The following is a 70990-nucleotide window of genomic DNA, read 5'->3' as shown; positions in this document are numbered from 1 at the left end:
CCGGCTCCAGCGCGACCCGGCGTGGCCCCACGCGGGACGAGAGGGCTTCAACTGCGGGACGAGCGGGCTCTGTCTGACCGAGAGCTAGAACGCAAACGATGAAGGCAGGCGTGTGAACATTACTGGAACAGGGACATTGGTGCTGCGAGACGCATGTTATACCCAACAGTAACATCGGATGGCCTATTCAATATTCACATCAGACACCCTCAATTCACTCGGAGGAATATATGGCCAACCAGCGGAGGGTAGCGGACAGGAAACCTATTCCTACCAGCTGCAGTATTGCCCGGCTCCGGCCGACGTTACGACAAAGGACGGTCCGCAGCCGGCCAGGTGCCGGAGAAGGGCCGGCGACCGCGGCACCCACTTTTTTCTTCGCAAGGCCGTCGCTCGTTCTGGGAGCGCCGGCCCCTCGAACTTCCCTGTAACCGGCCGGCCGGCCCACGCCATTGGTCGCGGAGCTTGCATGTGCCGGCCGATACCACATTTGATTCACTGAAGGCATGAAAATATGTGACTGATCCCACTAAAAACAGACTGCGGAATGTGTCCTTGCCGATGTCCTTGTGGAACGCGACCGTGTCGGCCACGCTGTGGCCGGTCGGTCGGTGGGTTGGTCCGTAGGGGACTGTCTGCCCAGTCTGGCGGCCCAGTCTGTTGGCCTGCAAAGAGGCAGTCGCCAGCTATACCGGCGGCCAGCAGCCTCTGCTAGCCAAATGCAGGGTGTTGCAGGGCGACCACTGAACAGACCAGTGGGCACTAGACCGCTGCTGGGAACGGGTCGCCACTCGCCACCACCTGAACTATCGCCCTTCGCTTCTAACATACACCGACCCGAGCCCACGAACGGTCTCTGGGAGCCCAGCCGCCGCCGGCGACGGCTAAATCTGCGATGGGAAAAGTCAGCTGCGCTCTGACAAACTTATCGAAAGGTTACGACGGCTCTTTGACAAATTTTAGATGAGGGCAACCTATCTTGGCGGCCGGTGTAACCATGCTTCTATCGCTGTGCTCGTGGTGAGCGAGAAGTTTCCCATGTGTTTGGAGAGGCGACTGGTGACCGGGTCGTCGGCCGGTCGGGCGGGATCCGGCTGTCCGGTGGCCATCTGTGCCACTCCTCCGGGCCGACCGGGCCGCGTGTGCCGCACCCGGGCAGAGCGGCGGAGGCGCGACTCCCTCCGGTCCTCTGTCCGGGGTGGAGGCCGGCCCGAGCGCCTCCGTCGTGTAGCTGCCATGTTGCACGGCCGGCGCGCCCGCTGGCTGGCCGTGGGCGGAGCTCCGGACGGCTCCGGTCCCGGACCCGGGCTCAGACCCCCCTCCCCAGACCGTCACATGGAATGACTCCGGACCGGTGTCGGACTGACGCCCAGTCCGCTCGACCGCCTGCATATGCATACCTAGCGGTGACACGGGCGCGATTGTCACCTGACACGACGGGTTTCCGGCGGACGGCACGGACACGACGCGTCCGCCTCCGCGCGGATTAGGCCGAGTGGGGCCGCCCGGACCGTGAGGCCCGGTCACGGCACGGTCGGTCAGCCGGGCTCGAAATAGGGCCGTGTGTCGTGCGGCGCCGTGCGTGGGCCGCGGCCGCCGCTGAGAGCCGCCGGCCAGATGAGACCGCTGAATTAGTGATGCGCCCCGACGTGGCGGCCGGTTTGTTTGCGTGGCGGCCCAGACGTGGAATTTCATTAGCGGGCCGGCGCCGGGCCGGTGCCGTGCGCCGTCCGAGTTATTAATGGGCCGGCACGCGGCACCGGCCGGCCGCCGCGGCCGGAAACACAAATTGCAGCCCGGTTTGAGGCGAGATGGATGATTGGCGGCTGGCGCTCGCTGGCCAGATGTGGCCTACACCGCCTCCATGGCACGGAGCGGCCGCCCTGGCCGCCGATTGACGCGCGGTTCGTGCTCGTTTCATAGGTCAGCGTCCGGACGGCAACGCCCGCTGAACGCAGCCTTATGTGGAAAAGTCGGCGGTAGCTTGGCGACCGTTAGCGGCAACTTTTCCATTCATTCTGACATTGACGAGTTAGGCCGTAGTATCAATGTTCCCCGTGGCCGGAAACTTGACAGTTTGCAATAGATTGCAGGAGCCGAGGCGATATAGTGCAAATTCTCGCTAGCGTATCTTCTCTAATGGAACATGCCAGTGTGCCCGTGTTGCTAGCTGCGAAACCGCCTTCACCGCCCTCGTTCTATATCGATCAGCGAGTGGCATAGTCGATTAGAGATCAATAAGTTGCATTACATAAGTTCCCATCACTCTACTCATTCCGTGTAAAATTGTACTCGCATGCAATCGACATTTTCATTGAGCTGACTCGTTGTGACGTGACCGTTCGGTGTGCCCGCAGGACACGATGGACTTTGTGGCGTACGTGGCCAAGGACAGCCGGTATGGACGGGTGTGTTTTGTGCTCGAGTGTGGCGGCGTGGCCCAGAACGTCATCACCACCATCGGCCAGGCGTTTGAGCTGCGGTTCAAGGAGTACCTCAAGAGGACGCCCGCACACGCAAAAAGGTGAGATGATGTGCCGCACTGCGTGATAGGGACATGTAAAACGCCCCAAAGCCATGGAAAATTGTCAAACATTTGTGCTCCTATTATTTGTTTCCTGCGTTTTATGCAGCTGAACGTCACAGCTCCTTGCTATCGAGATGCCAGTTGCAGTGGTCCATTCTGTGCAGGGGTTGGTGATCTTGTGTTCTCGGACGGTACTAGCTAAGGCGGGGTGAGACAGAACACGTCGACAAGCCGTGCTTGCATTCTCCGAGCGGTCTGCTGCGACTGTGCACTGTGCAGCCGGCGGGGCGGGAGGGCCGCTGGTCACAGATCACGGGTGGAAGACTCCTCAGTCGGGGACGGGAGGGTGGGTGGCGCAGTACGAGCTGGAACGCCCTGCAGCGGGGTGACGTAAGAGGGAATGGGGCGCGCCCGGGGGTCGCAGAGGCTGAATGAAGTGCGAGTGGGGTGGGCGCCGGCTGACTCGAATCGTCACGGGTTGTGACTGTCGTCAGGTGCAGAATAGCCCGTTGACTGTCATATTAATCACCGGGTCCGATTCTTCGCCACTTTTCGAGCCCGTCCCCGTTTGATGAAGGTGTTTCTTGACCTAGTTCTGTTGTGGAGGGATCTTTGTGTGCTGGGACGTCACATGGGCGTCGTTTTTCTCCTCTCTCGGACCGCGGCGACCCGGAGCAGCGTCACGCGCTGACTCAGAGCCTTGGGCCGCGCTACCGTCGGCCGTAAATATCGCGGTTTCAAATTAAGATTGTCACCGTTTGTTGTCGCTGTTCGATCGTAAGTCATCGCTGCCGGATGCTGGCCTCTGCAGTGACGTTTGTGACGCTCTGGGCCTGCGCGGCGCTGTGGCCAGCTCACTCAGACCGCTGCACTTAGAACGGCCGCCGCGCTGAGGGTTTGTCGTCGGTCCCTGACCAGCGCTGACCTTACCGCACTCCGGCGGCGACTTTGCCGCTCCACTCTACCTCGCTCTGCCTCGCTCTACCTCATTTCCGGCGCGAGCTATTCTGGTCGCCGAGCGATGGGTGTCCCATGGGTCGGCCTGTCGGACGGTCCGACTGGCGGCCGACCGGCCGCGGCACGGCAGCTGCCCCCAGGGAGGTCGGCCGGGTCACCGCCAGTCGACCCCCGCCGCCCGCCGACCCGCCGGACGGGGACCGGGTTCAATACCGCGACACGGCACCGCTGCCTTCCGGTGCATGCAGAACTCAATGGAGTTGTCATTGATCCTCGAACGAACGATGAACTTGGGGTCCCGTCGGTGCCGCGCGATTTCCGCCCGGCACCTATTCGGTTATCTGGTCCCACTTCCGCCGGCTGCTATTTCGGCCGGCCGAATGCGTCGTTCCCGTCGCTCCCTATCGCTCCCCGTCGCCGCCCCGTGGCGAACCATCGCTGTCGCAGCCGACGATCAATTCCCGCACCGGAAGCCGATAGTGGGGCAGCGCCGCCGCCGCAGCCGCCTCCCATTGAGGGCGGCGGCACGGCGCGTGCGTCCGCCGTCGGCCATTGATTCAGTCGGGCCTCAATGAACGGCCGCCGCCGCCGCCGCCGCGCCGGTCAATGGACGTGTGCCGCCGCTGCGCGCGCAGACCGGGCCCGGCTCATTGAGGTGGATCGCACAACATACGGATGGGAGAGCGTGGTTATTATGACACGGGTATTTTTGAAGGATCCCTGAGAGATGTGACGTGTAGTTTCAGATAATATTGGGACGTTTTTTGTGGTGGGTGAATTCCCGTTGTTGCACGTCCGCTGGGCGGATTCTAAGTTCCGGTGACTCAATTGGGTCAGCAGCTGGCGACCGGACGGGCTTGAAGGATGTATAGTGACTCAGTTAAAACTCCCGATAACCAATGAGTCACGTGCAATATGTGGGTGCTAACCCACAGATGGCACGACATAGTTATGGGCGATGTAGTTGATTTTAGCTCTCATCAATGTTCCTTGTCGGATGTAAAAGGCATTTGTTTCCCTGCATCAACGGACAACTGTCGATGTCAAGGAACGGAAATGTACTGTTTGCTGGCTTGTTTGCGGTGAAATTTACCAGACGTAGACATCTTGCAGAAGTGCTCTTTGCTGTCTTTAGGTTATGAACGGAATATGCTAGTGAAACAGTCTACTCAGAACCCCCAATCACTTCGTCGACCGCTGTTTCGTGTCCGTCATTGCACCCCGCCGTGGTGTGACTGTTGCGTCCTGTTGAGCAGTCGGCGGATGTCACCGGACCGGACCTGCCGGTCGTCCGGTCGATATGACCCGGCCAGTGGCCTGACGGCCGGACGCTGACGCTGTTGCCCCGCTCCCCGGGTGACCTGTTGCTCGATCCGACCCGTCTCTGACCTGCCTGGCGTCCCCGTTCTGTCCCCAGCTGCATCGAGATTCCGGCGCCGGCGCCGGCGCCGCCCGCAAACGACGACCCAGAGTACTACAATGACCTGCCCGGAAAGGTGCCACCGGACGGTCCCGCAGAGCCGCCGACCGGGCCGCCGCCGGGACCGGCACCGCCCGCCCCGACCGCGGCGGGCGCGGCGCCCCGGCGACCCGGCGGCGCCGAGGGCGGTCTGCCGCCGCTGCCCAGCCTGCCGGCCGACCGAGACAGCAACCTGATTGACCTTAGCTCGCCGCCGGCTGCCAGCAAGGCCAGCCAGCACGAGTACGTCAACGGGGCCGTCATCGCGGAGACCCGGCAGGCGGCGGCAGCGGCAGCAGCGGCGGCGGCCGCCGCTGGACGGACGGCCGACCCACGAGATCCGTTCGATATGCGTAAGTGTTTCGAGATAACCTCGGCCCACATTCCGTCGTGATGATGCTGGCGTTCGCCGAGACAGGGAATGATCTGATTCGGGGAATGTTGCGGTGTTGTCCGGTTGTAGCGCCGCCTTTGCGGTGTATTATCTCTGTGTGCACCTGCGGTTGTTGGCCGTGTAAGCCGTGTGTAGGGCCCTGTGTAAGTCGCGTGTATCTCGACATAGCGGCGGCGCGCGGCGCACCCCGGACCTGTGGCCGCTCCCCCAACCGTCCAACATTTCGCCAACATGGTGGTGACTGCTGCGGTCCGCATTTCCCCTCCCCCTCCCGGTCCTGCTCAATGGGGTAGAGTGGAAGAAGTAAGAGGTAGGACTTTTGGCCACTTTGTGTTAATGCCGGCATTTCACTTGCAGCATTTGCTAGATGTTCGCGTGACAAAAGCCATAAGTTCGTGGTTTGTACCGGACATCTCCCGTTACTCATGCGGCAGTTGCCTGCTGTAGCCGGCTGGTGCCGGTATAATGACCCTGTGTCCGCTGTTTCCCCAGAGCCGTTCGGAGCCTGCCTGCCGGCCGGCGTCGGCGGCGCTGTCGGAGGAGCAGCAGCTGCGCCTCCGAGCCCCACACCGCGCTCACAGGCCGAGCACAAACGGAAACTGGCCGGAGAGATCTGGTACCACGGGCCCATTAGGTGAGCATGACCGAACAGGGCAGGGGGCACGGTATTGACGTTATGATATTACCGACATTAATATTTCATATTTGTGAGCCTTAGACTCGGTAGAGTGCATATTTATGGTTGGAATTCTGCGTGAATAAAGCAAGTTATCAAACTGATGAGTTGCTTGCAGTGGTGAATATGCTGGATTTGCTAGGTATATAGAGGAATAGGATATTTTGGCGGGAAACCCATGGATCCATGGTTTGCCAGAGGCAGAGGGTGAGTGCGCGGGGTTGGATAGAGAGCGGGGGCCGGGCGGAAGGGGGGTCTGGGCCCACAGGGGGTGGGAGGCCCCGGAGATAGAAAAGGTCGCCGGCCGGGTCGATGCCTCTCGTTATTGGGCCGTGTGTGCCGGGCCAACATTGACTGTAGGTCGCCGGCGGCCATCCCTTATCGAGTTTCCGGCCGATGCTGGGCCAGTCCGGTCAGCCGGCTGGCGGAAACGGTCAGAGGTACAGATTGCGCAGCGTGGGCCGGGCAATCAATGAGTGTTTTTGGTGAATGGTGGCCGCTGAATGGGCCGGGGACAGTCCCTCTCCCTCGCTCTCCCCCGTCTCCCGGTATCCTGTGTATACCCGTGCTGACGGTGCCTCTCCCCTCCCTCAGCCGACGGACGGCGGAGACGCTGCTGGTACGGGACGGTGACTTCCTAGTACGCGAGTCGCATGGCGCGCCGGGACAGTTTGTCCTCACCGGGCTGCAGAACGGCGTGAAAAAGCACCTGCTGCTTGTCGACCCAGAGGGCGTGGTAAGTGACGGTGTTGTTAGTGTGTGACTGTAAGGTGCTCGGCAGAACTACTGTTGGCTCGCCTTTGGGTGATACTCAACGTTCCGCGTAGAGAGCGATGCATGGGGTGGGTATTTGTGCCTAGTGTGGGGTCTTTGAGCGTCCTTACATGTTCGAAAGGCGTTTGCCACGGTGCTGCAACTGAAGGCATCCCCTCATTTGGTATTGATGCCCTGTGTTGATTTGCATGGACTCCGGAGGATCGTGTGAATTTATCAGCGTATAAAGTTGCGGGGCGTGAGGAGGTGCATACATGAATATGACGGGTCGACGGGGACAGCTGAGGCGCCACGCCGTCTCCGGGTGGGTGTGGGTGGGCGGTCCGGTGGCCGATATGCGGGACTGGGGGCCCATTGTTCTACAAATGCTGTGGGTAGGCCGTGGGTTATCATCCAGCCGCACGGTCCGGCCTCCCACGCCTATCTCCGACGTGTCCAGCTCAACTGTGGTCGTACCTCCCACGTCCGGCGCTGTGGTGTACGGACCCGTTGACCTCCCGCTGGCCGTACTCTGACCTCTGAATCTCTCTCTGTCCGGCAGGTACGGACCAAGGACCGAACGTTTGACAGTGTGGCGCACCTGATCCAGTACCACCGCGACTACCAGGTGCCCATTCTGTCGGCCGAGACGGCGCTGACGCTTCGCAACCCGGTGCCGCGCCGCTGAGCGCCGGCCGGCCGAGCGGGCCACCGCGCACCCTGCACCCCTTCCCGTGCCATCTTGCCACTAATCGCTGTTTTGTTGAGCGCCGGACGCCGCGGCCCAGCGGCCGGCCGGCCGGCCGCTCGCGTGGGGTCACAGCGCGAGAGAGCGTGAGTGAACGAGGGAGAGAACGAGAGGAGTGGGGTCACGACGAGCGTTTGTGCTGATACTGTGCGAGACTGCGAGTGGGCTGACTAGGCGCATGCTGTTGCTCAAGTAGCCTTTCATAATAGTGACGATATTAATCCTCTATTTTATTGATGCGGACCGGTTGTTGACAGTTCCTTCTGGGGTGTGTGTTCGTTGGGACGGGGGCGGCCGGTGCGGCCCGTCCCCCGTCCTCAGCAGAGCGGCACGCAGCTGTTCGGTGCACTGCGGACACGCCCGCACAGAGCCATAGTATGTGTGTGTGTGTCAGCGTGTGGGTGTGTGCAGGCTCGCTACAAATAATTGTTGATAGCTGAGAGGCGAGCGACAAAGCAGTGGCGATATCTTCCTCACGACATGCGGCGCAGTCGACTGGCGTATTTTTAGTTCAACAGATTGTCCGTTAATTTAATATTTTTATTTTCTATATTAGTGGCGTGTGTAGGTATATTGGGTGGTCGCCGGGCACGGTGCTATTGATTTACAAAGAATCAAGTTGTCGAGAGAGGTCTACGTTGACGGCGCATGGCGGCTGTCGGCTTTGTTCATTGTATGTACCATACTCCAGTGAAGTAGTTTGCGTTTCACATTGGCTTGCATCATGTACCGTGAAGGTATAGGTAACTTAACTCGTATAGATGACCTGTACATCAAAGATTTAAACCATGTATAATTTCATGAAATATACGACTTATTCTGTACGCTGGCCTTTGGTGGCGACTGTTGACCGGCCCCACTAGCTATGATGTCCAAACCACTGCGTCTTAAACTTTCAATGGGCCGCCCTGATGACAACTGTCTCGTAGTTCATCGGTTTTAATGTTTCTATTGACGTCACTCGCTAATTTAGCGTGCACGGTTCCTGCTGCTTTATACCAGCTGCGAGACCGATAACCACTGAGTCGGCACTCGGCAGTCCGGTGTGCTGGGGACGAACCGAGCCAAGGGACTGGCCAAATTCATATCCCGCGAAGGGGAGTTTGCCTCGTCATTAGTTTCCTGAATAGGTGCTGAAACTGCATACCGCATATGCCGGGGCTTGAGAGAACACGCTAGACAAATGACACAGCCAGGCTCTTCAGCTCGTGACCGAGACACGTCCCATATTGCCCCCCCCCCCCCCCCCCAGAAAAAAAAGACGCTATTAGCTAGCGGCTGGGATGGCCATGGAAGGGTGGCCGGTTCCTGACCGAGCCGGTCAGTTTATTGCAGGGAGGTGAGGGAAAGGCCAGCTCATTCCATCAGGTCTTTGGCCCTCTGGAGAATAGGTCGCGACTGGCACGACTGGCAGCTAACGGGCGTTTCTTCATTGACTTTTTTTTTTGTTAGTAGGGATCAAAACATTTTTTCGCTCTTTTTGCAAAGAAGAGGCAATTCTTATGTCTTCCCATGCCATGCTACAAACCTAATGTTGCACTGCAATAACAATACCGAAATAATTGGTTATCAGGCCTTACTAAAGGTAACGAGTCTGAAGCTTCCACAAAATTACAGTGCGAGTATAAACTATAAAGAGCACAAAGTGACACCTATGGCCTATAGTTAGTAGTTGTGAAGGATGGTTATGATCCTGATACATGATATCTAAATGATACAAAGATAAAAAGATACATGATCTGGCCCTTCAGAAGCCCTTCAGTTTATAATAAATGTCCAGGAAACTCATTACATTCACCGTAGAGCACGAGCGACTCGCTGATTATTAGGCCATTTACCGCCATTTACCGCCTCTTGACCGCCTCTATCAAATTCATTCATTCATCCATTCATTCCGTTCATTCATTTGTAACTCAAATTATTCACTTGCCCATCAGAAATGCTGTAACATGTATACAAAATGACGTCATAGATTTGGAATATCGTTGAGACAAACAGACGAATCACCTTTCAATATGTCAACAGAATGGCTGTAGACTCGGCATTCTATTGGTGAACCACCGTGACGTAGTGAGACCAAATCATAGTATCTTGATAAATTATTCGCTTATTATGGCCTAGCGGGCCTAGCCAAGTTGAATTTCGATAAAAGTCGAATGATGAGATTGTATTGTATTCACTGAACTCTATAAATTGTATTCTTATTTAGCGTTGTGACTATTTGAAGTGGACGGCTAATGACTTGATTTTTTTACTTTAATTCAGCATAGCCTCGAACATTGACTTGAACCTCACGAACCTGACGTGTTAGCCCAGATTCTGATTCGTATAGGTTTTTTAAGAGCGATTCGCTTACGAGTTAGGACGTTGTTTTAACTGTCGCGGGAAGGAAATTGAAATGAGTCGGTTCGGAATTTATTCGTTGAATGCGTTTGCATGACAGGTAAATAGCTGCTTCAAATTTCAGTTTTCCACTGGCATTTGGCTCCAGAGTCACCTGCTGACAGGTCACAGTTCGTTAGATAAATATAACAGAAGTACCACTATTCTCTGTGCTAGAAATGACAATCGCCCCCTTTCTTCCCTCAGCTCTAGAAACAGAAACATTACGGAAGCGAGCACGGTTCAGGCCCGCACCGGCGCCTGTCATTTCTCGCGCCGGATTTCACACCGGCGGGCGTTTTGAATGCCCGCGAGGCCCGAGACAGGCGGAGTTCTTCGTTCGACGTGGCGTTCGCACTGAACAGACTGAAATAGAAGAGGACGTTCAAGATTACTTGTCACGTCGCTAAGGCTCGGTAAGTACCTACCTACCTACCTACCGATATCTAATATTTCTCAGCCCGGTAGCTGCGAAATGACGTGCAAATGACGTGCCGCTTCCCAAATCAATTTCGAATTCAGTTTTACCGGGCCCGAGCCTCGATGACGGCCGCGGGTACATACCCACTGTAGGGGCGTTCCACGACAAATCGACATGAGTGCCCTGCACCCTCATATTTTATTTTTTGCTTAAAATTGGTGTAATGGGTTGTGATGGGCGGGGACAATGGTGCCTGTTCCACGTCTCTTTCTTTATTAGATCAAAATTCAAAAGGTACAGCCAAAATTATTTTGCCTTCCTTTTTGCCCCTGTGACGTCATCTTTGACCTGACCTGAAAATGATCTCAGTAAAAATTGTAGACCTTATCCGTGTGTACCCTGTAGTCTGTACCGTTTACCGCTTTTCGCTATCTTGCTTTGTTCTCGAGATCTCGCTGTCGCTCCCTCTCGTAATAAGGGACAGGTCATAAAAATGACCCGACCTGAGGTCAACGCAGGCCGATAACCACTTTTTTATTATCGCATATGAATGACAATTGATAAGGTTTTAATCGTCATCAGACAAAATTTTAACTTTTGGTGGGGGAAAATATCAAGGTCACTCTTTGACAAATAGGTCAAAAGGTCACGTGATCAAAATTTTCAAAAATTGAAAATCCGAGATGGCCATAATGTTTGTTGGTTGATTGTGAGTTGAACCATATGAAGTTTTTATCATAGAAAACCAATAGTTTTTGAGTTATATAAGCCGCCAAACATAATAAGGGTTGCAGCGTGACCTCCAGGAATTGCCCGAGGGTATATCTCGGAAACCGTTGTTCGAAGAATAAAATCCTTGCCACAGCTGGCTTCCCCGCCCATCACAACCCCTTACACCAGTTTTCAACGAAGAATAAAATATGTGGGTGCAAATTTAATTTTTTATTTGTCGATTTGTCGTGGAACGCCCCTGTAGTAGGTATGTGCAAGTGCATTTTGCGTTGTGCGGTGTACGTTGAACAGTGTGCTCCGCCCAGTGTCGTATTTCAGCAGGCGTGTTTTCCACGGTCGACCGATCGGATCTACACACTGCATAGTCCTTCGCAGTTGCAATGCCAGTTGTTCTGTCTATTCCTGATCTGCCCCTATATAGTGTGATAAGTCTACCCTGCTCCGCCGCAGTTGGAAGTGTATCCTGCCCCGCTTTGTGCCCGAAAGTCTGGCCCGTCTCGCTCTCAGGCGTTCTCAGTTGGCCCTGCCCTCCGTCCGCCGCTGGCGACAGCCCGCTGATAGCCGTCAATTAGCCCGCAACGAGCTGTATCAGCCAGCGGGAGGCACTTCCGCCGCCGGGCGCGAGGGCTCGGCCGACGCGCACATGTGTCACCGCTCGCGGAAGTGAGCCGCGAGTCACGTGCGTGGGGCGCTCGCAGAACGGCCGCCGCCAAGTCGGGGAACGACGTGACACGTGACTAGCAGCAGCACAAAGGCGGCGCCGTTTAAAAATTGGCTCGAAATGTACTTGTATTGATATCGTCCTAGCTAGTGTCAGCATATGTACAATCACATTGACTCGAGTCAGTTCTACATAAGGGAAGAATACACATGTTTCATTGTTCTGACACTCGCGCGGTACACTGGACCCATGGCCCGCACATTCGCACACACATACAGGACAGGTCTCATTCTGACTGGCACACCGAAACTCGTAAGGCGTACGAAGCGGACTGTCCCGCATCTTGGACGGATAAGAACCATCCGCGAGAGTCCCCAGTTCGACTCGACCCGAACACTCCATGACACACGCTAAGTTTGGTGGGTCTGCACTTGGCGCCAGTGCGTCCCACGCCCACTGGATCCCCTGTGAGCTTTCATAGAACCCGGACCCCTCCCTCGCGCTGGCGTTCCAGACATACAAATGAGAACGCCTCGTTCACCCCACCCCTCCCCGTCGATTTTCGTTCTCGAGCGTCCCGCCCTGGAACTGTCGACTAATCTTTCATTATGCGACTGCGATTCTCCGCACTAGTTATGCCAGTCCCTCCCTGTATGGTCAGTGCGCCCCACTCTCCCTCGGAGCCCTGTCGCGCTGGCCGGTAGTGAAGGCTCGCGTTCTGCGAAGCGGGCATCTGGTGGGTCGGACCGAAAGTCCGTCAGGAAACGCCATTCACTGAACGGCGCTGGGGCGAGTGACCCGTGCGAGCGGCGCCGGCAGACGCTCTCCGGCCGCTGCCCGCTACTGGCGCGCCGGCTCCCTCTCCCGCTCGTTCCCTTTCACTTGTATCACATGGTGTCCGCTGCCACGGCTTAGCACCACTACCGGCGCCTCCGCCGCGCCTGCTCGGCGGCCGACGCCGGCGCCTCGGCTCCGGCTGCTGGCGTCTCTGACGCCGCCGGCTCCTCTGCCGCCTGCGACTCCGGCTCGGCGGCCACCTCAGGCTCCGTCGAGACCTTATCCACAGGGGTGATTGCAGGCTCAGCCGAGACTTCAGCCTCAGGAGCGGCTTCAGGCTCTGCCGAGACCTTGACCTCAGGGACAACATCAGGCTCAGAGGCGGCCTCAGGGGCAGCCTCAGACTCAGCAACGACTTCGGGCTCAGTCGCGACCTCAGACTTATCCGTCACCTCGGGCTCGGGGGAGGTTTCAGGCTCAGTGGCCACCTCAACTTCGGGGACAGGCTTTGCCACAGGGGCGTCGGAGGACGAGTCATGCTCAGCAGAAGGCTCCGGCTCAGCAGAAGGCTCATGATCAGCAGGAGCTTCATGGTCAGCGGAAGGCTTCGGCTCGGCAGAGGGCTCATGGTCAGCAGAAGGCTCCGGCTCAGCAGAAGGCTCCGGCTCAGCAGAAGGTTCCGGCTCAGCAGAAGGCTCATGTTCGGCAGAGAGCTCAGGGTCAGCAGAAGGCTCCGGCTCAGCAGAAGGTTCATGGTCAGCAGCAGCCTCATGATCAGCAGAAGGTTCCGGCTCGACAGAAGGCTCATGTTCGGCAGAAGGCTCCGGCTCGGTAGAAGGTTCATGGTAAGCAGAAGCCTCATGATCAGCAGAAGGTTCCGGCTCGGCAGAAGGCTCATGGTCAGCAGAAGGCTCCGGCTCAGCGGAAGCCTCATGATCAGCGGAAGGCTCCGGCTCGGCAGAGGGCTCATGGTCAGCGGAGGGCTCCGGCTCAGCAGAAGGCTCCGACTCAGCAGAAGGCTTTGGCTCAGCGGAAGCCTCATGATCAGCAGAAGGTTCCGGCTCGGCAGACGGTTCATGGTCAGCAGAAACCTCATGATCAGCAGAAGGTTCCGGCTCGGCAGACGGCTCATGGTCAGCAGAAGGTTCCGGCTCAGCAGAAGGCTCCGGCTCGGCGGAAGGCTCATGCTCGGCAGAAGGCTCATGTTCGGCGGAAGGCTCCGGCTCGGCGACAGCCTCCTCGTCCATCATCATGCTCTCCTCAGCGCCGCTGCCCTCAACCTCCAGCAGCTTACCTTGCCGGTCGGCCGTCTTCTCCGTTACGGGTAGCCACTCTGCGTTGGTGTCGACGACACCGTGGTGCATCTCGTCATCGGCCAGCGACGGCGGGTTGACGGGATCTTCCGGCACCTCATTCATCTCCTGCTCCGGGCCTGGTGTGGTGACCGGGCCGGCCGCGTCGAACGCCTCGTTCTCCCACTCTGGCTCGATGCCCATTTGTTCTCCGAGCGCCAGCTTCTCCTTCAGGGTCAGTTCATGCTCCATGTCAGGCTCTGCGGAAACGGCCGGCTCCGGCTCGGGCTCAGCAGTTGTCTCGGGCTCCGGCTCCGGCTCAGCAGTTGCCTCAGGCTCAGGCTCAGCGGTTGTTTCGGGCTCAGGCTCCGGCTCCGCCGTGGCTTCAGGCTCCGCCGTGGCTTCAGGCTCCGGCTCCGCTGTAGCGTCCACGTGATCCATATGCTCCATATGCTCCTCATGATGGTCATGCATATGGTCAGCCGCCTTTGCCTCAGGCTCTGGCTCAGCAGTGGCCTCGGGCTCTGGCTCAGGCTCAGCGGTGGCCTCTGGCTCTGGCTCCGGTTCAGCAGTGGCTTCAGGCTCCGGCTCCGCTGTAGCGTCCACGTGATCCATATGCTCCATATGCTCCTCATGATGGTCATGCATGTGGTCAGCCGCCTTTACCTCAGGCTCTGGCTCAGCAGTGGCCTCAGGCTCCGGCTCCGGCTCAGCAGTGGTTTCGGGCTCTGGCTCCGGCTCAGCAGTTGCCTCAGGCTCCGGCTCGGGCTCAGCAGTAGACTCAGGCTCGGGCTCAGCGTGAACATCGTGGTCGTGTGCGTGATCGTGATCGTGCTCATGGCCAGCGCTTGTCTCGGGCTCGGGCTCAGCAGTTGACTCAGGCTCCGGCTCCGGCTCAGCAGTAGACTCAGGCTCGGGCTCAGCGTGAGCGTCGTGGTCGTGTGCGTGATCGTGATCGTGCTCGTGGCCAGCGCTTGTCTCGGGCTCCGGCTCAGGCTCCGCCGTGGTTTCCATATGATCAGCGTGGTCCATGTGAGCATCGTGATGATCATGATGGTCGTGATCATGGTCATGACCAGCGCTCGTCTCGGGCTCCGGCTCAGGCTCAGCAGTTACCTCAGGCTCCGGCTCGGGCTCAGCAGTCGTCTCTGGCTCGGGCTCAGCGTGGGCGTCGTGGCCGTGGCCGTGGTCGTGGTCATGGTCGTGCTCGTGGTCGTGATCCGGGTGGCCATGCTCGTGGTGGTCGTTCTTCCACTCCTTGTCTGCCTCGAAGGTGGACTCCTTGTGCAGCACGGGCTCCAGCTCCGGCTCTGAAACACACCGAGGGCAGGCGTTAGCAGAGAGCACCAGGGCAGCCGTGCGCTGAGACTGACATAACCAGCAATACGCCGCACACTTCACGCCAATGCCTAGAACGAAACATGTAATGTAATTTGAACTGAGGTCAATGCAATAAGCATTTCCGTACCGGCAAAGCCGTCACTTTTCAAACCAAGTAACCGGCTGTGATTCTGGTTGCTGGGTGCGGCGGAGGTCGATGCGCAAAAGGCGCTTCCGGTGGGAGGCCGTTCTGGGAACGCACGACGCCGCCGGCGGGTAGCGGGAGGGGTGAGGGGGGCACCGTGTATGCGATACGTGCGTCAAATATAGCCGACTCGGCTCGACATTATTACTGCCGCGATACCAGGGTCGAACGGAAATGAGCCCGGTGATCAGTCTTCAGGGCTATCGAGCACGCCATCGAACTGAAAATAAATTCAGCGGCCGTATTTCTGCAACGGAAACAGGAAGTGTCGGAGCGTGACAGGCGAAACGTGACTGGCATTTGCATGCACCTCGCGCGGCGGGATGACACTCACCGGGGCCGTGGCAGGTCTTGTCGTCCTGACCCAGCTCCATGCCCTCGGGGCACGAGCAGGTGAACGTCATCAGGTTCTTGGAGAACATGCACTCGTGTGAGCAGCCCATGTTGTTCTCGGTGACGCACTTATCCTCCATCGCTGAGGAAAGAGACGACACCGTTACAGTGGAAAGTTACCACTCGCATGCATGTCAGCTAGATATTCGACGGAGTATTCTGCACTGCGCCATTCTGATGATATCATCGTTAACTCCACAGCACTCTGCAATTACGCTACTACGATATTTTTGCTGCATTTTGATACTTTAACTTTGAAAACTTGAGTTGCCGCTCTTACTTCTATACCCTCTAGTCAGCGCCAGCAGTGAATCAACGCGCATATGTATGAGTGCATGGCCAGGTCCATATTCAAAGTCAGAATCAGGCTACATCGCCCGCTGACTCGTCCAGCCGACCACTCACGTCTGACGGCGCTCTCGACCACCTGGACGTTGAGACCGCTCCCCGACTCGCCCGACTCAGGGCTGAAGAACTCGGCCACGCGCCGCTGCAGCCGCTCGCTGACATCCTCGGCAGAGCCCTGCGCCGGTTCCAGCTCGGTCACCAGGTCATAGGCGGCCACCACGCTGCCCTCCCTGGAGAGGGGCGGGGACGGGTCAGCGGGGGGCGTCTGGAGCGATCCGACGGCCGTCTGGACAGCCGGCGACACGTACACTTCCAGACGAGCCGGCTCCGCGCGCTACAAAACAGGATTGTTTCTGAGAACGGCCGTCACCGGGGGGCATCCAGCCGTCTGTCGACCGGCGGGCGTGGCCATCCAGTGCGCGATGAATTGCAGCGCGCCGCGACTGCATTTCCGTCTGGAAAATCAAGCCTTGCACGGCGGGAATTTTATGTACGGCTGTCGTAAACTTCCGGCGACCGTGACGCGGGCCGGCCTGCACCGTCGATTGACCGGCCACATGCCTCATAGGTCGCGGACAGATATCTCATAGCTCACCCACCGGCGCCCCATAGCCCGCCGACAGATGAACAACACACAGCGAGATGTGCACGGCTGCAGCGCGCGGCGCTCGCCGGAGAGAGGCTGCAGATGTGGGGAGAGGCCTCGATACTCACGTGAAGCCGGTGACCCTGGTAGTGATCCGTCCGAGGTCAGTGCCCTCGGGCCACTGGCCGACTGAGTAGGCGATGTCCATCTGAGGGCAGAGCGAGGAGAGAGGGGGTCAGACGGCTTGCTCCCACCACTCGGGGTCGGCGTGGATTATTGTCAGACGGCCGGTGTTTGGCTCCGGGACTTGCAGCCGTCTGCCCGGAAGGCGTGGGGGAGGCACAGGCGTCACCCAGACAGAAATGCAGAGCTGGTCACATATACCTGGTCCTGGCGGAATCGGGTGACCTATTGCATTGGAAACAAATAAACACCACCACCGGGAATATCCATTCTGCCGGAACTCATCAGCAATCCCTCCAGAGATGGTGTCGAACCATCAGCGGCGGCCGCGCGGCGGGCTCGGCATCCATTCAGGCGCCGCGTTTGGACGCCTCTCACGTCACCAATGGCGTCACGGGGTGGAGTGTGGGCGTCGGCGGCCGACGGACCCGGCCCGGCCGCGCCGCTGGCCACCGATGGGTACGTGCCCGACGGACCGAGCGGCGCCGTGCCCGCGCCGTGCTGGGCCGGGCGGCACCCCCGGCCTTGGCTGTATGACGTAGGACGGAGGCACCGGGGAGTGTTCAGCGGCGTCCGAGGCCGCAGCGGGCGTGCCCTGGACCCGACGGAGCTGCGCCACGTCCGCTGCCGAGCTGCAAGCCGGGGGCAGGACGGGGCGGAGGCTTCGGGTTGACGAAAGGGTACGTGTGGTTTGGATATTGCGTTGTATTGGGCTATGGGGGTCTACCGGGAGAAATAGCATACGATGCAATAGCGGATATGCGGATATAACGCCCCCAATCACCATGCATGTAAAGCTAATAGCACTGATCTCGGATCTAACGTCCTCTTTGATAGCTTTTTTATTAGCATTTTTTTTTTGTCTCGCGAGTACCTACAAAATAACCCTTGCTATCAGCTGCATCCTCCTCCGGATGACTTACCGCACCGTTTCCGTCCACTAAGTGGATATGCGACGCGGTACCTGTAAGCTGAATGGCGCAGTTGATCGCTCAGCGGATGTCCCGAGTGGTCTGCTACTCTCGGGTCGGCTCTCATCTCACTTAGCATGCTCGCGACGCACGGGCAGGGCGTCAGCCCGACGGAAGAGGCTCTGCCGACTCTGCCATTTACATAACACCCCGCTGTGCAGTGAACTCGTTATAGCCGGTATAAAGGCTTCCGGCGGCAACCCGGAAGGGCAGCACCGGGAAGTTGCCGGAGCTGAGACGTTTGGAAAGTTTCCGACGGCGACTGCGGACTTTGTGTGTCGTGTTTGATCTGACTGGCTCGTGGTGAACCGACCTGTGAACGAGTTTGTTCCTTCCTGTATGCCACAGGTTGGCGACATATGAGGTGAGGAAGTTTGTTCGCGGAAGCACACGGCAGCTTCCGACCGCTCCAAACGAACTTAAACTTTTGAGCCGGTGTTCAATTGCTGAGATGTGTATCATATGCACTTCCAACGCTTGTCATTTTTGTTATGAACGAGTGATGACATAGAAAGTCGCTATCAGTTTATTAACCAGGATGTCATTAGACGACACCAAGACTGCTGCAAACATTCCAGATGTTTACTTGGGAATGCTACCGCGAAATCGAATATCTTTGAGCAATCGTGCAGAAGAAACATCGCAGAGCACTTACAAGACTGGCCACAAAAATGGTGAAATATTTCGATTATTTTCCGGAGTTGCGAAACGGCTTCTGGAGGATGATCCACCCGCAAAATGTTACCGCAAGTGGCATCGTCAGGTTTTGCCCATACTATTTGGCTGCAACCTTATCATTTCCGGCATCTGGAACATTTTGTCGTGACGTTTATAAGCAGTCATGCAAAAACTTGTGCTGACTTCGTAAATAGATCCATCGCCTGTCTGTTAGTCTGCGTCGGGCTGGGCCCGTTACCCCGGCCAGACATTCGGCCGGTGCAGTGGTGCAGACCGGAGTGCTCGGCGGGTTTCGTGTCATTGGCCGCTTCCCGGCGGGCCGGGCCAAGTGGCACATCAGCGCAGCGATGCATCCTCATTTCGGCTGACCGGCTGTGCTGCCGCGGCGGGTAGGAGATGGGAGCGGGGAGGTCGGCTGGTCTGCCATATAACCGTTTAACGTCCTACGAATAAACTGACCAGCCAGCTGCCTACCTGCTCAATCAACTTATCAACCTATGCAGCCAATCAAACCGGCTCCAGTCCTAACCCATCAACCAATAAACCAACGCCTAATCACTCAACTTATCCTTTACCAATATAGTTATTCAATTCAACCAGCCAGACAGCCGGTCAACCACCTACCCCTCATCTGGCTGGCTGTTGAATTGAACCTCAAGGCCATCCACACACGTTGTGTGCACAGTGCACACACACAACCATGCGGCCTCTTGGCTGCCCATCCGCCCCACTATCCAACCACTCTGTTCGACCGGTAGCGGTACTTACCTCTCGCTCGATGTCTCGGGCCAGTTTTTTGTACTCCTTCGAGCCCGGGTCGTTCAAGGCGTCATTAAACTCGGTGTCCAGTCGTAGCAATCCAGAAAAGGCGTTGGCAACTGAAATGCACACACATACAATCAGCTCAGTGACCGGCTAAGGTAGATGGAAAGTGCGAATGGTGCATGTAATTAGGTAAGTAGTCGGCTTGGTAAACATGGGCAGCGTGAAACACTCGTATTTCCCGACTTCCATTGACAAGGAAACGGTGGGGCTCACAATTAACCGTCTTCATTCCAGGTAACAAGACAGACGAGGGTAATATACCGTTACGAACAGTCTGAAAGCGTCCATTTCCCACTGCGTCTGCCGTGGCACTCAGCCGGCGCTGGGGTGTCCCAGTGTCCCGGCGGGGGTCACCTCTCCCGGCGCCGCACCTCTCAGGGCGCGACGGGAGGGCCCGACAGGCCGGCGCGGCGGACAGGGTCGCCGAAGGTCAGCCGGGCGGCGTGGGACGGCCGGCGCTCGCCGCTGATGGGCGCCGGTCAGGAAAGGTCAGCGGCGCGGCGCCGGCGGCCACACGACACGTGAGGATAGCGGCCGCCGTCCAGACAGGGGTGAATTGGGACACTGGAGGCGTGGGGGATAATGCCGGTCAGACAGGGATATTCGGACACTGCCTGGGGCGTGGGAAATAACAAACTGCCGTCTAGACTGGGCGCAACATGGGGATATAATGTAGGTAACGTTATTTGGTGAGGACTAGGCTGGGTCATTGGCAATAAGGATTCCGATGCGGTGGGCGGGTGAGGCTGAAGTTTGGGCATGGGACGTTTGTTTTGTTGGGTTAGGCCCTTTCGGTCGACAAGACCATTGCAGAGCCGGAAGGATGATAGGATTTAGGGGGAGACATTGGTCTGGGCAGGCACCCTAGTGAGTCGCCGGGGCTGAGCCCGTCCAGAGGACAGGCCACCCAGCCCCAAGGCACTCACTGCACCCGGCTACGGGGTGCGCTCCCTCGGGAGCAGCGGTGCCGCTCCAAGGGAGCAGCCCGCATGAGATAAAGTTGCCTGTCCAGCCCGGAAGGGGGTTGTGGCGTGGAGGAGAAGGATTTCAGCATCCTGAGGATAGAAGCACGGATAGGTGTGGCATGGGACGTTACTTCTTTTCTTTAAATAGTGGTAATTTTCCAACCAACTTCGACATTTGCTGGCTTGGGAAACTAGTTCAGACAAAAGTTCATAGCTGCTTTTCACTTAATCGCCTCTTGGCTCATCCAAGATTAAGTACTTTGCTACTCGTTCATCGCCCTTGAAGCTGTCAGCTGAGAGCGGGATGCAAAACATAGGCGGCGGAACGGGGAGGGCACCGGGGCACCGTGCCCTCCTTTGATTTTGGCCACTTAACATTAGCCCTATGGGCGTTGCATGGAGAGAATGGGACCAAAAGTCGGCAGTGCCCCCCCCCCCCCTTAATTGAAGGCGTTCCGCCGCTACTGATGCAAGGCGGAGCGGCCTTCAAGGATTATTTGATTGCTTCTAACTGGTGGCTCGTGATCATCCGTTTGCTTCTGCCAATACAGTGACGCAATGGTTGCCTCTATCGCAGCTATATGAGCCCAGAGTAATGTTATCGTGGCGTCTGCACCAGCCCACCCCGAGGCCACGCCCGCCCATTCATCCCACACGCCCCCACGACTTTCATAATGCCTGGCCGGGCGCTGCAGACGATTTACGACATGTCTGGTGGCCGGTGGGCAACCGAGAAAAGAATGTGGACTGGCGCTGAACTGAATTCAGCGACCCGTAAGAAAAAATTGACTGGGTTTGCTATGCATTGAGCTGCATACCTACGTGGTATGCGAGATGCGCCCATTCATTCGAGTCGAGATGTGGGGGATGTTCTTTTGTGGTTACCATGCAAATCCTGTTGGCAAGCGACTGAATTTCACAAGAAAGTAACGCCGTTGTAACTCGGATGCGTCCGCGGAGCCAGAGGGGTGCAGAGGGATGATGAAGGACCTGGCCTGACATCTGGCGGCGGGCGGCGATACCAGGGTACCCTGGCGGTGGTCGGTCGAACTTACCAGGGTTTTCGACCGGTTCGAGGGAGGCCAGTGGTTGGTTCTTCTGCAGGTCAGCCGCCGAATCATCGTCGCCGCTGAATGTGCCAGCTGCGAACACAGGAGAGCGTCACAGAGTGAGACGGGTGGGGTATGCTCTACTAGCTGGAAGACATATTGGTACAAAAAGACAAACCTCGTACGAAAACAGTGGAAATCAGACGATTATATTCCCGCATCCACATTTATTTGCTATGCTATTCCTTGCACTACATTTAAGCTAGCTGAGACATTTAAAGGCGGTGGCATCTATGTTCTCATGTGAATGTTATAAGAACTAGATGTTCAGCAGTATCGAGACTACTCCTTTGCGAGCTATATTGTCAGAAAGTGCATAGGTACGGTTCTCCAGGGTATTAGTCGTTGGTCGCTCGGCGAGCGGGAGGGCAACCAGTTCCGCCCCTGTATCGCGTGACCCCTTGCTCCGCCCAGTTACGCACGAGCGTACTCCACGCCGCGTAGTAGCGTGGGGAGGGGAGGGTTAGAATGGTGGCATGTGTAGAGGCTAGAACCGGTTTCCACCGCCATGCCACCGCCCAGCGACATGGAGCGGGGTCGGTGACCAGGGCGCAGGGAAAGGTCAGAGGTCAGCTATAACGTAGAACTTTGTGTCTCTCTCCCCTCCGCGTGTAACGACCGCACGACAGCGGCCGGCCGCCGATCAGGCTTGACATGTCGAGGTCACCCGCAGTCAACGGGCTCAGAGGGTTGGTCGAGTGCGCGTCCGTGGCTGACGACAGTCTCGACCATGTGCTATGGTGCCGATAGACTAGCGTGGGTAATAAGTTTTTGTTCAGGCTGCTGGGGTGTGTCATCTTGATATGATGCTTTGTAACATGTATGATACGCAACCTCGCTGGCAGTGGCCGAGAGGAGGGGGGGGAGGCAGGTGCCGCCTCCACATGTTTATTTTTGTTGATAGCTGCGAGAGCTGAAATTTGGCAAGCCTGACCTTTGGTTCAAGCTGAATTTTTATGACAGCAGCTGTATTTTCACCCTCGCCCATATTGGTGTTTTGCCAGCGTCTATCGTAAAGAGGGGGAGGAGGGTCCGTTGGACCCCTTTGCCGTTCAGCCCCTAATCGAGCTAGAGCTTCGCGGAAAAAGAGCGTGTTGCCCGTGACGAGAGGAGGCCGATGATACCCAATTTTAACCCTCGCCGGCACAGGGGGGTTGATGCAACCCCCCTAAGGTTTTTCGCGAATAACTCGCGTAAAAAGCGGCCGATCGCGATTAAACTTTCAGTACCGTCGCATTGATCAATTTTACACCTACCCTGAAATTTTTTTGACCCTGACCCAAATGACCTTTGACCTGTGACCTCTTTTCCGAGACCATGTTTGGCCGGAATCGCGATTCGGCGTATGTCGGCTCGCATTAGCCGCGCGTTTGCAAGCTTTTCGTGGTTTCAAACGTTCAAACATGTGATTTGATGTTGCTCCCATACATTAGGGTGGGTTTCAAGGTCAGCTGAAGGTCAGGTCAGGTCATTGACCTTTGGTGACCTCGGGTGACCTCGGTTCACTTTTTCGAGTTTTACATGCTTCTAGGCTAGTTTTTGGAGCTGAATTCGAATTTAGCAACCATTTGAACATTTACGAAGTAGTTTTGGTGCCTTCGTAACATGTTACGAAGCTGTCAGAGGCGGTTGACACGTATTACTAATACCCGTCACAACCCCTACCGGTTGACCTGACCTGACCTGACCTGACCTGGTCTAAATGCTTAAAGACATCATCTCTGATCAAAACTAATACGATATTCGTGATCAGCACCCCGGAAAACCACATAGCAGCCACACTTTACGACTTTCTAACAGGTCCCGATTTTCCCGGTTTTTGGGTCATTGACCTGACCTGGAAGGTCACCCGATGACCTAGGACCTTAAAATTGGGTATCATCGGCTTCCTCTCGTGACGGGCAACACGCTCGTTTTTTCCGCGAAGCTCTAGCTCGATCAGGGGCCAAACGCGAGGGGGGTCGTACCAACCCCCCTTGTGCCGTCGAAGGACGCAAAATGGCCTGTGCCGGCAAGGGTTAAGGTCCTAGGTCATTGGTTGACAGGTCAATATAACTCAAAAACCGGGGAATCGGGACCTGTTAGAGCTTCGTAAAGTGAAGCTGTTATAGGGTTTTGCGGGGTGCTGATCACGAAATTCAAGTTAGTTTTGATCACAGATGATGTTTTCGTGCATTTAGGCCAGGTCGGGTCAGGTCAGGTCAGGTCACATGTTACGAGTGAACCAAAACTACTTCTTAAATGTTCAAACGGTTTCTAAATGCGAAATCAACTCCAAAATCTACCCTAGAAACATGTAGAACTCGAAAGAGTGAACAAAGGTCATCAAAGGTCAGTGACCTGACTGATCTTCACGTGACCTTGATACCCACTAGAATCCATGCGATCAACATCCTTTCACATGTTTGATCGCTTAAAGCCACAAAAAGACAATAAAACGCGTTCTACTCGAAATACGCCAAAACGCGATTCCGGCCAAACATGGTCTCGGAAAACAGGTCACAAGTCAAAGGTCTTTTGAGTCAGGGTCATGCAAATTATAGGGTAGGCGTAATATTGAATAACTCGAGGGTACTGAAAGTTTCGCCGCAATCAGCCGCTTTTTGCGCGAGTTATTTGCGAAAAAAACTGAGGGTAGGAGGTCTGTTCGACACCCTCCTACAAGTGCGAAGGTTAAGGTCAGGCCGTCGACCAATGGCGTCAAACGTGAACCTCTGTAAGGCCCCAAAATGTCGCGACGTCGCAGCACCCTTCGTGCCAGGGGACTTTTCAACGTGAAATGAAGCTTATATGATCTAGTACTATCTCCAAGAGGCCTCACAACTTGTATGTAGCTATCTCGTATTTTTCTTAACCCGCGCACCGACGGGGGGGCGGATATCCGCCCCCCCCCCTGAGGTTTTTCGCGAATAGCGGGAAATTTGGTATGACTATAACCTCATCAATTTTACACATGGTGTGCAAGTTTGAACTTCCTACCTCTTAAGGTCAGGTCACCAGGTCACTTTGAATGACCCAACCTCAAGTCACTTTTTTGCAACTTTGTCACCGTGCCACAGCTACAGTAGATGTCGGAGGCCTTTGAAAGTCGCAGGATATTATTAGGTCATTAGTAGCTACAATTTGTATATCTCGGAATATTGATATCGGTGACCTAAGGTCAGGTCAATTTCGCGACCTCCCCATTATAAGTCAATGGGGGAAAAATCAACTCCCTGTTTTTACCACTAAAACGGGTCGGAATGGCCCCATATACTTAACATGACTTCATATACGATCAACCTTCACTACCTTGAGGTCTGTTTTGCTGTTGGGCAGCTGTGAGGTCATGTGACGTCATCAAAGGTCACCAAAGGTTTTTGGCCAATAACTCCGTACAGGAACAAGATACAGACGCGTGGATGGTCTCATTGTGTTCAGCTCGTCAAGACGCATCGAATGATATACATGATGACCTCGAGGTCACGTGACCTGAGGTCAACCTTTGACCTTGACCTTTCAAGGTCAACATATATATCATTCGATGCGGATTGACGAGAGGATCACGATGATGCCCTTAGTTTGTTCCTATCTTGACTAATTCGAAAGTTATTCGAGAAAAACTCTCTCCATATCTAGCGCCGCCATTTTGACTTTTTCGACCCCTGTGACGTCATCTTTGACCTGACCTGAAAATGACCTTTGTAAAAATTGTAGATCTTGGCCGTGCGTATCCGATGCCGTTTACCGCTTGTCGCTATCTTGCTTCGTTCTCGAGATCTCAGGGGGGGGGGCGGTCATCCGCCCCCCCCCCCGTCGGTGCGAAGTTGGCGCAGACCCCCGTCGGTGCGCGGGTTAAGAGTCACCTGAAGTCAGGTCGGTCACGCAACCTCACGATTATCAATCAATTGGGAAATATGAAAACTGTTATTTTGGCGCCGGGAGCCATCTAAAGCTGTCTCAAGCGCATGAATTCGCGATTTTATACAATTTTTGCAAGCCCCAGCATTCACTTTTCCATTCTTAAAGTTAGGCGACTTCATTTATGACGTCACTAAGGTCACAGGAGATTTCACCAAAAATTCCCGATCAAATTGAGCTAGCGAGTCGGGAAGCCACCAGTGGACTTGTAAGGACCTACCGCATCGAAGAAGCGATATGACCTCCTTGAGTCAGCCTTGTGGCCTGAGTGGCTCTGCCCTGACATGACCTGAGGTAAACACCTTAAATTGACCTCAACAAAAACGAAGCGTAAACTATTCGACGCGTTTTAGCATGCAAAACTCTTGGCTCTGTAACCACTTAAGGTGAAGTTGTTTACCAAAAACCGATCCCGCGACTTGGAGCACTTATACTGACCTCAGAGTTTATCGGTGGACCTGAGACATTCAACTCGGGTACCAGTTGCTGCATCTCATACGACGCACGCGGTCAGTTTTATCCGCAAGGCGCTAGCTCAATTAGGGGCAAAAAGACAGAGAGGGGTCGTAATCGCCCCCCCCCCCCCCCCTCGGCCGGGGTATATGCAGAAAACCCAAAATTCCGTTGAAGGTTAAGCACTGAAGTGATATATTATGATGCGAGAAGGTATAGGTAAAAACAAGTATGCACGCGAGCGGATGTGAATTAAACTGTGTTTGAGGTGTGCCTTTTTTATTATACATTCGATTTGCTTTAGTTATTGGTAAGAACAGATACAACCAAGAAGAGCGCCCCTGAAGAAAAGGTGGCGCACCGGACGGGTGCGATTTGAAGGTCCAAGGTCAGTCGGGGACCTCTAAGTTCGGAGCAAGCGCCGCATGTTAGTTAGGGTTAAAACTTAATACAAAAAATGGGAGCAAACAAGCATCCCGATTTTGGCAGCATCGTCATGCTTTGTCACGGCACTCATCCACTCCCTCGGCCGAAATATTAGTTCCTTTTTGTATGAGTTCTGGCATAATCCCGCACATTATGCTGCTTGTTGTTTGCCATGAAAAAAAAAACATGTTCAGCTACGTTCTACGCAGTACGCACTAACCTAACCACCATCCCATCATCCACCACTAGCCACCATCCCGTTCTGTGATCCGTTCCACCCCACACGAATCAGCCGAGATACTAGTCAGTCGGGCTAGCGCTATCCTCCCCTCCCTTCCTGACTGCACAGCGCTAAAACCCAGAGCCGAGACTTCCCGAGCGCGACCTCTGACCCCACGCGGTCCGAAGGGTCGGCCGATGCCTAAGGGCGCGCCGCGCGCCGGCCACCCGGATAGCCTCTGCCGAGTCTCCCTTCCATACACCGTTTACTACGCGCTCGATTCATTCATGATTCTGTGTTTCCGCGTCCCTCTCGCTAGGTGGCACCATGGATGTCATAGGCGATCCCAGGAAGATTGCGGCCAGAATACCCCAAACGGCAGAAAATGAGGTTTTTGGTGGATATCTCGGAAAGTATTTGGCATACAACGATGAAATTTCACAGTCTCGTGGTAAATGTGCATACACATAATCCGGGTTGATGCTTATGCATTTAAACATTATATAGGACCAGATATGTCCGAAAAAGCAAAACCAACAAGACTTTTACTGGAGAGCCGTACCTACTGCGCGCATCAGCAGCCAAGGCATTGAGGCAACCAGTCCGATTCCCGATGAAGGGAAGCAAGTTTCAGAAGAGTCCAGCTTATACTTACTGGAGAGCAGCACAATGAAGACGAGGACGGCGAGGATGACGGCCAAGATGCCAGCCCAGCACAGCCAGCGCTGTTTGGTGTTGCCCTCGCGGCCGCCCGGGTAGTACTTCTCGCCCCTGCGTACAGATGGCAGCACCGTCAGCACACAGTCGAGTAGGTGATGCGTGGGGGCGCCACAGTCACTGCAACAGTGCTGCGGTATACAGTTGATTCTAGGGTGACGAACAAGGGTGAGAGGTGAGCAAGAGGTGTATTTCGAATGTGAATAACAGCCCGGGATCGACAAGCGTTGGGAGTTCACAGGTCAACGATTTGAATGGCTGTAAATTGCGCCCTCAAGGCCGCAAAGCCTCCGGGAGCGACCTGAGACCTGAGGACTTCCTGTTTACTCCTTAGGAGCGGGGTTTCAAGATGCTGCCGATAAAGCTCAACAGCACTTTGAAGCTAATATCGAATGACAAAACGGTAGGGTTGAGAATTCAGATAATGTTACGACAAGACGGTGAACAGAGGGGCCAAGGTTTGCGCCGTCTCTCAACAGCACCAATCGGCGGTCGCCGTTCACAAATTCACTAACCGCACCGTTCCGATTTACAGTGTGAGCCCCGATTGAGCCGCTCACGCCTGTGCAATATTTTGCAACCGGCTCTCAGGGCCAGAGCTATTGTGGGGTCCAGTTACGTTATTAAATACCTCCAGCGCAATGGACGACCACTGAATGGTTAGAGGACGCAACACTCGGGGCTCATTCACCACTAGGTCAGCTGCAGTCGGGAGTGGCGGTCCACTAGCCAGGCGGCAACTCAAGCGCCAACAACACCAATCTGCCTTCACCTACTTGCTATAACGACGGCCGTTACTTGGGTAACGCGCAATCATGCAGAAAATAACCACAACAACGCAATATTCTACCAACACTACACTAATGTGCTACTTGAATGCTCCTCTACCTCTAGTTAGTCTGCTCTGCCCTACAGTGGAAAATCTGCACGAGTTGTGACTAGCCTGCAGTGCCGGGCCGAGGTATCTTGGCTGCAGTGAGTTGGCCCCGAGGCGAAATCCGCGGTCCGGAATGTGTACGAGGGCTCTGAGACCGGATGCGACGGTCTGTCGCACCCTCCAGTCCGACTCCAGGACTCTACGGCTCCACACTCTCCCCAATGGACTCAGCGACTCGACTGGACCCGGCAGGCAGCGATATTTGACTATTTGACTGATTGACCTTCTACAGTAGCGAAACATCTGCGGGCTGTGGCCACTGCTAGTGTTCCCCGCAACTCTCCCTTCTGCTATTGCTACCGACAGGTGCCGTGTTGCCAAGCCACTCCCGTCCATGGAGAGAAAGTCGCCAACGGAATGGATGGTCAGCGACCACTGACTGCACAACTAGTGAGGTGATGTCATGCCGATTTTCTGCGGGGTGTTATTAGTCCATTGCACTCTGCTGGGGTCGGTGTGCAGCTGACCGGTGCCGGCCGGCATCGGTCCTAGGGTGCGATCGATGGTAGGTCTGCCGACCAAACTGCGAACTAAATTCGATATATAATCTGCAGGGTCCGTCGTCTCTACATCGAGTATACTACAATTGCATGTGCCTCTGATAGTACGGTGCCAAACTCGTTGGAGACATCACAGGGCTAGTGTGGCGGTCTACGTCGGGCCCTACCAGCGTCGGGCGACCTCCGCCAGGTGCTGCGGGTTCAGCGTCGGCAGACTCTCCCGGAGCGCCCGCTGCAGTCGCGGCCGGCTCTCCTCCGCTGCCGGTGCCGATGGCTCGCTGTTCCGCCGCTGGCCCAGCCCGGTCAGACCGCGCCGCAGCCGGACGGCCAGTCCGTCCGGCGTCCCCGCTCCCGTCTCCGTCCCGGTCCCCGGTCCCAAGTCCAGGCTCTGCCGGAGTCGGGCGGCGAGTCGACCACCAATTCCCGCTGATCCGTTGGCAGCTCCGTTGACTGTGCCGTTCTCAGCGCGAGACTGAGGGTCTGCTGTTTCGGGTGCGGTCTTGGCTCCTCCACCGCTGAGAGTCCGTCGCAGACGAGCAGTCATCTCGGCAGGATCGAAACCCTGCCGCAGTCGCTCCAACCAGCCATTGGTGGGTTCGTTCTTGTCTCTGGCACCGGTCTCCGGATCCGCCTCCGCTGCCCCCCTTGGAGCCGGAGGTGAGTCGCCGGTGAGCCAGCCGCGGGCCCGTTTTCTGATATCCTCAGTCCGGGGCATCCAGGCGGGGACGGGGATGGTCAGCCTCAGCGAGCGGCGGCACTGGCGCTCCCCGGTCGGCGGTCGGCGCTGGATTTTGTGGGTCGGACACGGCGCCGAACAGTCTCCGGAGAGAACTGCCGGCGTCAGCAGCACTCCGCGCTGACCGGGGGCGGGGGCGGCCGGGGCACGGCGCTGCGGCTGCGCCGGCCGACGCGGCGCCGCGCTGCTCCGGAAGTGCACCACCTCCTCCGGGTCGTCGATGGAGAGCTGCGCCGGCAGCGACGATCGCAGGTCGCCGTCCAGGGAGCGCTCCTGGATGCAGAACACGCCGGGGGCGGGGGCGGCGCGGGTCTGCGGAGCCCACTGGTCGGCCTGTATCCGCCATTCTGAGTGAGGGGGACTCCGCTCGGCGTCGGAGTGGGACGCACGTCCCGCGAACGGGTCTGATTTGAAGTAGGCAACACTTACGTCGTCCGTTGTGAACATGTCGTCATAGAAGTCCTTCGGTACGCTTGGAAAATGAGAGGCATGGTGTTAGTTTGGTTTATGAGATAAGATGTTAGTCTGAAAGACGAATGTCATGGGTCGAACACGAGCACAAACTTTATTGGGTTAGTCGTCGCTTCATCCCGAATCGCGTGATACAACCGGGTCGCATTCTATTCAGAAATAACACGCACACCTCTATCACGTAAAAGAGGCGGTAGTTGGGACGATCCCCCGCTGTCAAAAACAATACTAACGACTACCTGTGCGTGCAGGCACGCATGCAATGATCACGCCGCGCTGACAACTGCATTACGCGCTCTGCAGACAGGTTGAGTGTTATATCTGATCCTCGACTGGACTGGGATTTTTAGTCCGCGTGTGTAGTTCAATATGGCTCATTTTAGGAATCTCACGCTGGGTTTGATACGCGCAGAAGAAACAGGATGAAGAATGACCGGTTTCTACTGTGAAAAATAACGAAGTGCGTAGGACGCGAGATTTACTTGGAAAAGAGAAACGCATCGATCCGCTGCGAGACGATACGTTTGCCCGCGTTTACCATTACCACTATTGAGCAATGTTGGGACCTGGTGCTAAGTTCAAAATAGAACAAAAATACAAGTGTCGACAACCCCGGATATAGTTTCCTCATTTGTCTTCGCACGGTCCTCTCCGTTGGCTGTTTGTTTATCCGTCCACTGACACCAGGAGTGGGTACAACCAGCGACAAATAAACAGTAACAGCAAATAAACGGTCTGCACGTCCACACGTAGGCAGCGCCAGACAAAGAGGCTGGACCGCCGCCACCGCTGCCGCCTACCAATACGGACGTGTTTTTCGGCCCGGCGTACGGCGGCGCACACTCCGCCCTCGTCTGATTGGCGGGCCGCGGCGGCCGTAAAGAGTGTCTGGCATCTGCGGCACTCGACGTCAGCCGCCCCGGGCCGCGGCGGCAACGGCGGTTCTGCGCACACTGCGGAGACGCTGCGGTCCGCGGCCACCGTACGAGGTTCTTGGACTCGGCTAGAATCTGCGGTCTCAGGATCCACCGAGACCGGACGGATCGCGCGGGAGACCGGACGGACCGGGCAGGCTGGACCGGAGAGACCGGTCCTCACGGTACGCCGGACCGGAGCTGACTCATCCTCCGACCACCCTCTACCGCCGGCTGACCGCCGTACCTGTTCACGGTACACCGGTGCGTCTTCCCTCCCTCCCACCACACTGAGCCGGAGGCCAGTGCACCCGGCGGCGCCCTCCGGCCTAACGGGACCCGCCGGTGCACTCCGAGCAAGCACAGGTTCCCATGAATGAGTGGCTGGAGCTTGTCAGGCTATCAAAAATTTGGCTTACATCGGCCATTACGAGCGCTCTTCATCATTTTAGTGAATGGTCCTTATTATGATGGCATGTGCTAGACAATCGTTCGAAATAAGGACGAATGCAAGGTAAATGCAGGTATTGGACTTGTAGTGGTTTTAGTAGCTATTTTCACGAAATTTTCCCCGTCCTCCTGCCAACTTTCGGTCCGTGCTCCTCTGCCTTGCCCTCCTCTAATCGTCGTCCTCCCTCTACCTGCCGTCCTCGCCTTCCTCTTTTCCGCCGGTCCATTTGTCCTCCCTCCACCTGCCTGTCCCCTCCTCCGTCCGGTCCTCTCCTCCCCTCCGCCGCGCCGGGACCACTTTCTCCGTCGGTGCGCCGTCCACCGGTCCACAGGAGCTGGTCGACCTTGGCCACCGACCACCTGTCTGGACCGACCCGACTTATTGGGTCATCTCCGACACCCGGCGTGAGCGACCCGGGGTGTGACATCGCGGCTCAGTGAGACTCACGAGCGTGATACTCACGGCGTCACGGCTCGCTCTGAGCTAGGGAAGCTCCTCGGACGTCGGTCGTGTCCCAGTGCGAGCGGAGCGTTTAGACGCCAGGTGCCTCCCGACGGCAGTCGACAGCCGTGACAGTCTCATCCGCCGTCTGTACGGTGGCCAGGTGGGCACCGCCGGTGGAAAGTTTCGGCGGAAAGAACTCATTTGCGATGGATGTTACACGACACGCTGGTGTCGTTACACTTTGTCCCGTTCGCGCCGCTGTGTAAGTGAATTCAGTCGGACATTCTTTGGAGGGGGGGGGGGGGGGTTGTGCTGTTTTTTGGAACGATCTCCCGTTTCTCGGAGGCGCTCTCTGATCCCAGTTTGGGCATGTGTCAAGCTCGAGTGCCGATCTCCTGTCACGAGTACTTTCTCGTATGGATGAGCACGTGACCGCTGGACCGCACAATCGATTTCGGTTCAGTGAGCTGGGCACGGGGAACATGAGCCCACGTCGGCGGTTATCTGCTCGACCACAAATATTTATTTGCGTAATTTACGCACATTTAAGTGTGAGCTGAATTGACAGTTTTTCTTAGCTAAGCCAGGAAAATATAATATTTAGTTGATTAAATACTGAGATACCCGAACGGGAACGTTATAAATTGTTTTTGCGCCAGCTAGTTATGAAGCTCGAATCCCATCGTCATGCTGCATGACTTGAGATAGAGCACACAATGACACACCCGAGGCGCTGCATTACTTCAAATCTCCCAGAAAATGGTGTCAGCGATCGGCTAGATAGTACTCATGTGTAAACACAAAAACATTCGGTTGCTTATCTTCCGGTCAAGTAACGGTTTCGGGACAGGTAAAAGCGCAGGAGACATGGGTGCATCACATCCTACTCGCTGCGGTTCACAGGCTAATCGAAGTAAGCCCTGACGAATGATGCTCGCTTTTCCTGTGATTTGCAATGTAACTCTACACACAATGCAGCACACGTCGGGTACCGGGTGTCATCAAGGCTGTCGAGGATGAGTCATTCGAGTCACCCTCGGACGGAATCGGTGCTGCGAAACTCGATGTCCAAGTTTGTAGATTATGAAAATGTGAACTGGAAATCGAAATAAGTCTTACCTAATGAAATACAACTTTCGCTTTTAATCATCATTTCGTAAAGGCATGATAATAGTGAAATGTTCTCGACTTCAATTCGCGAGTGTCGTTCAGTCTAGAACATAGGCGTGTCGCGAATTCCAAATAAACTAAACGGAGGATCCCTGCTCCTCGAAGTATTGCAGTCATTCCGCCTTTCAGATATGCCGACTCCGGCCCGGCCTCGCGAATTTCCCATCTCTGCTATGACCTCATATATCCATCTGGCATCATCATCTGATTTTTCTTGTCTCCGACGGGAAACCAAGCCCAGGAAATCTCTCTGTGCCACCGCCATAACACCCCACCGCTGTCTACCATCCTAAGGTGACTCAGCGCCCGCCGCGCGCTGTGGGCCCGCTCGGAACCCGGCCGGAGTCGCTCTCCGACCGGCCCCGCCGCTCCCATCTCGCCGCCGCAGTACCGCCGTGACGTGGGCCGGCCGGGGGCGGTGCGCCGCTCCAGAATGGACCGTTTTTGCCGGCCACGGGGAGGCGAGGCCAGCCGGTCTGCCGGCGCGGCGGCCAGCCATTCGGCGCGGCGGTTAGTACGGTGGGGATGGACTAGAGTTCTGCACGGCTGCAATTTTCCACAGCCTAGCCGTCCCGCAGCCGTGGCTCCACAGCCACAGCCGCCCACAGCCGTGGCAAACTGTGGGCAGCCAGCCGTCAGCCGGCCGTTGATACTTTCAATAAAATGCAACCAAATAGTATATAATATCAGTAGGCGGAACTATGGTCATGAGTACCCAAATATAGGAACGTTCCCATTTTTGGGAACGGAGTTCCCAAATATGGGAACGGGCGTTCCCATTTATGAGAACGGAAGGCAATTTTTCGGCCGTTCTCCCACTAAAACTCAAAAGTGCATCACGTCTCAAAAAAGTGCACGCTGATTTAAGTATCTACTAAATCTCCATAAAGTTATCTTTAATCTGACCGTGGAACAAGGAAATTGACCGTGGAATGATATTTTTAATGATTTTTTGAAAATGACAGAATGGTGGAAATATGGGTTATACGACATTTAGCATGCAATTTTAAGGAAAATGAAGCATTTTTTAGTTTGAGGTAAAGTATAATAATTTTCGCCTGGTTATGAACTTTCATACTATCGACACCAGATGCTGACAAATGCAAGCGAAGACGCGGACGGTCCCGAGGTAATATTGTTGACTTTTGTGTCGGGGCGGACGACCGCGTGGAACGTGAGTGAATTTACCGAGCTACTGTTGTAAACTCAGTTTAAGCGGTTGAAAATTATCCAGCTGTATTTTATCATCCCGGAAAGACATATTTTATTTGGATGCTAGCTGTTTAGAGTTGTTTTATAAGGAGCGTCATGAGCGTGGTTTTTGTCTTCCGTGTTTCTAAGCGTGATCGTTTTGGGGGAATTTCTCTTATATAGCTCGCTCTGTGTGGCTTATTTATAATTTTTATGCTGATTTCGATAATTCCTCGTGCCCATCCTACCAGGCCTTTTGCCACTTACACTCATCAAGAAAGGAAAAAACTAGATTTTCATTGGGACTAGGTGTTTTGAGGGTGTAACATATTCAGCGTTCCCATTTTTGGATACTTCCTTGTACTCGTCAACTATCGGTGATAAACAGACAGGTGCTTGACATGTCTCCACCCTCAGCGCGGACGGTGGATATAGGTATGGAAGACCTTGTTGTACATCGCTGAGCGTTGTGAATTACGTAATCCTGCAGAGGGGGGCGTGCCCGCTGCGAGATCGACGGGAATAAAAGCGCAGAAGACCGGGCGAAACATGCGACGGTCTTGCCGGAAAGGTCATCTGATGATTGTTGCGTTAACAATAATTTGCGGCGTTGGACGTGATGCTTGTTAATGAAAAGAGCCCCTGAAAGGCGTCGCTGAAATCGTTCCCAATTTTGGGTACGCCGTTCCCATAATAAGGAACGCTTGCAGCGCCAGTGTACGAGAGCGTTCCCAAATTTGGGCTCGCGGCCCGGATGATGGACTGCTTTAGAAATAGGGGAACGATTTGAAACTACGATGGGCCTTACAATATCAAACTCTTTCCCAACAATATTGAGACAAATATCAGGCGGTTCACGATCGTTTTATATTTTTTGGACGTCATTTAACGGTTCTTTTTCTTGTTTTAAATAATGCCTACATGGCGTTCCCATATTTGGGTTTATCGTTCCCAAACATGGGAACGAAAATGCGTTCCCGAAAATGGGTACGCTTGACCATAGTTCCGCCTACTGATATTAAGTTGTTTTTAGTTGAAACATATAGCAAAAAGCACATTGCAATGGGCGATTCTCAAGCTCATGAAGCATCATAGGTTAAGTGGTTGTGTATCTGGCTTTAGGCCGAAGGCCTGAAGCCTGATGCGCAACGCATGCCTACACAAGCCCTTGCAAGGGGTTAAGAAAGATGGGTAGGTAGATACCTACATCAACAGAAAACATAAACAACGAACCAGAATAGAAGCACTAGCAGTGTAGAAATCAAATGCCAAATCCTGAAGCATGGTTGTGGGACAGAACAGACCCTGGTGCTTTTCATTATCAATGTTAGGTATGGAAAATGAAACTGAAGTTGATGGACTGTCAAACAGTGATTGTCTAGTCAAAACTCTTGCTTCTTTCTTACCTTGCATATTTTCTGGGGTGTGATATGCCAGGCTTAGCGCAGCCTTCTGAGCAAGTCTAAAACTAATTTGATATGCAAGGCATCAAAACACTAGTGAGCATCCAAGAAAGAAAAACATTCATCTATTTTGATTTTTCCAAATAATGATCTTCGCTCAAATCCCCAAGGACGTGCGAGCCACAATTGCCTTTCAATCAAAAATTTTACTTGAGTTTTTAATGACGTCAATAGCAAAGAAGTGGCAATAAATTGTTTTTTGTCACTATAAACAGCCATAAAAATTACAATTATTAAATACTAATGCTATATAGTTAAAAATTGCTCTCAAACAACGGTTAGGTATCAAATTTTAACATTTTCAGAAGAAGACGTCATTTTATTAGTAAAGTCAACAGCTCGCGTAAGAAATATTGTGTTCAGGGTTTTCACCGTCATGTGAATTACGTGTTCAAGGTTTTCACCATCATGTGAATTAGCCGTAAGTAAGGTTCATGCTCACTTATAATCTAATTCCATTGGCTCCGTTGATCAGCATTTTCTGTTAGCGGTCACTAACACACCAGTTAGAACATAAAGCGCCAGTTTTATATTATGTAATTGGACTTGCCGAAAATCCAGAAATGCTTATAAGAGTTATTTTAGATAATATTTTATGAAGCCTTTACCTGCCTTTACCGAGGCGTGATTTCTTTTTCTATTACCTGAAAGAATTATTGAACGCTCGTCTTCAATAGCTGTAAGGTGCTTTCCTAATGACCAGGTGAGATTGATTTGAGAGGGATGTGACAATGCAGCATGTTGCATAATTTCTGAAACTGTCAAGCTCTTGATGATGAAGGAACAATTGGTACCTATAATTAGTATTCTGTACCAGAGTGCAAACTCCCCCACAGCAAATGGTAAAACCATTACAGGTTTTCAAAGGCTTCACCACTTTCAATGTTGCTGGGCATCCTTTGCATGATTTTTACAGGCTAGACTGCTTATTAGAATGTAAGATTAAGGATTTAAAATTTTATATTTTAGCACTTAAGATTGAGCTGGAAATATCACAGCCGTGGCCACAGCCGTAGCCGTGTTCTTGGAGATATTTGCAGCCGCCCCGGCCCACAGCCGTGGGGCTGCAGCCAGCCGCGGCTGCAGCCGGCCGGTGCAGACCTCTAGGATGGACAGACCAAGTCTGGGTGGGACGGGGGCCCCAGCATAGACGCCGCAGTGTGACCCAACGGTCGCAGGTGAAGAAACCAGGTGGGGAGTGGCGTCTGGGGTTTTTGCGTTAATTTTTCATTTATTCTGTTATTCTTGTGAAAGAAGTTACCTACAGCGTGAGGTAGCATATTAATGGCTGAATGGTAGGGAGAATAAATTTGTCATGAGGATGACTCAGACCCACTCCACTTACACTTTTTCATGGCTGATGAAAATTTCAGAAACCAAACACTGAACTGACATAAGTAATCTACGTCATGTGGTGAGTTATCGGGGCGCCCTCTCGGCCTCCACTCCTGTAGACCCACTGGGTCTGGCATTGGCAAACGCTTACTCAGCGCCGACCTCTGCTCCCAGTTGACCCTGACCCTGCTCGGGCGCCTGCTGAGTCGACAGGTCGTGTCGACGATGGGCGGCCGTCCTCCAGATCTCGCACGGTGTGGGCTGGGCGTGACTCGGGGACACGGCCTCCAACGGACGCCGTTCGGCTATGGGGCGCGGCGACACGCACGCGCCGGGCCGTAGGTCGAGCATGCAACCGACGTCAGGGGTGGTTAACAGTGGTCCGAGGAATGCATGAAGTCGAGCTGGTATACAGGGAGCAAGAGCATGAAACAATCATGAGAATGACGTGGTTGGAGGTGACGAAGGGAAGAGTGAGTATGAATGCGCCGGACTGTGGACATACGACATATGTATGTTCGTTTGCAGGTGTTTTCCGTGCGCTCCGTCACGACCGGTGAGTCAGCACAATGCTGAGTGTACAAACAATCAGCTTGTGGGCTCACGGACAGAGAAAGGTGACGGATGCAACCTGCGTCAACCCGCTCAGCTCGATCGATAGGAGGAGGTATGATCGTAAACGTCAGGAACGACGTGATCGTAAACAGGATTTGATGACTCTTGACTCGCTGTCCTGCAGGCTTTTTACTCGATGGTAGCCTTGGTGAGCACTGATCCAAAACAGCACTTGCAACCACAGGAGAGACCTCCCGCAGTCCGCAAACAACCCTTTGCTAGCAGCCAGACCAGCGATGGACCCTCCCACATTTATCCCTCAACCACGCGATATCGCAGTACTCACCCTCCGATGAACTTGCGGTGCGTGTTGCCGCCGGGCATGGCGTCGCCGCTGTCGTGGTAGGTGATGTCGATGACGGCGTCCTTGCCGTTCTTGATGCCGTTCTTTTTGTCCATGGTGACGAGCTCGAGGTCGACGGCGGCCTGTTCGCGCTGTGTGGCGCTGGTCGGCCGCTCGCCTTCGCTCTCCAGGTCCGAGGCGCGCTCCGACGAGTGGTCAGACGACGAGCTAGCCGCCGGGCGCTTCTCGTCGTCCTCGAACACGGGGTTGTCGAACCCCTGCACGACCGTGTCCTCACCCTTCTCCGACATGGTGGAGAAGCGGGTGTCCGTGGGCGCGACGAGAGGTCCTGGCTGGTCTCACCCGAACAAGGGTCCTGTCGAAAGAGAAATTGAGTTAAGGCTGTGGCGAAATAGACGATGTTTTGATGACAATGCAGGCCATGATGGGTTTTGGGTTTTATATCTAATCTTCAGCTTTTAAATAACCAGTTTGTTGTTAACACCTCGATCTTCCTGCATCTCATAATGTTCGCATCACACAGCTTAAGTTCTTCTCAACTTGTTTGAACACATCATAAGTGTCTTAGTCCCGCCTGGCGTGAAGTTGATGAAATTCCGCGCCACTAATGTCTTGTCGCTGACAATTTTAGGTGTCAGATTTACGCCGGGTGAAATTGTCCCGTCTCAGCCTCGTGTACCGGGATTATGACCAACTCGTGGATAAGCAACTGTCGGCCATCCTTCGGAACTCACGTCCGCGAAACAGCAACTGACATCGAACATCGGCTGGCTCACGAGGACCCCGGTCGTGAGGGTATGTTTGTTCTTTCAAACAATGGCCACCGCACCCAGCCGTGTCGTGGCACGTGCAGTGCGGATGGCACGAGCTGCGAGCGGGTGAAGGCCAACAAATTTCAACCCCTGCAGGGATGTCCAATGGAATGTCCCTCAATTATTTGAAGGGAGCACCATTTTCGTCCTTTGCCTCTAAACCAAACGATTATGCTTGCTTTGACGTTGTAAGGAAAGGGTTACGTTGGATGATATTGGTTAGTTGTTGTTTGGATTTATCCAATACGGCGCCGGCAGTTCCAAGGATCCCCGAGATCGTGACGCTCTAAGGCTAAATAATGAGCGCTGCGCTTCGCGTTTTGTCCGTCTCGTTTTTCAGCACGCCGGTGAGACGGATGCGCCGCGCCGGGCTACCCGCTGTGCAGCCGGGTTGTTTGTTCCCAGCCGCGAGCTGCGAGTCATCCGCCTCTGTTGCCGGCCCCCGTGCGGCCGGGGTGCTCCACGACCGCAACGGCTGTCCGGCGACGGGCTGGGTGCAGCCGCGCACAGAGCCGGGAGCGCTGACCCTGGCGGTGCCAGTCGCCGACCGACCGAGGCGCCTGAGCGTATACATGACATTCAGCGACGACGGCCGCGGCCGGGCCGATCTGGAGCGGCGATCGCGAACAGACCCACTCTCGCTCGCTCTCGCGCCGTCCGCATCGCGCACGACGCGCGGAGAAAACTCGGCCGTCGGCGGACGGGTGCACGACGGCGGCGGTGGGGGTGATAGACAGGGCGTTCGGTTTTCGGGAACGGGCGGCCGCTGCAGTCGTCTCCATGTCACTGGTAACGGCCGGCGCGAGAGCTGCCGTCCCCAGGTGCATGCATGATGAATCAGTCACGCGCCTGACCGCATGATGACCCCTCTCACTTCCTAGAGCTGCCAGATCCTGACATTGGGCTGCCAAATGACCAGGAGGATGGCACGGCATTTCATTTTTCCTTTGCAAGTTTTGCAACACCGGGTAGTGATCGGTATTCATCTACCCGGGCAGGGGAGCAGAGATGACGTCGAAAAGTTTCGAATGCAAATCGCGTATATCACGAGACCAACTTTCATAAAACCAAATCCATGATGGTCATGGGACCACCCGACCCACTGTCAGATGTCACATGACATACCGCCCCCGCCCCCGCCCCCGCCCCCGCCAACGGCCGGCGGTCTGTCTCTGGGGCGGATGGCGGTTGGAGGCAGACGCGGCGCAGCACGGCTTTCACTGCAGCTGGTCCGGCGGCGGCGGCGGATCGGACTCGGGCTGACCTTGGTCAAAGTCAGATGGCCGGCGCCGTCCGCCGACTGAGCTGGACAGAGGGATCGTCCTGGTGCCTCAGTACTCTACGACCCTGGAGGCCGCACGATCTCGCAAAGATACCTCAGCGGCCGCTGCAGAAAGTCGGATGGACGAGCGGAGTAGGAGGAAAGGAATGTGCGTCGCAGAGCAGCTCGCCTCGCATCGCGGGAGTTATTACTCGAAGAGTCACTTTGTTTCGTGGGTAGACGATGGATTTGTTTGTTGATTCATCTTTTTTTGTTGCGTCTCTCAGTCGTCGAGATGGGATATTTCTCAGGAGACGAAATAGTTGGGCGGGCTGGGAGCGCCGCAACAAATAAGTCATTAAAATTGCCCAGCCTACACAGATACCTACTTTCACGTCATGTCATGGTAACAGCATGGCACGTGAAGTCAGCTCAACTGATACTCAGAAGACATACATTACAGACGCAACAGATAAGCATATATTTGGCTGGCCGTAAATATGTACACGACCTGAGGAGCTAGCTGACAGTCATCGCGATTTGCGCAATGGAGGCCGTCCCACCCTGGCGGGGCTTCGGTAGCGGGGACGATGGATGAGGACGCTCCGCTCCATGTGTTAACACATATCGCAATCGACGGGCTCGTGTCTTTATGAGATCGAATCGTCAATCAGTTTCTGCTTAAAACGAACAAGCATGGTGAGAAGCCGCGCACCATTAGCCATCTGAGGATATGTGAGGCCCTGACTAGGCCCCCGCGGGGCCCCACTGGCCGTGGACGTGTTATGTTACATAACGAACCGCACATCCATGCTGCGGGACCGGGACCGGCGTGGTACCGGACCCGGTGTCTTCCGCGCCCGGCACGGAGTCCCTCCCCCTTCCCCGATCGTCATTGGCGCCTTCTCCGCCGGCCACTGGCGCTCCAATGACGTCACGGATGATGTCATTACGTGGGCATCCGCTATGGTTCGCTGCTGTGATCGAGCTGGTTTTTACGGAGAGCGGGTGGCGGTCCCATGCTCGTTACGGCGATCTGGTCACGCAAACTGGAGGACGGAGCTGATTCAATTCAGGCGAAATGACACGGTGATTCCCATAGTAATTGGATTTGTGCTTCGGAGGTGGAAGACAGTATTTATTTTTCAGTTTCGTGATATTTACTCATGGCGTGGGAACTGTAGTTACACGGGCAATGCATTTGCAATATCAGCGATACCCCTTCTCACTTTTAGAGAAAGAAACCTATTTTTTTTCAGCCAACGTGGTACGGGTGGTGTACGCGCTCGTGTGCTAAAACCTGCACCAGGATGTCTGTTTTCGGTCAAAATTAAGAGTTGTATTGCAGCTCAACCACATCATCGTAGATGTGGCACATGGTGTAATCATTGTTTTTTACATATATGTCGACGCATTTTCCATATACCTAAACGTATATTTTGCCGTCCATGAGCTTCACCCATAGAAGTTTATTTATCTTTACTTTAAGACTACTAACCCGACTTATGAATTGTGAACAGCCATTGAAAGTGACAACCCGATAAACGACACCAGATAAGACCAGTATTTCAGTGAGGTCAACCGTCCCATTTCTGACGGTAATTCTGTCGACGTGGCGTGTCCCGTCTCAACGCCCGTCTGATCCCTGCGAGCCCACCTCGGACCCATTCAGACGTCCTGCCCACATCTCTCAGCCTCGGCGAGCGGTGTGAGGAACTATCGGGCTGTCAGACACCTCCCCTCACCGATCAGCCCACACACCGTGCCGGGCTGGCGGCGAGGTCACACTCGGGGTCAGACAGAAGGCCACGCATAGAGCCTGACGAGCTGACACGGAATGAGACGGCCGATGGGTTAGAATGAGACGAAAGAGATGATGGGTTGGAATGGAACAGGACAAGGTTAGAAACAGGATGGGGTGAAGGTGCAATGGCATAGGACGAGTCGACTGGGATATTGTTATGGAGCAACCAGGTTGAACCAGAAGGAACGAAGTAGATGGAGAACTGGCGGCTGAATCGAGATGAGCTGAGCTAAAACAAGGTGTGTGAGACGTAACGATTGAACCCGTAGTGACGGGGTAGGATGAAACGAGACAGACGTCGGGAAAGGGTGAGACATCTCGATGGCGTTTGTCCCGAGAGAAGCGGCTCCGTCTGATGCCGTGAGACGGGCCTTTCATCTGCGCTCGCGCGTGAGCGAGCCGTCTCTGAGCGGCCCTCCGGGGGGAGATTCTCTCTCAGTGGATGCGGCCAGGCGGAATATCTCTCTCGTGATGCCATGAGAGCGGGCGGGACGACCCGTGGTGACCTTGTGGAACGAGGGGGAAGCCAAGATGGGATTGCGAAACCGATTATCTCGCTAAGGAGGATGACGAGAAAAACGCGACCTTCTCTGGCGAGACGTTATTCTGATAGCCCTTTCCGGTTTTACGAACCAAACTCTGTCCTCCAGCGGGTAAATGTTTCTTCATTCAGCAGCAATGATGCCCTGTGGCGGTGGGGCAATGGTCGTCATCAGCGAGTAATGGTCGCTGGACGCCGGCCTCTGGTCACCCGGCGGTCAGTGCTGGTCGGACGGGGCCTGGGAGGCCGATGACGTGTCCCGGGCTCGTGGTGGGGTTTTCTCACACTCTGGCCGTGTGAGATGGGCGTGGCGACCCCATAAACGTGCCGCCTCGCCCCGGGCAGAGGTGTGGCAAGCACTGAGACAGTGCGTCCCTCGGATAACGGTCGCACCCCTTCGGTATCCGTCCTTTCCCTTCAGCTGGGTATCCAGTGCTACCATTCTGGTAGCATTGATCATGTTTGTCCATGGAATTCGTCTTCTATTGTCCGTTCGTTCCCGCTTATCGTATCTCCATTCAATACGCCATGCCTTGTCTTTTGTCCAACGTCTAGTGGGCCCAGGATATAGTCAGACCTTGAATCACGAGCAGTGCGATAAATACCATCTCATAACTAGCCTATTTAGTAGTGGAGGTCTCCTTGAATGCTGCGTGTTTTCGTCAACATTTCATCTTGACGCGTCCTTCGACCTTGTTGCTGACCCTGACCTACCCTGGTTCGTGGGACAGCCGAGGTTGAGACGGGCTGGGGCGCGCCTTCGAGCATGCTGTCACTAATTGGATGCCCCTACAGGGTCTCCGGAAGCCCCAGAGTGCCAGGGTAGCCGGCCCGGCGTCACGAGGACACCACGCGCCCGAGGCGATGGCTGGCCTGTGCACCTGGCAGCTCGAAGCTGACAGCCAGCTGGTTTTATGCAGCTGGCATAGCTTGTCGGTACGGGATTTGCGGGAAACTGCGTTTGGCAAGCTATCCTGTAAGACACCGAGCTACCGGTACTGGAGTCTGAAAGTGTTGTGTCAGTGAGTGAGACGGGACATGATCAGCTCCTCTGACCAATGGAAACCCTTACTCCATCGTGTCTCGCCAGCAGGCGTGCACAGGTGACTGACCGCGGTCGGACACATTAAACCCCCCTGCGGGCCGCCGTTGACCCCCAGCTGGCCGGGACTGGTGATAGTGATCTCTCATTAACGCGGCCAGGTGGCGGCTCGGTGGCCACTAGAGCAGACGGGGCCGGGTGGCCGCCGTAGGGGGTCAGTTACGTCACACGCGGCCTGCTTGCAGCCTGTCGCCGGACGGCCGGCTCCGCAGTGGTTCTCGGGAGTTTACAGAGCCGTGGTTCGCCGAATGCGGTGACGCCGGCCGGCCTGCCACCGTGCCTCTGATGCCCTCGCTGTGTCTCAGAGTTCCCCGGAGCTGACATACGATCTGCATTAGTCGCGCTCACAAACAGTGCATTCTTTCAGTGCATCAGCATTGGTCGGTTGTGCTAGCTCCCGAATAGTTCTAGTTCGGGCACTTCCAGAAACCGAGTTATAATCTGGAAGGCATTTCCGGTTGACGTGCTCGAGCATGGGAGGCTGTTTATGGGGTGACGGCTGCCGAAGGGAGTGATTGGAGGAGGGAGTGGGCAGACGTGTGGGAGGAGGTTGGCACGCGCGCGGCAGGGCACGGGTGAGGTGACGCATGCTGCTGGCTCGGGCACTCTCAGCCACTCACGTGAAGAATGGAAACTGGTGTTCGATGACGGATGACGCCGAATGGCCAGCCAAACGTTGGTTCGGTGCTAGCTGATCGCGTGTGAATGGGCGCGAGACAGTGTTACGCGGCAGGCAATGCGCTTTCGCCGGTGTTTGAACAAATTCGTCAGTGTTGTGTGAGTTGAGAGTGAAAGAGAAGAGGCAAGCGGAAGAAAGGAGAAGAGGGAGAGAGATCGCCGTCTGTTCCTCATCTTTTCTGTCAAGGAGTGACTTGCGAATATGAAGAGATGTGCATTGTGCAATGACGGGGCTGGGATATCGTTTTCATCCTGCTATTGAATAACACTGGTCATCGGGATGCCAGCTTTGTTGAATAATTTCTCATATAAGTGGCGAAAATTGTTTGTCGATTACATTCGGGATAACTATCATGCGCCGTCGGGTAAAATATGACTCATGTGACACCGACCGGTTTCGGTGATAAGCGAATATAGCCGCTAATTCGTGAACTTGGTATCGAGCTACCGGTCCGCTATCTGTCGTGTTTTGTAGCGTGCCCGCCAAAGTTTTACAGAAGCTGTAAAAATGCGGTAGCTAAATGTTTAAGCTGGTTATAAAGCACGATTACTGCCTTCATTTCCCGAATGGTGCACGTTGCTGTGGCTTCGACTGAAACGCAGAGAGGTTCAACGATCTCCAGTCAATCGTATGGGTGGATTACCTTGAATTTCATACAAGCGAATATTCGTACACCTTATCACGTACAAATGAAGCTTTGCATTTTGTTCACTTCGAGTACTCATTCCCTGACTTAATTACATGCATTAAATTCTCTATCGACAAAGTATCGATAGTGACTGTCAGGTACGTCGCGCTGCCCGCCCGTCCACTCTGTTCTTTGTGCGCTGCAATCTGCTAGTGTGCCGGTAGTGATCAGCGCCCATCCATCGCTGCTGGCATGCCGCTCTCTGACCTTACGCAGACCGGCTCTGCAGCGTGCCAGCGGAGATCCCAGCGGCCAGAGGCCACCGGAGGTCAGCGACGCCGCGCTGCACTGCCGAGAAACCCGGCTGCACGCGGGGCTCCCACCCTCCCACTGCCGGGCACGCTGGGTTATGATGGACCCATGGCTGACCCAAGTGGCAGTGGCCTTCCGGTCAGCGCTGAGGCCGCCCGTGACGACAGACGCTATGGGCGGAAGACACTATCTCCCAGATCAGTATCCGAACTTGTTGCAGAGCGAGGTCGGTTTGCCGTCGTTCGATGAACTTGGCTGTCAATATTCAGCATTGCAGCTCAACAAGACATAAGTGTTTTACCGTATACGACATAAAGGGGTTTAAAACACTCCTTGGGTAGCCAGTGCCGCTGACTATTCGCCGCGCTGGCTGGAATGGGCGTGCCCAAGCTGTAAAGCCGACCTCCTAGCCGGCCTTGTGACTCTGAGTGGCAGTCGCAGTGAGAGGTGGTTTACCTGCTCTCGGCCGATTTGCGCAGTTTATGGAAGCTGTGATCGGTGGTGAGATAAGATGATCGAGTGATTGATAAGCCACGTTGCCCCATGCGTTGTGAAAAGAGCTTGGTGAAAATGTCCGTAGAGCATGAAAGCGAGTAAGCTTTCCCTTTCATGCTTTAGACGCTGAGGCTGTTGTGGTTTGGCTGGCTCGACAACATACGCCTCAGTGCGTGGCTGGTTTCTTGCAACAAACTCGTTGCTTGTTAATCATGCAGGCCGTGATATTAACGCTAGGTTTTCCGCTGTGGCAGCGACGGTGACAATATTTACCACGACAGTGCAATGACAATGCCAAGCACTGACCTAGTGGCAGTGACAGGGCCATGGTGACAGCGATGATGGATTCTTCTAGGACGGTACACACCGGCAGCTGTTGTAGGCTGAGCTGCTGGAAATCCAGTTCGGTTTCTCCGTCGACTTTCCAGCCAGGTCCGACACCGCGCCGGTCGGGCATCCCCAGCTGTCGGCCGGCGCGGCGGTGTAAAGCACGCGCGCCATCACCAGTCGGCCGTGACAATACCGTGACGCCGCCGTGACGCCGCCGTGACGCCGCGCTGCCGGCCGTGGCGGCGCGCAGGCCAAATGCCGCACACGCAGTCGGCCGGTGGAACGCCGCCAACCATCCGGGTAAGCGGCGTTTACCTGGCCGAGATCTGACTGAGCCGGCGCCAGAGGTTCCTGAGCTGTGTGTACGATTGTGCGCACGATTTGCCGCGTCTGGGCGGTTGTTCCATGGACTGAGAACAGCGTTGCAGCGGCGCGGGCCGGTCGCTTACCGCGCCGCCGACTGAGTTTGGACCAGCGGAATGTGACGGCCGACACCGCCGGCCGCGCTCCGCTGGTGCTCACAACCAGAACAAAGGGTATTCTGCGGACCAAGACCTTGTCAAGGGCGCGCCGGGTATAACAAGGAATTGTCCCGAGCGACACACGGGAGCACGGTAGTCAACACAGGAAACGGGCCGGCCCGCGAAATGACAAGCCGTATCCAGCATTGTGTGCAGTTTAGTGTTGTTTGGCAAACACCGTTCTTTGTACGGGTTGGAACGACCTTTTGCAACCGGTGCTGAGCTAATCAAAATGGCAATGCATCTAGAACATGGATCTTGCAGTTGAGAACAATCGTGGTGGTAAACACGACAAGATGCATTGTCGCACGATTGACTAGGTCACCCTTACGGATCGGCTGACATTGGTCGTCAGAATAAAGACAAATACTAACGGCGTACTCAGTTGTGTTACTCGTCAGCATGAATGGCCACATTCGACACAGGACTATTTCCTCCTCGTCACACGGCAATACTCTAATCACAGACATACACATACAGCACCTGCCTCCGCCTCCGCGGTTGCCATTCCGACCCAGGGTGGGGAGACGGGGAGCGGGCGGGGGACGGAGGGAGTGACAAAGGAGTCCGGAAAGCGCGACAGGTGGCCCGCGCACTTCCCGTCTCCGGAGGGGGGGGGGGGTATTAACGAGCACTTTGCTGACTCGGCGACGGCGCCTCGCGGCACGACCAAGGCAAGGCCGAGGTCAGACGAGGTCGCCCAGTCGGCGGCGGAGCGGGGCACGGGAAGGTCAGACACGATCTGGGCCGGCGGGGCGGCGGGAGAGGAACTCTGGAGGTGGAGAGAGGGCTGCACTGGTGGCGGTGGTACGCGGGAGGGTCGAGAGCGCGGAAACCGAGAGGGTCGAGACTCGAGAGCGGCGGCTGCGGGTGGCTGTTGGCAGACAGTGGTGAGAGGTTTGGAGGTGGCCGATTCTCAACACTCTCAAGCCAGGGAAAACTGACTGTCATGGCAGCTTCACTTTCCGTGAGTCACGGCGAGGCATCAATCAAAATTCAAAAGCCCCGAGCCGGCACATGCAAATAGAGCGAGAATGGCAGCGAATTCAGGCCAGCTGTTAGGTGTGATATGGTCTCTACCCCCAGAGGGTTATCCTTTATTTGAATGAGTTGTATCCTGTCGGATTTCTTATTCCGTCATCATCGATAAACAAAAATGCATTTGCTGTGTTAGTCAATCATGACGGGCGTGGTGAATAACTAAAATCGCAACAAACGTCATTAGTTGGCTTCTGCAGAGGGCACGTGACATCATCCTGCGGGACCTGCGGGCTGACGTGACTGAGACTGACGTGACTGACGTACCGGAGATGTTTCGCAGGATCCTGTGATTTATTGACGTTCGTGTGACGTCCAACTGAGTGGCGGTGACCGCGCAAAAATGTCAGTCTTACAACAGCTGTTTCGTGGGAAATACAACCAGTATACCAGAGGCATCAAGCATACCTAGGCTTGTGGTAAACTAATAAATTAATTTCAGCTGAGATATTCGCTGACACGTCATTAGAGATTATTACCTACAGTATGATTTGTCATTAACGCTGCGATGCGTGGTACACAGTGTTACCAAGCACTGCCAACATTATTTGTTAACTTTGATTCATGAACGACAACGTTCAGGAACAAGAGGGTCCGTATGGCGTATGCTCTATCTCGGGGAGAGTGACGAGGAGCATATTCCGCATCCCTTCTCGGTACTTCACCCGGGTCCAACTCATGATTCAAGGCCACCTGGCATAACTGGGATATCGAGAGGCTGAGATACCGACCATCAATCACGGTTTCTGCCGGCGCTGAGACCGCAGATCGGGCGGGCCCTCAGTTCAGGGCCGTCCGTAACCAGCGCACAGCCGGAGACTGCAGCGCCGACCAGGCCCCTAACACCGGAGACGCCGACGCAGCATGACTCACGAGCACATGGCCGGCCGGACGGAGTCGCCTCAGCCCCTCACACCGGACACTGCCTGTTCAGCGGCTCATCCTGCGCCCTTGGACAGTGCACGGGACACCATCGTGCGCTGGTCACGTGTCACGACAGCTGCCAGACGTGGAGGCACGTGACTTTAGCAGCCGGGGTAGCTCGAGTGGTGGCTGAACAAGTACCTAACTATGGCGGCCGGACTGCAGCCATGCACAGATCCACTGCACATGAGTATGACGTTCAGCGAGCATTGTCCACAGCGCAGTGGTGTGTGCAGGATGGGCCAGTCTATGCAGATCGTTTCCCAAAAGGCCACCGCCACTGAGTCAGCGAGGTCGCACGTACCGATGGTGGCCGAGGAGTTTCGTAACGCGCCTGTTCGGCCCATTTTATCATAGGGGCGTGGCTACCGCTTTACGACCGCTGCTTGGGAGACCTTGAACCAAACGGCTGCGTGCTGGCGGCGGTCTCCGGGTCCGCCCCGAGGGCGTTTACCAGTCACTTGGTGCGGGGGATAATGTGGACGTTAAACAGCACGCCGTTCGCCTGGGCGTGAGCACGATACTGTCTTCAGACGGTTCGGCAAACAGGAAAGGCCGTCGGCGACAGTCACTAAACGGTCGGTGCATGTTCAAACACGGTGGAATTCGGGTACAGACGGGCTGCTTTCCGTCTCCTGTTGGCCGACTCTTGGCTAGGTCAAGGAGGCTGCCTGGTCGTGGAAACCCACGCATCCGTCGAGAGAGAGAGAGAGAGAGAGAGAGAGAGAGAGAGAGAGAGAGAGAGAGAGAGAGAGAGAGAGAGAGAGAGAGAGGCGTTACATCAGGAGCCGTCTCTTTCTTGCCACCACCCTCTCTCTCTCTCTCTCTCTCTCTCTCTCTCTCTCTCTCTCTCTCTCTCTCTCTCTCTCTCTCTTCCTCTCCCGTCTGGTTCTCTGGAAATGAGCAGCCTGTGCCAACTCGGTCAGTCATCTAATAGGCCGGTTCTCTACATGCATAGGTAGTGCTAGTCGTTTCGGAAAGTTTAAAACGAGCACCGGACTGGCACGAAAGGAGACCGTGAGCAGAATGCTGCCCAGGACGGGGTCAAAATCACTCTGAATCTGGCTCAGAAGCACTGGCAGGGAATAGTGCTGCGATGGCTCAATCATGTATGGTATCTTTATCCGTCGAAGTTCATCTGGACTCGGCCCTGGAGAGGTTTGCAACTCAACGTCTGGCACGCTTACCTGCCATCCGTCGTTGGACAGGACCAGTCGTTGACTAGATAAGACCCACTGAGGGATGTTTACAGCGGTGTACCCGCCATCTCCGGTGCCTGCCGTGCGGAGTACTCTGCAGGGTCGACCGGGGGGATGTTGGGAAATCGGGCTCACATTCCGAGCGAGGTCGGCTGGTGGTCGCCGACAGGTTCTGGCCGCGCCGCCGCCTCTGCCCCCGGCTGCTCCCTCATCTTGACGGACAGAGTGCGCCTCTGTCCCAGGCCGGCGCCGTCCCGGTACGGCGTCCCCTCGCCGGCCTTTTTTGTGCCACTCTGAGGAGCCACCGTGAAATTGTCCATAGGACAGGAGAAAGTAATGGCTAGGGAATTATACGGTAGAGGAAAGGCACGAAGCTGTGAGAATGTCTGGGAAGTTTTCTCATTTTCGGAAAGTAGTGTCCTGGCGGCGCTTTTGAACATGTCCCATTTGCGTGTGACGGTTTGACCTTCGATTTCAATGAGGAGGGTCTTCCACGGCCACAGGTCAGAAATAGGTCACAAAGATAGGAAATGTCAGAGAACTGGGTACGTATTTATAGCTTACAAGTTACACGTATGACAAGGAGTTTATGACAATACAGCGCTTGCATTTTTGTCTTGCTTTGTGACAAGTGGGATAAAAACTTCGAGCTTCACAGAGCATACTCATCACACAATGAACAATGCCTGATATAAGCAAAATTTCCGGTTACGAAACGAACTATTTTGACTAACAAGCGCACCATGAAACCTGACAAAGCAAGGAAGCCTGCATGCGAGACCAGATTCCAGCATAAAGAACGAAGATTAACCATACCTTGTGGAAAAGTCACTAAAAGAACACAATCACCTTCACCTTGAGATCCTACGTCGATACCCGAATTCTCCGAATCTCGGCCTAACGAGAAATCCCCAGAATTGGCGGCAGCGGCGGCCAGCCGGACGTCATCGGCGTCAGTGCGAGACCACCTGAGTGTCGGAGGACGTCATCTAATGAGCCGGTGTTCGACCACGAAGGCCACTGGAGGCGACAGTTACCTATCCGCGTCAGCGGTCCCTTCGAGCCGCGCCTTGGGTCGTCCTAGCCGCCGATGTTCTCATCCGGGCCAACGGCTACCAACCGCTAACCCACGCCCTTCGCCCTCCGCCCGCCGCCTGCAGCTCGCACTCTCCAGAGCTGCAGCCGGGCGCTGGTGGGTGTGAGCCGACTGCTGAGGACCCAGCCGACCGTCTTTGGTGAGGTGTCGACGCGTTAGGTTCGATCCCGTGACCGCACCGGTCCAGTGCTACGGTACACAGCCGGCAAGGTCGAACCGCTCGGTCAGCATGCAGATTTGTAGAGCGGTCACAAGACTGTCGATGTATGTGTTCCGTAGACCTTGACAAGGTGTGCGCAATGCTCGCGACCTCCCGATTCTGCGTAGTCGATGGAAAGTGGTATCCAAAGGTGGCAAATCGTATGCCATTCGGATGAGAGAGGTTGCAAAAACCTACCTCTCACTTTTGCGTCTCACCTTTTCTCCCTTTTTAGCCCCGTGCTGCTCCGGCTAGCCCTGCTCTCCTTCCCTCTCTCCTCTCCCCGGGTTTCACGTGACACATCGACCTCCAGCGGCGACCCGACTGGAGCCGACCCTGACCTAGCTGATGGAGCTGATCGGACCCGGCCCTTTGAGGACGCGGAGCCGTCGTTCGGCGTCCCGCTGGGACTGTGGATGGGGCCGATCGGTCCCACTGGCCCACCCGGACCCGGCCGCCGCTCCGAACGGACCACATGAGCCCACGCGAGCCTCGGAGCCGCGCTTTCCCAGCGAGAGCTCGCCCACGCAGCCCACGCGCTGTCGTTTTATAATCACTCAGACGGAGAAGACTCGAAATGGCATCGCTCATCTGTCATACATGAAATATTAGTGTTTGGATAAGAGACATGTACATACAGTCTGTCTTAAAAGTACCGCGCAAAGTGACGGAGGATCCATCAAGCCAGACCGAGAAAGGGCCCGCTTCAATTTGAAAGATACCGACCAATTGGCCTAGGAAATGGACGAGGATGTCAATTGCCTGGGTGACCCAAATTTAGCAGGCCCTTCCTTAGTCAGGATCGATGGATCCACCGTCACTTTGCGTGGTACTTTTAAGACAGACTGTACATAGCTGCTGTCATGAACACGAAACGTGATTTTTCCTTAAATTTCAATGACATCGACGCTAAAGCGATTACGGAAATCGGACAACGTCTGACCTTCGAAGTAAGAGTGAGACGGGCTCTTCATTCGAGTACTACAGTCAACTTCCCGCGGCGAACGTTTCCTTTCAACTTCAAGGACAGCCAATCCAGCTGTATATTCACCTCCGTACGCAATTATGGCACCTTTGTGGACCGCGGCGGCGCCGGAGATTCCACCGGTACGCCGCGGGGCACAGCTACCAACAAGAGCGGCGCTCGGAGGCGGCCGCTGTCGAGAGGCCACTCTATTGAGTCTCATGGCCACAATTCTTCAGCGCCAGTCACGTACGTGACTTTGATCGCCTGTTCTCTTTCAGGGTCCAGGCACATCCCCGGTTACAACACATGGCAGCCGTGAGGAGGGTTAAACCAGCGCCGGCGGCAGTCTCGCCGATTAATGACTATCGAACAGGCAAAAGATGGTCGGCTCCCAGCGGCGGCCGCATAGAGACTAAGGTAAATATCCTTCAGCGCGATGGCCAAATGACCCTAGTGGAGGCGAAAAGTTTGCCTTGACCGATGCGATAATCATCGATAGATAATTGATAAAAGAACTAAGGAACAATATATATTTTCCGATATAATGAAATATTAGCATGTCACGATGTACATGTTGTTTTTACTGCCGACAGGATGAAGAAAAATAAAAAGACGGTGCCATTATCGGATGCTTGTCCGACACCCAGCCGGGCTGCGTGCGTCAGCTGCCGGCCGGCTCTGTGGAGGGAGCGTCATTTCCTGTGGGCGGCAGGGAACGGCAGCCTGGTCCCCCGCGGACTCGTGTCGGTTTCTCCCGAGCAGAGGCGCATGTATAATACTGACCTACTCTTTCCAGAAGCAATTAGCGGCGTAAACGCTGAGCGGCTTATTCCCCTGGAATAGAAATGTGGGCCGGAATTGCCATGCGAAAAAAAAAAACTAAACACAGAGCCGGATCCAATGTCCGAGCGACAAGACGTGCGTAGTTCCTAGGTGACAAAACAATGGTAGGATACTGGGAAACTTTACGTGATAGGTTTGTTGGAAACTGGGAAGGTAATCCCAAAATAATGGAGGGTGGAGGGCGGAGGCGACTACGCTGTGCGCATTGCACTGTAGGAAGGTAAATCGGGAATCACCATGAATAGAAAACCATGTCACAGATAAGTCGGTATCTCAATCTGTAATAACGGTAGACCGCGTAACTAACGCCGACTGCTACCAAGATAATCTAAGCTTTGTTTCTTAATTAAGGGTTCCACTGAAATCATGCTTTCTAGAATGAATACGAAATTAACCCTAGAACGCCTAGGGGGGGGGGGGGGGGTGGGTTGTATCAACCCCCCCCCCCCTGAGGTTTTTTCGAAGTGCACGCTAAACGGCTTGTCGTAGCGGGCTGAAATTTTCAATACCCTCTGGGGCAACCTTTGCGCATCTTTTGCCAAAAAAAAAATTGATCGGGTCATGTCAGGTCACGGAGTTATGACGTCATAAGAGGAACAGCGTCCGGTACTATTTCTGAAAAGCGCCCGAACCACTATTTTGCTAATTCTTGTCACCTCAATGGGAATATGCAGCAATATTAGCTTCTATAAGGAGCAAATGGACCTTCCAAATCCAAAAATACAATCAGATTTCAAAAATTTAAATTTTGATTTTTCGAATTTCTGCCGCCGACTGTGACCTTGCCGACTTCCGGCGCTCCCAACGCGCCATTTTTAGAGCTAGGGAAACGAAATACATACCAAACGATAGAGAATTGATCAAGGAACACGATAGTGAAGGTTTCAAGTCGATATCTCCCACCGTTTTGCCGCAATCGCCGCGGAAAGTTGAAAAAAGTCTATTTTTCCGAAAATTTGACCTTTGACCGGTCAAAAGTAGGTCAAATGTTGACCTAGGACCAAAAAATATACCACCAATCGCGAGATCTCGTTGAGAGCAATCCGTTGGTTTTTTCCGCTAAGCTCTACGACCTTCCGTTTCGAAACGCCAGGGGGGGTCGTAACAACCCCCCCCCTGGTCGTTCGTGTTATGAGAAATGGCCTGGTCGTGCGAGGGTTAAGATTCTGAATTGTTACTGTTATTTAGGCCCGGCTCAATAGAACAGGACTATGATCATAATACATTGCAGGCGAAAGTTTACTTGATCATCCAGATAATATCCGTATTTCCAGGTGTTACAAAAATCATGAGCTCAGGCATGAGTTCTTATTCTTAAATAGAGACCTACTTATACAATCAAACCTCAATAGTAAGAGAGAAAGCCAAACAGACTGAGATTTGAGGCCGGTGGATTGAGGAATGAAGATGATTACTCTTTGATTGCATTCTTTCCAAGCTTTCACGATGCAGTGTGCATGTGTACCATCAAGCTTGTGCGGCCATTAAAGGTCCATGCATGCACATTGAGTGCCACCGGCAGTTTCTCAATGATTGATGCCGGAATGTGCTGAATTATGCCTCTGGCTGTGGCGGAACGCGTCAATGCCGGATCGAGAACAGCTCGGAGCCACCGCAGCCGACATGAGCCAACCCCGTGGAGCCGCCTCCCACGGGAACCAGTGGGTAACCACCAGCTCGTTGGCGGTGGCTTTAGGGACGCTGGAGTAAGACTCTCGCGTGTGGAGGCACTTGACCGTGAGAGTTTGCACTGAGAGGGTGACAACACAGTTGCCACCGAATTATGAGCATGAAGTGATTTGGCGGCTACGCGGTGAACATATTTGATCAAATAACTGTGAGCGCTCGCCAAATTCCTTTTCGACATTGACCGACTTTCCTTCGCTTTCATAGCCAGCCAGACGTAACGGCGGAATCGCCGAACGGCTGTCCGATTCCAGTTTATGAGTGAACCCTCTCAGCTGGTTGGCTCGCTGACTTTCGGGAGCTCGGTTCTCACCTCCAGCCGTCTAACTCTATTCATTAACCACCCGCGCCGCCTTGGCGCATCGGCCGCGCCTCGTCCACGGGAGATGAGGGGCGTGTGCGGGGCTAAAAATCCCGGCCAGAGCTCAGCGCCGCGCGCGCCGCGACTGGTGTCAGGCCGCGGAGAAAGTGGCGGCGGCAGGCGGGGTCGTCGCCGCCGACCGAGCCCGATGGAGGTCATGGAGAGACGCCGAGACACGCGCCTGGACGGCCGGCCGGACATGGCGGCTGCTGGCCTGCCGGGGTCCGCTACCACACCTGGTCAGGTGTAGGGACTGACCGCGCTGCATCTACAGACAGCCGCCGGGAGTTTGCCGTCACCCTAGGCTGGTCGCCGCTCCGGTCACCTTTCAACATTCGCCTGAGAAAACCCTGCCGGTCGCCGCCCCGTCTGGGAGACCTTGCTGGTCAGTAGGGACCACGGCCCGATTCCTGAGAAGGCCGGTTAGTGCCCCCAGGGGTCGACTGGCCAGTCACCAAGTTTGGTGGATATGACGACATGCCACAGGTTCGGCACTTGCGGAGGTAGTTCACGGCCAGATCCATAAAACTAGGCGCAGCACCATGTTGGGCGGTGATTCAACTCCCACGCGAGCGTTGGCGCTCGTTTTCACAAGTCGTGATGAGGTGAGACCCAACCGAGGTTCTGCTATACATAGAGTTAGACTCAGCTGAGAACTCGAACCCAGCTTAGCGCTCATAGCCTGGTGGGGACAATTTTCAATTTCGCCGAAGCCGAGAAAGCCATTCAAATGCCACATTTGAAACGTTGAAACCCCGAAGTCGATAATTCTCAGACACCTAAATCACAGAGAAGCCGAGAAGCCACCTCGACTAGAAACCTCACAGCGCTTGTAACTGCGACCCGAGATTTGTGCGCCCCGACAATGTGGACGTTTTTATGCGTTTGGCCTCTTCTGGGACACGCAGTCTCCGGCGCATTCCAGCGTCGTCGACCTAATTTTACCGCTGTGAGCATCATCCTCGCCGTGGTGACCTCTCCCCCGACTCGCTCTCTCCATCCGTCTTCTTCAGTCGGCGCTCATGCATCCGCCTGTTGTTTGGTTCAGTCGCGGCTCCAATCAGGCTGTAGTGCTGTGGCTATGCTCGTAATTCGAGCCTCAAGGCTGTGATCAGGTCCGATAGGCACTTCTTTGCCCTCGGGCACACAGATTGAACGGTTTTGACTGAATTCCAGTTGGTCAGAATGGTGTATTGTGAAGATTCGGTTTTAGGAAATTCTGTCACGGAGTGGTTAATCGAAATGATAAGCTGCAGTTCAGCTAAATGTGGCAAGTGGCAGCGTATAGGCACTGCAGATAGTAAACAACGGACAATCGCGCAGCCAAAACTCCTCACAACGCCGTCAGCCCAGCACTGAACAAATGACGCTGGCCCGTTGTCTCTCTGGGGCGGCACTTGCGCTCCAAATTGATGGCTCCTCTGACACGACACGGCCCACTGGCCCACTCTCAGGGTCTCGGGGCAGTTTCCATGTCATAAGACAACGTTTCTGCCGAACGAGAGAAAACGGAAGCGCTCTGTTCTCCCGCGACAGCCCAGAGAGAGCAGGAAGTACACCTTTCACACCAATTACCCTGCGCGTGAGCCGTCTAGTTGTAACTATATCAGAGACATGACAAAAGCGCGCTCCGGAGGTCAGACTGAGGCCGTGTCCATGAAAGAGCTGGATAGAAAGGGCTCCATAAAAGCACGACGTGACCGTGATCCTGTCACCACGCCGAGTTCACGGATTTACCATTTGCGTAATTGACTGCTCCATAAAAACTAGAATAAATATGACGGTTCTTAGCGTGAGCCAAGTGGATATGTAACTTACTTAGACTCTTTGTGACCAAATAGGAAAGTCACGTCTGCCGGCGGCTGGACCGTCGCAGCGCACGTCTCTGCGCCTGTTTGGTAACCGGTCGCGACCCGTCCGGTGTGACTTATCGCCACGCCGGTGAGGGGCTCCGGCCACTGCAGAAAACGTGTCCCACCGGCCCGGCGCCGGCTGGGCACCTCCAGTCCGCTCACAATGGACTGAGGGCTCCGATTAGCTCACCACCCCGCTCACCACGGTGCGGTGAGCTGACCCAGACCCGCTAGGGTGGCGCTGGCACCGGCAGTGGCGGAAGGGGGAAGGCGGCCCCATGAGGACAAGAGCGGGGATGGGCGATGGCGACGGAGGGGCGGTCTGGCCCAGACGGTTGGCCGGCTACGTGCTTCCCGCGTCCCCCGCCGGCCGCAGTGGATCACTGGGCCCCGCCCATTCGACCGGCCCGGTCCTCTCCCAGTCCACTGCTCCATTGTGCGCCGGGCGCGGGACGGCCCAGACGCCGGCGGCGGCGCGAATCGAGCGCGCCGCTGACTCGCCGCCGGCCGGCGGAATGCCCGCCGCTGGTCGTAGAGGCAATTACGGCGCACATTAGCCGGCCGCGCGGCTAACCTTGACGCATGGACGGGCGGGCGCGGCGCCGATCGCGGCCGCGGCTCCGGCGCTAACCTTCGCTGCCGGATACCGCGCCCGGTGAGAGCCGGCGATGGCTTCACGGCGCGCCGGGAACGCCGCGCCGCGCCGCCAACGCCGTACTGCGCCGGACGCCGCTAATAGGCGCGGCCGTTTGCGATCCTTCACGGCGCGGCCGAGGCTTCCTGTCGGCTGCGACAGCTGGCCTCGCGCAGTCGGGCGGAAAGCTGGGCGATGCTCGGGAGAGACTTCCTGCTAGGATCGGCGACAGGTCGGAAAGCGGGGTCATCGGGGACTTCCTGCCGGCTCCGTGACGGTCTCATGGACCGGCTGAATCAGCCCGGCAGACGCGCCAGGAAGTGTCCGTTTCTCCTGGCGCTAACTGGCCGGACAGGTGTGGGTGTGCGCGCTGTGCGGTATGACGACAGCCGGACGGGTGGAGAGCGCCGCGGCTGCCACCACGCGAAAGTCGCCGTTTTGGAGAAACTGCTCACATCCTGTATTCGTGTCCGTCGACGTTGTTTGGTGACCACGTCCAGGGGCGGTCGCACACTGTAAAAAAAACTTACAAGCCCCTCGTAGAGGAATTCTCAGCGCAAAAATAACATTGCAGGAGCGTGTAAATTTGGCTAATTTTAGGCTAGTTGCCGAGTAACAAGCTTGTTCGACAAGGCTGTGCCTCGTATGCATACGACCACCGTGCTCCACCTAGTTTGACAACACGCACGTAAATAGCGTGGGTAGTGCGTCTACTAGGTGTCATAACAGCCCCTGCCTGGTAAGGTAACTAGCCACTGCCTACTAATCCATACCCAGTAATGGTACTAGCCCCCAAGGCTAGTAATGGTACTAGCTCAAGGCCAGTAGTGGCACTAGTTAACTAGTACCACTACTGGCCTTCGGGGTCGAGGCACGGTCGACGGAATTCCGTCGAAGGAATTCCGTCGACCAGTGCCCCCGACTCTCGACCGCCACCCGCAAGTAAACAGACTGAGTAGCCTGCGCTGCAGCACATTTATTCGGGCACGAGAACGAGAACGAGAACAATAACAACGCCAGGACAATAACTATAACTTTAACAACAACAACAACAACAACAACAACAACAACTAACTGAATAATTTTCAATAAGGTTTCTTAAATAACCACCATCAAACATTTGTGATTTTTTCATTAGCTCTGCACCGGCGGCAGTCGCGGGGTGCAGGTAGGCCAGGACATACATGGCCCCATTCTTCACCAGAGAAGTCTGTAATGGGTGAAAAAACGAATATTAACATTATTATTATCATAAGGCATACCAATCTGGAAAATGATTAAATTAAAGTTGAATAAAGTGATAGATTCCTGCCACAAGCTAGCTTAAGTCCCAAACATATAGCTATTCTGACTTGGATAGACGATACCGGCGCACTTCTGCCAACGACGGGCAACATTATGCGATACTTATACATCTTCTAAGAAGCTCAACAACATAATAACTTTTGTTTACAAATGGACAACCTTTTTGTTGAGCACACAGCAAATGATACAAGATGCCTCACCTTCAGGCTTCAATCAAGCCAAAGAGCAGTTGGGCAGACACACACAGCAATGGCGACGCAACACAAAATGGACGCCGGCTCCCGGAAGCGGGGGGGGGGGGGACTCCTTCTGAAAGCAGCCACAGACTCCTAGGTTGTAACATGCGACGAGGATAGCTATGAGGCACATCCTCATAGCCATCCGAAGCCGCTTACCACACAAGCTTGCCAGCACGTTTACTAGCTGCAGGCGTTCGTGACAACAAGCGGGGTTGCACGCAAGGTTATCCGTTTAGTAGGTGCCAGCCGGGGCCTCGTCAGCTGAGCTAATAGCGAAATGACCTAATTGAGGGACACGCTAAAAACTGGCCGAGAACAAGCCAACGGCGGGTAACACTGTGAGGCTGTGCGTAGTTCATTAACACTGCGCAAAATTAGGTTCCTGAACATGTTCTCGCTCGTAGGCATTTGTTCCACAAGCGGCATTGTTAACGTGCATGGCTCTGACTACTAATGTCCATATATGTTGTAACGAGGAGCAAGGGAGGCACTCGTAAAAAATGCCTTATTTCAAAATTAGCTAGTGAATTTTTTTTACAGTGCAGACTTGGAGTTTGGGGGGGGGGCCAACTTGGCAAAGGGGCCCCTGCGCTGACCCGGGGGGCCCAGTGCTAGCTTAAAGGGGCCCACGGGCGTAGTGCACGGGTGCAGAAATCCAGGCCATGGCCGGTGAAGCGGGGGGGGGGGGGGGTAGGGAACGGCACCCGAGCGGAGCCCGGAGGCTAATTGCGAGCTTTGAGGGTGTACCATGTCGAAAAGGTACCGATAAGTGCATTTTGAAGCATTGATATTGTCAATAATTCACGCAACTGTGAATGGATTACCGCAAAAGTAAAGGCGGCTTAGGCGGCTAACTTTGTCATTTCCTAAGATCATCGTGCTAAAACTTTTGACAGTGGGTCATCGGTATCTGTTCACTGTTCAATCACATGTGTTCCGTTTCATCTTTTTTTACTTGGGCACAAATGTAAGTTTTGAAGATCATTACAGTAGCAAATTCTTCGAAAGATGGAAAGTGGGCAAAATATCCTAAATTTGTCGTGCTGCATGGAAAGTAGTCTTGCTGAGAAAAGGGGGTTTTGTTCCAGATTGTTGTGGATGCAGAATAGGTACATTGTCTGCACCCACTGCACCCATGGTTCCTACACTTATGGGCCCATCGATAGCGCTTCGGCGATACCTATCGCCTAGAGGCTGCAATGGGGCCCTTAGAGTACGGTGTCAGACCCCCCAGAGGCCGGCGTTGGACCCAAGGGTCAGCGAAGGGCCTCAAAGGCTCAGGTAGGGCCCTAAAGGCTGATGTGGGCCTTCAAAGGCAGAAGCCACCTAACAGGCGTGAGTTGCCTGCGCGCCGCGCCGACGTACGGCCGCGGCGCCGGTGCTCCCGTCCCACCTTGCCCCGTTGCCTTTTGAGTGGGTGAGTGTGAGCATGTGAGCGTGATTGACTGTGGAGTGCTTGGGTCCGGCTGTTTCCTGATTTTCGCCCACCGAGACCTCGAGTGTCTGCCGATCGACATCTTTGGCTGCACTCGACCGTCACCGACGCTTCGGAGTGCCTGCCGGTCGTGCCGGTGGGGCGGGTGCGGCATCCGCGTGAGTTCTGTGAGTCCTCAGACTCTCACCTGCAATCATGCTGCCGCACCGTTTCGTCCATCGTGACCTGCTGAGGTGCGTCGTTCTGCTGGCTCTCGTCCGCGCTCTGGTTGTGGCTGCGTCTCCCTCGCCCCGTCCCCCAGCTGCTCGTTCGTGGCGGCCGGCCGGCGTTGGTCCCCGTGACCTTGAACTGGGCCGTGACCGGCACCCAGCTGACTGCGTGCTCGGAGCTGGGGCGGCTCAGCCGGCCGGCCAATCAGCTGACTCCGGCGGCCGCGTGCGCCGTGCGAGGCGCGGCAGGCGCGCGGCCGGGGCTCGCCGTCGGGGGAGCAGGGGCGGCCGCCGCCGCAATGGGACCTTCATGGGAGCCTGCGTCACAATTGGACTCATCAACATTCAGTCCCTGAAACCTAAGCTGCTTGAGCTCGCTGACCACCTGCACAGGGAGCGTTACGACCTGATGGGACTTTGTGAGACCTGGCTCCGGCCCTCCACACCCAGCCGCCTGCTTATCCTGCCCGGCTACCGCCTCTGCCGCGCCGACCGGCCGGCCGTCGGGCGGGGAGCGGGGTACGGCGGGGTGGCCCTGGCCGTACGGGACGGACTCAGCGTGTCCCCGCTCAACATCAGCACGGAGCCGATCGACAACAGCCAGCTGGAGATGCTCTGGACTCTTGTCCGGCCCGACAGCAAGCGCCGATTTGTCATGGGCGTGGCCTATCGCCCCCCTCGACACCGAGTCGCTGACATAGAGGCCGACTTATCAGACCTCGAGTCCCAGTACCAGCGCGTGTTGATCCGTCACCCGTCAACCAAGATAATCATATGCGGTGACTTGAACTGCGACATGTTAAAGCCAGTTAGCGACCCGGCTCGGAGGCGCCTAAGTGAATTCCTTGCTGACTTCTCTCTGTCACAGCACGTACTGTCGCAGACTTATTCAACTGGATCACTGTTAGATGTATTCATCACTTCATGTAACCGTTTCGTGAACCGTTGTACCACCCGCTTTTGCGATTTTAGTCCTCACTGGTTTGTTCGGACTGTCATCGATGTGCCTCGTTACCGTCTCCCTGCACGTACGGTACGCACCCGATCATTCCGTAGGCTAAACGTCCCAGACTTTCACCTGGACCTGAACCGTGCGTGCTGGGACAGCGTGTACGCCGCCCCGACCGTGTCATTGAAATGGGATGCGTTTCTGTGTACCTTTCGGCCTATCATTGATGTCCATGCGCCGATGAGAACTGTCCGGATCAGGAACGCCAGTGCGCCAGTGGTGAGTGACGCAACTAAGGAGCTGATGGCTCGCCGCCGCCAGGCGCTGAGGACCCACGGGCACGGCTCGCCTGTTTATAAGGACCTGAACCGCGCGGTGCGCTCGGCTATCCGCTCTGACACCTGCTCGGAGGTGCGCCGGCGAATCAGTGAGGACGGCCGTTCCTCTATGTGGAAGGCTGTCCGCTCGGTAGTGGGCGGCAGTAAGGCGGACAGAACGCTACCCGATGCTACCCCAGATCAATTGAACCAGTTTTTTGTCGGTGTTGGACCACGTGTAGCGAGGGAGGTGAGGGGATCAGGGGTATCCCCTGACCTCCCCTGTCGCTTGCCCCGTGTGGGTGCGTGTTCGTTTAGTTTGTCACCGCTGACCCTGACTGAACTGCGTAATATTGTGTTTGGCATGAACGGATCCTCCGCCTGCGGCGAGGACGGCATCACCATGCACATGATTCGCCTGTCTTTTGATGTCATCGGAGGTGTGTTCCTCCATTTGCTCAATTCCAGCATCTCCAACGCCGACGTTCCTGATCCCTGGAAACATTCCCTCGTCCATCCCATCCACAAGTCCGGCGACCCCTCCGATCCTTCCAACTTCCGACCCATTTCCATCGTTCCCGTCTTTGCCAAAATTGTAGAGCGTGCCGTCCACCAGCAGCTCTTCAATTACCTCTCACAAAACCATCTCCTATCCCCAACTCAGCACGGATTTCGTCATCGTCACTCGACTGAAACCGCGCTGATATCCATCACCGACCAAATCCTATCATCCAACGACCACGGCGACCTCTCCCTTCTCTGCCTGCTGGACTTGAGCAAATGCTTTGATGTGATAGACCATCAAAAACTTCTCACTAAACTACAACTTCACGGAGTAGAAACGACATGGTTTTCGGCCTACCTTCAAAATCATACCCAGAGCGTCTGCTTCACAGACAATCTGGGTAACATCAAAAAGTCATCTCCTCTTCCCAACAACATCGGCGTCTTCCAAGGTTCTGCTCTCGGCCCTCTGCTCTACTGCGTCTTCGCGAACGACTTATCCTTGTTCACCGGAGACGCAGTGGTAGCACAGTACGCCGATGACACACAAATTCTGGTCTCTGGCAAAAAATCTGACATGCAAAGCGTGGTCAGGAAGAGGGAAGCAGTGCTGACTTCCATCGACCTTTGGTTCCAGGCCAACGGCCTCAAAGTGAACGCAGGAAAAACCCAGCTGATGTTGTTGGGAAGCTCTCAAAATCTGCGCAACGTTCCTGGCCTCTCTGTCAAATTCCGCGATCATGATTTACTCCCTGTCTCGGAAGTTAGAAATCTCGGTTTAACATTCGATAGCACGCTCAGCTGGACTAGTCACATTTCTTCTCTCACAAACCGCTGTTTCGGAACCCTTCATGGTCTATCACATCTAAGGAACCACCTCCCACCATCGGCTATCACCGTCATCGTCCAAGCCCTCGTTCTCTCGCAGGTCCGATACTGCATCTCAGTATACGGCAACTGCACGCAGACAAACCTCTCTCGGCTCCAAAAAATAATTAACTATGCTGCAAAGGTGATTTTCGGCCGCAAAAAGTACGACCATGTATCGGACCTGCTGGATAACTTGGGCTGGCTCAGCGCTGAGCAGCTTGCTCAGTATCACTCTCTGTGCCTGCTGCACAAGGTGCGGCGATCAGGCGAGCCAGAAACCCTGGCTGCCCAGCTGGTGCAGGTATCGCAGACGCGGCAGCGATCCACCAGACAGGACCGCAATCTGTCAGTCCCACGATCGCGGTCAGCGATGGGGCAGCGCCGGTTCTGCTGCCGGGCGCCCCTCGCCTACAACCAGCTCCCGTCAGAACTGACGCGTCTACCGGCCCACCTATTTGGTCGGCACCTCCAATCCCACCTACGGGGAGGCGAGGTGACTTAGACAGCGGCCATGAGTCTGTATGAGTGCATGTGTATGTTTGTTTGTGTGTACGGGCTTTGAGCGTATTTATCACGTTATTTTATGTTATGTCTCCCATGCAGAGTTTTAGCCCTGTACGAGCGGCCGTAATAGCCACGAGTGTATCGTGGATGGCTTCAATACACGTCTATGTCTATGTCTATGTGCATGACCCCCAAAGGTAAGGCATGAGCCCCCCAGAGAACATAATAGGGCCATCAGTGGCCGGTATATAGACCTCATAGGCCAGTTTGTGGCCCCCTCAGAGGCTAGTGTGGGGCCTCAGGTGTCGGTATGAGGCACTTAAAGACCGTGATGGGTCCTCAGAAGCCGGCATCGATCCTTCAGAAGCCAGTACGGGGCCCTCAGAGGCACATAAGGGTCAGTTTGCCGTTTGGGTCCCAGAGACAGAAATGGGACCATCAGAGGCCGATGTGGGACCTTTAAAGGCTGGTTTGGGCCCTTAGGGGCCAGTTTAGGGCCCTCAGAGACCAGTACAGGGCCTGCAAAGGGCAGTTTGAGACCAACAGAGACCGAATTGGGCACTCAAAGGCTAATGTGGGTCCTTACAGGCCGGCATGGAGCCCTCAGAGGTTAGCGTGGGGGCCCTAAAAGACCGACATGAGCCGGCGTTGGACCCCAGAGGCCAGTAGAGGGCTCTCAAAGACCAAGATGGGCTCTCAGAGGCCGATGCGGGCCCTTAGAGGCCGGCATAGGGTCTTCAGAAGCTTGTGCGGGCCCTCAGAGGCTAAGGTGGGTCCTTACAGGCCAGCACGGGCCCTCAGAGGTCAGTGTGGGGCCCTAAAAGACTGGCATGGGCCGGCGTTGGACCCCAGAGGCCAACAGAAGGCTCTCAAAGGCCAAGATGGGCCCTCAGAAGCCGATGCTGACCCTTAGAGGCCGGCATCGGGTCTTCAGAAGTCAGTGCGGGGGAGGGCCCTCAGAGACTAATGTGGGCCCTTACAGGCCAGCATGGGGCCCTCAAAGGTCAGAATGGGACCCTAAAAGACTGGCATTGGCCGGCGTTGGACCCCAGAGGCCAGAAGAGGGCCCTCAAAGGTCAAGATGGGCCCTCAGAGGCCGATGCGGGCCCTTAGAGGCCGGCATCGTGTCTTCAGAATTCAGTGCGGGGCCCATAGAGGCTAATGTGTGTCCTTACAGGCCAGCATGGGGCCCTCAGAGGTCAGTGTGGGGCTCTAAAAGACCGGCATGGGCCGGCGTTGGACCCCAGAGGCCAGCGGAGGGCCCTCAAAGGCCAAGATGGGCCCTCAAAGGCCAAGATGGGCCCTCAAAGGCCAAGATGGGCCCTCAGACGCCGATGCGGGCCCTGAGCGGCCGGCATTGGGTCTTCAGAATCCAGTGCGGGGGGCCCTCAGAGGCTAGTGTGGGTCCTTACAGGCCAGCATGGGGCCCTTAGAGGTCAGTTTGGGGCCCTAAAAGGCCGGCATGGGCCGGCGTTGGAACCCAAAAACCAGCGGAGGGCCCTCAAAGGCCAAGATGGGCCCCCAGAGGCCGATGCGGGCTCTTAGAAGCCGACATCGGGTCGTCAGAATCCAGCGCGGGGCCCTCAGAGACACTTACAGCTGGTCTTGGGACTCGAGAGACAGAAATGAGGCCACCAGAGGCCGGTGTGAGGCTCTCAGACGCCGGTTGGGCCCCTAAGGCCGGTTTAGGGGCCCTCAAAGGCCACTGGAGGGCCCTCAGAGGTCAATGTGGGTCCTCAGCGGTCAATGTGGACGCATGACCGCCACTGAAGGGCCCTCAGAGGTCAGTGTAGGACCCTCAAAGACTGGTATGGGAGAGCTGTTAATAGCTGGCGTGGGTTTCTCGAGCCTCGTGACAATCGAATACGGGCCAGGGCCCCTTACGGCCATGGGGGCCCATCGGTTGTTTGGGGGGGGCCAAATGATATGATGGCCCCCCCCTGATTTGCCTTTGGGGGGGGCCATGGCCCTGATGGCCCCCCCCCCCTGCGACCGCCACTGACCACGTCACATGAGAGCGGCATGACCCGGGGTAGTCCGGAAAAATCCAGTCATCCATCACGGGGCGCCGTTGCGTTCGGGAGTCTCCCTTCTCTCCCGTAAAGGTCTCGCTGGCGGCGGTTTGGCAGACGACTCACCACTGTCACCAGGCAGGCTTCTGTCCCAGCGCGATACCGATTCGGCAGCCACACCCAGACCATACACCTGAAGGCTGTCTCGCGATAAAAAACAACATCGACAACAGACAACTCCGAGCGGAGAGCAAGGTCGCTGACGCCGTCTGTGCCCACCTGGGAGGAGCGGACGGTGATATATTGTCCCCCAGCAGCCCCCGGACTCCGGGAGAGCCCCGGTATCCGGGCTGCTCGGACGGCCTGGGAGCGCGGTGCCCGGCGCGGCGCGCGGCGCTCGCCAAGGCCGCGCTGGGCCGCCGGCGCTGCTGTGTTATCGTATGCAGCCGGCCGCGGGACGAGCTGCTCGCTCGACCGGCCCTGGCGCCACCTTTACCACCTATCAATCACGTCATCAGAGCACCGCGCACGCTCGTCGACCTCTCGGCTATGTAAATTGCAGCGCCTCTGCATCTCGGGCCCCTCGTGCATACTCGAACCGGGTGGGTACAGAGCCTTGCACGGCAATCAACCGCTCGTCTGAATCGAACTCCGATCAGCCTCAATATCGCAGCTAGCTCTCGATTCCCAGGTGATTCTGCATACTTGCGTTACGCGCTGCTGGAGTTTCGAATCGCCATCTCCATGCTTCAGTTAAAACAAGGTCGCTCAGACGATTGGCGCAGGGTGAAAGTGGTCGAGCGTGTCATCGTATAGTGGACTGCGAGAAATCGAGCACGGGACCAGGGGAAAATCTGAAATCGTTACGCTTCGTTATCGCTTCGATAGTCTACCAAGAATACTCTGCGTGAGCCTGGAGATTCATTTCATGCATCGACTGTCTAAAAATGTACATACAAAGTCCGTACCTCGCCATGCACCCGTGCATAAATATAGAGTTCTATCCAAATATGCGTCTGTTCTACCGACGCGACGTTAGCTCTACCGATGGCGGCGCAAGGCATGTATCACATCCAGCCGGCAAGAGCGGCCGCTTCGTGCGCGCTCCATCCCTGAACGCTGTCCCGAGGCGACGATAAATGCTAATCGCCAGTACACGTGAGGCGGCTGGAGTCTCCTCCCCGCTCCGGGCGCCCCCGGGGCGCCGCTAGCTCCCCTCCCCTGCTGCGCCGGTGCAGACTCCTCTGCAGCCAGTGCGGCGCCCGGCCGGCCGGCTGCCCGCGCTCAGCGACGGGATGTGCGTTATGTAACCTGGCCAAATAGAATTTAGGCGAGGCTCACACATCACATTTTTGGGGTTTGGAATTCGCACGAAAGCTGAAACTGTTTTGCACGATCGGGCTCAGGGAAGACTGTCTCGTACAACTTTATTTGCTTGGTGATCCAGATTGTGTAAAGATCGGTTGTGCAAATGGCCGTTTCCGTTTTTATCCTAGAATTGATAAAGAAGCAGCAAATAAAGTTGGCACGGGGAAAATCAGCCTTCAGCTTATCGGATAGTTTTGCATTCACAGTGCTTTCACAGATGGCACGATTTCTATAAATAGGTATAAATTCCTATACATGTATAAATTCTTAATTTAAAGACATGATTTACATGTCTGAGAGGCAACCTGGCATTGATGATCTCATCATTATCAAAGTCATGCTTATAATATAAAATTATTCATATACATAATCCGCATTGCGACATTGGCTTCATACGTCATACAAAAACATTACCAGGGGCTTCTCTCACGTCTGGCCTGAGCCGCCACTGCGTCTTACACCACGGGGATCTAAGCCGGTCCGACTGGCACATATCCCGTCCGGCATCGATTTCTGAAGCAGCACGAGCGTCGCCGCCAAACAGGGCGGCTCGCCGCTGTCCCAGCGAGCTCCGGTGACGGTGAGAGAGCCCACGGTCGGCACTGGGTCCCCCGGAGGGGCCCCCAGGCCGAGCAGAGTGGTAAAACATTGGCTGCACGGAGCAGAGTACCGCCTGACACTGCTCTCCGCGCTCCTCGCGCGAGAGTCCCTGCAGAGGAGAGCTGCCGCGATCGTGGGCCGCGTGAGAGCGGACGGGGATCCCTAGGTATACCTCTCTCCCCGCCGGTCTCAGAGGTGCGGTCAGCCATCCCGTGAGAGGAGTCCCCAGCCTGGTGCAGGCGCCGAGCTCAGCAGTCAGCCCACACAAACGATGGAATTTTATTATTGTGCACGAGGCCCTTATTGTGGTCACAATGGGCGAAAGGGAAAGGCGTTTTGATGCATCGGATACAAGGATCGCAGACTGCGGCCTTCTGCGCGCAGAAAACGCTGACATGGCTCGGCGTAGCAAATGAAAGTGGAACGAGATCGGTCTGGTCATAGCCGCGGTGCAGCCGAGCAGATCAATGTCGTTTGTTATCTTCCCGATGATCGCGGATGGTGGTCGTTGTGAAAAGCGCAATACAAGTTTATAGGGTACATATCTAATTGAAAATGTGACGCTCCCTTTTATTGCATTTCCCACTTAGGGGAGGGGGGATAATTCGTGATAAAATTTGCCGTAACTTTGTAAAAATGTGAACTAAAAAATAAACGAAGGCAAGGGTGCTATATAGTTTACAAACACAACCGTATCTACTAGTCTCTCGTAAATTTACTGGGAAAAGTAATATCAGGCCTAGAACGAGAATTAAATATTCAAATAATAGGCCAAATTATTTCAACGCCTTCAAATTCACATTTATCTGTCACGTCTCAGCGTTCAGATTAATTAATGTTGCTGAATATCCATTGCAGATGGTCACGCTGCAACTCAGTCACGCACCATATCCCACGAATTGGTCCGATAGGCGATATGCCATGACCTATCACCCCATTGAGATATCTGGCGGCGGTTTTACGTTGTCGGTCTACCCAGCGAACCGTGTAACTTCTCCAACCAGAAGAGACCTACAGACCAGAACGAACCAGACAAATTGAGGGCTTCAAGGCATTGTGCCTAAGTGGCAATTATGAGGGACACGATTTATAACGAGCGGGACATTCTTATTACCTACACACTGCACTAAAACTGACGTAAAAATCGGGCTCATGCGGATCGTAAGTGGCTTAAAAATCGGAGTCATGCAGACCAATAACCAAGTTTTATATCAGCAATACCTACGTTTAAATATATCCAAGTTATAGGTACAAAAAATAAGTGCAGAACTTCTTATTATCTCCTCCACCGACCCCGTTCACCCCACTCCGTCACCGGCTGCGGGTCCGGTACGCGGGACTGACCTGTGCAGCAGACTGGTCCGGCCGGCGGCTCACTCCGATCGCCACTGAGTGCGCGCTCGCGGTGCGGTCCCCACACCCGGCTGGCCCAGCTACCTGTGTGTGGCGCCACACCGGCCGCCGCCAGGTACCCGCGCGCCCCGCGCCGCGCCGCCGCCCGACAATTAGACGGCACTATTTTTGGCGACGGACAACGGCCCCGCCCGAGGCGCTGACCTCGCTAGATGCGTTTGCGTATGCCGACGCTGGCCATGGGGTCAATGAAACCATGGAGGGGAACGGAGGTGAAGGTAGGGGACGAGCGATTGGCAGGAGGGCCAAGACGGCCGTTCAAAAGTGCCGGGTCGGAATGCACGTGCTTCGCCCCATCTGGGTCGTAAGGTGGGGCCGCCCGACAGAGGTGTTGATTATTTGGGGCTGTTTGATTGCTGTCAGTTGGCCCCGTGTTGGTGGTCGCGCAAAATACTGAGTGGCGGGGGACGTAGAAAGGATCCCCTCCAAGTCGATTCGTGAGCCGCGGAGCGACAAGCAGTATGTAATGACCGATGACGTTGGAGTTTGTCTTTGAAAGGGAGCTGCCAAAATAATTTTAAATGATTTCAAAATTATAGCCGTTTCAAGAGCAGACCACAGGCTTGATCAAAAGTTATCGATGGTCACATATTTCCCGATTTATTGTTTTCAGAAGTCGACTGATACCTACTCGTAGTCGTCATTCATCATTATAATAGGTAAAGCGGAGAGCTAACGCATAGTAAAACTGCTAACTATTTTTACAGCATTTGATTAGTCGTTTACAGACACGGTGGGTTGTACCTATAACTATTTTTCTTGATATATACAGTTATATATATATATATATATATATATATATATATATATATATATATATATATATATATATATATATATATATATATAATAGTGCCTAAATATGACATGTTTGCGAATGGAAAAACGCACATTTGCCTATTTCCCCGCTGGCGGCTTTAGAATGGTAAGGTTAGGGGAGAGCGGGGAGAGTTGTATCATGTCCATTGTCCAAGTTGTATCAGGGCGAATTGTGCGAAACTTATCCAATTGATGGCGCTCGTGACACGACCAGCCGACGAGGTTTTCCGGGCGCCATCTTTCCCTGTTCTGTCGTGTGGCTGGGTGGACGCGTCTCGAGGTGAGAGCCGATTTTATGTTTTTTTTAATGTCATTCTAAAAAAAATAAGTTGCAAGAAAATGTGTGTTTTGGACATTTAGATGTGCACGAATTTGAAAGATCTCCGTAGCGGTGGTGAGGGTAGGTTCTAAGGCTGCGTGAGTGAAAATGGATTTCTCCAGCTGTCCGCTGTTTTTGAGCACGAGGATGTTTTTCCAAGATGGCGGCGAGGTACATGTTGTATCAGAGCCGGGGGCCCGGGTGGGGTATGTTGTAACATGTATGTATGTATGGGTATGCTGCTTTTGATCGCGAAAGCTAAGCCCTGGCTCACGTTTGTAGGTAGCTAGTCAATACTCGTTCCATTTTGGCACAATGTGTTGGCTTCTTTGCTCTTAACGGGCCACTTTTGCGTCTAGTCTGTTGATGTTTCGTTCGTTTCGATGTTTCGTTCGGATTGCATTGACCTAAGTTTGGTCTAATAAAAGTGAAGCCTTTGAGCATATACATTGTATCAACCCCATTTACTGTTGTTGTTATGCTCAAAACCAGTAGCAAGCACACTCCCTGAAACGTGAAATTCCTAGTGATACAAATTACCCCACCATGTGATACAACTCACCCAAGCCATGGGGCAAGTTGTATCAAAAACATTGTTCTATTCGGCAGACCGTAGAAGAAAAACTGGTAGAGGTAGCAGAAAAGTTACTTTGCACAAAAAAGCAGAAGAATCAAGGAAGGAGATAGTATGGAAATAATGAGTTTATCACGGATAGTTACGAGGTTATGGGTCTCGGAGTAAAAACTGTTACAACCCACCCCACTCTCCCCTACTAATTTGACTCGCCTAAATTAAATGTCATAGATTTAACCCGCGCCCCAGTGGCGGTCTCGGCCAACTTCGCCCTAGTGAGGGGGGGCATATGTTACCACCCACCTCTAACTCAAAAACTAAGAGGGCTAGAAAGACGCGGTAAAAAGCAGTCGATAGCTCTCAATACGTACGTTTGAAAGTATTTCGGTCATTTTTCACCTTAGAGCAATATTGGGGTCACCAGAGGTCATCAAAGGTCAAAATTTGCCAATTGTCATATTTTTCAGAAAACATGCCGCTATCTCAGGAACTATGGTAGCTAGAAAAACGCATGGAAAAGCAATCGATAGCTTTTGAACTTTCCTTTTGAAAAGATCATTATCAATATTGTCCTCAGGTCAATGGTTTAGCCTCCAGAGGGCAAAAACTCCAAAAATAGCTGTTTTTACGAAAAGTGTTTTTCGACAATAACTTTCGAC

The 70990-nt window shown here is 54.9% G+C and overlaps 2 protein-coding genes across 4 annotated transcripts in view; one reads left to right on the top strand and one right to left on the bottom strand.

Annotated features, from left to right (window-relative positions):
• LOC122377915 (SHC-transforming protein 1-like) overlaps window positions 1-8338 on the top strand; it is a 45709-nt gene extending 37371 nt beyond the window's left edge. For all 3 annotated transcript variants that reach the window (XM_043358507.1, XM_043358508.1, XM_043358509.1), the window contains exons 6-10: window positions 2358-2524; window positions 4902-5296; window positions 5830-5971; window positions 6608-6749; window positions 7329-8338. In XM_043358507.1, the coding sequence (XP_043214442.1) occupies window positions 2358-2524; window positions 4902-5296; window positions 5830-5971; window positions 6608-6749; window positions 7329-7454 (972 nt within the window). In that variant the 3' untranslated portion in view covers window positions 7455-8338. The remainder of the gene's footprint in view (window positions 1-2357; window positions 2525-4901; window positions 5297-5829; window positions 5972-6607; window positions 6750-7328) is intronic.
• A 3487-nt stretch (window positions 8339-11825) lies between these two features.
• Window positions 11826-68651, bottom strand: LOC122377913 (cell surface glycoprotein 1-like). The gene is made up of 9 exons (XM_043358505.1): window positions 68551-68651; window positions 37592-37964; window positions 27017-27132; window positions 21309-21395; window positions 19232-19341; window positions 16760-16839; window positions 16103-16275; window positions 15639-15779; window positions 11826-15089 (listed from the first exon to the last, which is right to left on the bottom strand). The coding sequence occupies exons 2-9, from the start codon at window positions 37897-37899 to the stop codon at window positions 12631-12633; spliced, it is 3474 nt and encodes a 1157-aa protein (XP_043214440.1). The 5' UTR covers window positions 37900-37964; window positions 68551-68651; the 3' UTR covers window positions 11826-12630.
• Window positions 68652-70990: the final 2339 nt, after the last annotated feature.

The sequence above is a fragment of the Amphibalanus amphitrite genome, unplaced genomic scaffold (genome assembly GCF_019059575.1).
Source record: "Amphibalanus amphitrite isolate SeventyFive unplaced genomic scaffold, NRLGWU_Aamphi_draft 000052F_arrow, whole genome shotgun sequence".
In the NCBI taxonomy this organism is placed as follows: Eukaryota; Metazoa; Arthropoda; class Thecostraca; order Balanomorpha; family Balanidae; genus Amphibalanus; species Amphibalanus amphitrite.
Note: the sequence above shows the minus strand (reverse complement) of the source record. Positions and strands in the feature narration are given on the sequence as shown.

Bases quoted from the DNA above. Each gene is read 5' to 3' on its own strand.
- LOC122377913 (XM_043358505.1), bottom strand. From the start codon at position 37,899: ATGTCGGAGAAGGGTGAGGACACGGTCGTGCAGGGGTTCGACAACCCC. The intron at 27,133-37,591 runs GTGAGTACTGCG...ATCTGTACGCAG, and splicing joins CACCGCAAGTTCATCGGAGG to GGGCGAGAAGTACTACCCGG. The intron at 21,396-27,016 runs GTAAGTATAAGC...CTGTGTTCGCAG, and splicing joins CTTCATTGTGCTGCTCTCCA to CTGGCACATTCAGCGGCGAC.